This window comes from Arvicanthis niloticus, chromosome 17 (genome assembly GCF_011762505.2).
Source record: "Arvicanthis niloticus isolate mArvNil1 chromosome 17, mArvNil1.pat.X, whole genome shotgun sequence".
In the NCBI taxonomy this organism is placed as follows: Eukaryota; Metazoa; Chordata; class Mammalia; order Rodentia; family Muridae; genus Arvicanthis; species Arvicanthis niloticus.
This window is the reverse complement of record NC_047674.1, coordinates 63,826,647-63,898,735: the sequence shown is the minus strand read 5'-3', so window position 1 is coordinate 63,898,735 and position 72,089 is coordinate 63,826,647. Positions and strand designations below refer to the sequence as shown.

Sequence of the window (72,089 nt, the reverse complement as noted above, 5' to 3'; positions counted from 1 at the left end):
GAGCTCCTCAGTGTCTAAACCACGAGCCTGGGAGCACACAGGGAGACCCCATGACTTCAGCTGTATACTTAGAAGAGGATGGGCTTGTCAGGCATGTGAGGGAGAGGAGATCCTTGGTCCCATGGAAGCTGAACACCAAGCATGGAGGAATTTGAGGGTGGGCAGGAGGGATAGGGGAGTTGGTGGGTGCACACACTTGTGGAGGCAGGAGGGGGATGCGATAGGGTGTTCCTGGGTGGTGGAGGGAATGAGGTGAGGAGATAAAATCTGAAATGTAAACATAATATCCAATAAAAATATGAAAAATGAAAATAAATAAAATATAAATAAAACATATGACCAAGTGTACTTGCTCTAGAGGATGAATTCTGTGAATTGGATTGCTTTTGGTGAGATATCTATTCTTACTGTTGTTTGAAAACAGATGCTCCAACTTTTTGAAGTAGAGCGAGTGTCCAGGTGGTCAGAGGTCTCTATAAATTGGCTAAGTTTTAGAAACTACGATTTGTGCTTCCCACAATTATAGTTAACTCAGTCATTCTGGATTTCTGATGGGATTGAAAACATATAGTTATTGACCTTAAGAGAAAAGATTTGAGTGGATGGTCGTCAGCTGACATTCATCCTAAAGCTAGGTTCAGAACTAAATGTTCTAGTTAGAATAGATGACAGAGGAGCTGGTTAGTCAACAAAAGGATGGACTGGGTATTAGGACTATCCTGTACCTCACTGGTACAAATTGGCATAATTATGCTCTAATTGTATTTTGAGAGAAAAGTTTCATTTTAACAGGAAGGGTGATGTGTAGAAGGAGCTAAGGTAGGAGGAGCACTGAGAGGAAGAAAAGGAGTAAGAAGAGGAGAAGAAGAAGGAGAGGAGAAGCTAGGTGATGAAAGAGAGAAAGAGGGGGGAGACAGGGAGGCAGATATTCATGTATCTCCACCAGTCAAAGATAGTTGTTATATCTAGGTCGGTCAGTGGGTTACACCTCTGATTGAACAATTCCAAACTTATAAAGCTTATGATTAACATTTTTAAAAATATATATAAATGCAAAAAGGAAAAGGGGGCATGGGATAGGGGTTTCCTAAGGGGGTGGGGGTGGGGAATGGGGATAGGGGATGCCATCTGAAGTGTAAATAAAATATCTAATAAAAAAAAAAAAAGAAAACTTGACATACAAGTATCCGGAGAAAAGAAATATTAATTGAGAAAATAACAAGTCTGTGAAGCATATTTTTAAATAATGTTTGATAATTTAGGGGCAATTCAGTGTGAATAGTGCTATAACTTAGCAGTTGATATTATGCTGTTTCAAAAAGAATACCAGCAAAGCAAGCGTGTAAGTAGCATTGTTCCATAACTTTTTCATGAGTTTCTATCTTCAGTTTTCTGCTTCCAATTCCTGCTTAGATTCCCTTAATGACAAAGTTTATCCTTGGGTCAATAACATAAATCAAACCATTTCTTCCCTTAGTTAAAATTTTGATATGTTTTTCAAAACCATAAAACACCTACTTTAGACATTATTAATTTATAAAATGATGGGGGGAGTTCTTTTGTTCTTTCTGTGTGTTTTTCAATTTATTTCTTCAGTGTATAAAAGGTTTCAATGTACAAGTGTTTCTGCTCCAAGGCATGATATTTAAGTTTTTGTTATTGTTTATTGTGATAGTATTATTTGTCAGATTACTTTTTGCTTGTTACTTTTTTTGGTTGTTGGTGGTGATGGTTGTTGTGGTGTACAAGAAGATACCTATTATAATTAATTTATCTTGTCTTGTTACCTTATAAATGTATTTTTCTGTTACAAGAGATTTATTGTGGGGTTTTTAGGGTCTTTTATGGACAGAATATTGTCATTCATAAGTAAAAGTAATTCAACTTTCCCCTTTTCCATCTTCATCCCTCATTATCTACTTCACTGCATAGAGTAGAATTATTGTGTTATTCCTTAGTTTGTGCAAATAATTTCAGTCTTCATTCTTTGAGTGTGATGTTGGATGTGATCTTGTATGTTGCCTCAATTTTCTTGAGATATGTCATTTATATGATTAATTTCTTCAAAAATATTATCACAAAGATATTTTAAAATTTTCAAAACTTTGTTTGTATCTAACTATGTGAAAATACAGTTTAAGTTCTTGAAACTATTTATGTGGAATATTACAAATAACAATTTATGCATGTTGCAGCACCTTACATCTCAGGAAATAAAGTCAATATCATGTTGGTTAGTGATTTCTTTTTTTAAAATATGCTACTGAATTAATTTTGTAAAGTTTCTTTGAGAATTATTGCTCCTATATTAAGAAGGTGTTCCGCGCACCTCCCGTGTCCCCTTTTCACCCTTGGAAGAGAAACATGAGAGGCAGAATTCGGGTAGTTACCACAGCGAGGGTTTACTCTGTATCACAGACGTGAAAAGACACAGAAGGGCCAAAGACAGGAAGAGGTACCGCTTAAATACACCCTAGAGTGACGTATTCACTTCTGATTGGCTGTTCACTCATCACCCAATATTACGCCTCGGGATTGGCCAGTGACTTTGGCAGGCTTTCTGCCTTTGCGCAGTTAATTGTTTACTAGTGGGAGGACACGATGCCAGCGCCATCTTGGAATGGCAAACGTATAACCGCTGACCACGGCTTCCTACAAGAAGGTATGTTGCCCTATTCTCAGTTGGTGGAAGGTATTAAGTGGGTATAAGTAATTATATACTAGATATTAAATGATATGATAATTTTCAATATTCGGCAATTTCTAATGGTACTAACAACCATTTTCCACATCCTTTGTTCAGGAACAATACCATTTAAATATCTATTTTTCTTTCAAATTATTTGTAGCGTCAGTTACTTCATCTGGCAGAACTTTGTTGAAACAATTGAGATGTCACATAAGAAGTAAAAATCTTCAAAATGGAAAAGTTTGGTTTCCCAAGGAAGCATATTGTGCTCCTCAAGTGAGCTGCTGCAATGGGGTGTTAATCATTGATATCTCTGACAATGGAGGATAATCTGAGAGATGAGACCATTCCTGAGATATTAAAGTAATTAATGAGGCTGGACCTGAGCCTGTTCCTGGAATATCCTCAAGACCTCACCACAGATAGTGAATGTAACATAGCAGCCAAACAGAAATTGATACATGTAACCTTCCTAGCACTCACTAATAAAGTTTTTGACTGCTTAACCTTTGCTAAAATTCCGTTTTCTATAAAAAGCCTTATATGCCTTTGTCTGTGCTTATCATCTTGGTGAATGGTTAAATCTCTGCAGGCTGGATGTCAGCAGAAGAAAACACTCTCTGATTTTCGCAACATTTGAGTCTTGGGTATGTTCTGTGATGATTCTTGTACTCTACACAATTACTCAGCTTTATGGTAGAGTGCTAAATCTACTTCTACACAGGTTTTCTTCCCTCTACATCTGTGAACTACAGAAACCAGGAAACACATTTTTATTGGAAGAAATCCATATGACATACTATAATACATGAAACATTGAAATTACTTATTCCTCATGAGTTTCCTTTTAAAAATATACACTTTATGTATGTATTTCTTACATGGTTTTAATATGGTGGCAGAACTCCTGGGAATTGAGGTACAGTTAAAAGTCATTTTGTGGATACTGGGGACCAAATCCCCATCTTCAAAAATAGCTTCAATGGTATTAATTACTAAGCCATTTTTCCATGCCCTGAATTTCTTAAGAAAACACACTGCCTATTAGTATCTTATCTATTTCATGAACACTACTATGCTCTGGGATGGTGACCCTATGAGAGATTAAGCCTTGTAATGTGATGATAATACAGCTTCAATAACATTTCACGTACATACCTGTTTATAGATTTCAAATGTTAAATTCTATGAAATTGAGTGACTATAAGCTGAATAAAATATAATTTATAATCATACAAACCAACCAAATGTGGGTTATCACAAGAATTTATACTGTTGATTATTGATATTAACTAGCAACATGAAATCTCAGGGGAACCCACTCTCAGAAGCATAGGAGAGGTAGGTGATGTGAAGAACTCTGGGAGAGGGGCAACATTTGAAGTGCAAATAAATAAAGTATTTAATAAAATAGAATATAATCTGCATAATTTTCTTGTTTGGACATGTGAAGACATTTAAGTTTTAGTCAGTCACAGAGCTGTCTCTGTACACAGAGACATATACATATGTCTATATTCTTACATATACATACATATACATCATCTATATTCTTGATTCTGTCAACCTTCTTTGTGTTTGAAGTCAAGGTCTTCAAGATGTCTCCCTTTGTCATGTGTGATTTTTATCAACTTGAAAAGGACAAAACGTTTCAGTTTGGGAGCAAGCACAGAGAAGATCCAGGGCAACAGCTCTGCACCTAATCTTACAAAACCCAGAGGAAGTGGGCCTCCCAGGAGCTCTAACCTGGGCAGTATCATAGGTAAAGAGAAAACAACACCTCCCCCAAACAGGCAGTAACGAAGACCCAGGAATTCACTCCTGGCCCATAGCACTGGTACCTTCCAGTCTTCTTCCAAGCATTGAGCAGATCTTGGACACCAGCTCTAACCCCAGTAGTAACACCCACACCACACAGTTCTGAAACAACCAAGATAATAGGAAAGAAATGCTCTAATTAGAGACAGGTCAAGTAGCACTAAGGAAATCAGGACGGCAAAAGGCAAGTGCAAGAACATAAGCGTCAGCAACCCAGGGTACTTGGCATCATTACAACCTAGTTCTCCCACACAAGAAAATCCTGAATTCTCCATATCACCAGAAAAGCAAGATTCAGATTTTAAAATCACTTCTAATGATGATGATAGCGAACTTTAAGAAGGACACAAATGACACCCAAAAACAACTTGAGGAGAACACAGGTAAACACATAGAAGCCCTTAAAGAGGAAACACAAAAATCCCTTAAAGAATTACAAGAGAACATAACCAAACAGGTGAAGGAATTGAACAAAAGCATCCAGGACATAAAAATGGAAGCAGAAACAATAAACAAATCTCAAAGGGAGACTACCCTGGAGATAAAAAATCTAAAAAAGAAATTAGGAGTCATAGACACAAATATCACCAACAGCGTACATGAGATAGAAGAAAGAATCTCAGGTGCAGAAGATACCATAAAAATATTGAGACACCTGTCAAAAAAATGCAAAATGCAAAAAATTCTTAACACAAAACATCCAGGAAATCCAGGACACAATGAGAAGACCAAACCTAAGGATAATAGGTATAGATGAGAGTGAAGATTCCCAACTTAAAGGGCCAATAAATACCTTCAACAAAATTAGAAAAGAAAACTTCCCTACCTAAGGAACGAGATGCCCATAAACATACAACAAGCCTACCAAATGCTAAATAGACTAGACCAAAAAAGAAATACCTCCCATCACATAATAATCAAAACACCAAATGCACAAAACAAAGAAAGAATATTAAATGCAGTAAGGGAAAAAGGCCAAGTAACATGTAAAGATAGACCTATCAGAATTACACAAGACTTCTCACCAGATACTATAAAAGTGAGAAGATCCTGGACAGTTGTCATACAGACCCTACGAGAACACAAATGCCATCCCAGGCTACTATACCCAACAAAACTCTTAATTACCATAGATGAAGAAACCAAGATATTAAATGACAAAACTAAATTTACACAATATCTTTCCACAAACTCAGCATTACAAAAGATAATAGCAGAAAAGCTCCAATACAAAGAAGAAAATTATACCCTAGAAACAGCAAGAAAGTAATCTTCTTCCAACAAATCCAAAAGAAGATAGCTGCACAAAGATAATTTCACCACCAATATCAAATATAACAGGAAACAACAATCACTGTTTCTTAATATCTCTCAACATCAATGGACTCAATTCCCCAATTAAATGACATAGGCTAATAGACTGGATACATAAACAGGACCCCAGCATTTTGCTGCATACAGGAAACCAACCTCAATGACAAAGACAGTCTCTACCTTAGAGTAAAGGACTGGAAAATAATTTTTCAAGCAAATGGTACTAAGAAACAAGCTGGAGTAGCCATTCTAAAATCTCCAGCCCAAGAACAAAAAAGGAGGGACTCATGGCTCCACCTGTATAGGTAGTTGACGGTGGCCTTGTCAGGCATCAGTGTAAGTGAAGGGCCTTGGGCCTGAAAGTTTGGATTCCCTACTATTGGACCATTCGAGAACAGGGATGTGGGAATAGGAGGATGGTGGGAGCACACCCTCATAGAAACTCCCAGAATTATATGGATTAGACATGACAGAGGCAGGCCGCCAGAGGACTAGATTCCAGAATTCAAAAAAAAATATTATCTTGATACTAAAATCTGTTTTGAGAATTGTATATTGCATAACACACAGCCTTGGTGTATCTACTCAGCAAGCAAGCAAAGCAGACCTGTTTGAACCTCTGATGTTCTGGAATTCTAGCTGGTTGCAATAAAAACACAGACTTCAGAGGCTTATCAATTTACTCTTCCCCCCAACACTCTTCTAATATCTCAATGCCCATAATCAACTTGAAGAAGTTAATGAAGAATTGGTGTCCCTATTCCCCGGGCTTGGGGAGTGAGATGGTTAATATTGGGCTGTCTTTCTAGGGAAAAGCAGTGGTTTTTTTTGGAACAGGAAGGAATAGCTAGGATTTATTACATAGCCATAAGCTATTGATAGAAATCTTTATAATTGTTATTAAGCTGAAGTTATAATTTCTTAAATGGTACAAAATTTACTTTGATTTTAAATTTAAGGTTTTCATTGGTATGAGTTTCTTATTGATATAAAAGTGAGATTAATATTGTTACTCTCATAGGCATTGTGCCTATACAACACATTTAGGAATGCAAGGCTTAGACCCAGTCCTTCTTTAACTTTTTAAACTGATTTGAGATGGTTAGCCTGTGAGTTTAGGGCCTATAGCAAATTCATGGCTTTGAGTTTATTGTTAGGATGTTTTCTATATTTTATTTAGAACTAGCTGAGAGGAGTTAACAGACAACAGTCCAGATTGCCTTACATAGATAGTTGGTTTTCAAAACATCAGAAGTCCACAGAATTGATGTTACAAACATCACTGTATTAGTGTTCATTTTGATTAGAGACCTGTCTGCTCCTGACAGCTTCCTGCCTTGGATTCTAAGAAGAAATTAAGCATCTTTGGAGTTACTCTGGTTGTGGTGAGACAGTAACTAGGCAAGAATTGCCTCTTTTCATCTACAGACAAATTACTGTCCAGAAAAGGAAATACTTGCAGAATAGTTGACTGATTATATCTGCCAAGACAGAGTAATCAGCCCTAAATAATTCTGCATTACCTGGTCTGTCAAATGATCCTGGGCCAGAAGGCTGAAGATCGGATGCTCCAACATATTGTAGTATAAGAACTGTCCAGGTGTTCAGTGGTCCCTATAAATTGGATAAGTTTTAGAAACTATGCTTTGTGCTTCCCATAATTTCAGTTAACTCAGTCATTCTGGATTTCTGACAGGGTTTAAGACTTATAGTCTCATAGCCAATCTCAGCTATTTATTTTGAAAGGAAAGATTTGAGAGGATTATTTTCAGCTGACATTCATTCTAAAGCCAAGAAAAAAGTCAGGATCAGTAACTAAGGCTTTTAGTTTTGAGAGATGACAGAAGTTTTGGTTAGTCAACAAAATGATGGACTGGGTATTAGGTCTATCTTGTACCTTACTGATACAAATTGGTTTAGTTATGCTCTACTTGTGTTTTGAGAGAAAAGTTTGATTTTAACAGCAAGGATGATATGTAGGAAGAGCTAAGGTGGGAAGAGTAAGAAGAAGAAGAAGAAGAGCAGTAAAAAAGAAGGAGGAGCTAGGAGATGGTGGGGGGAAACATGGATGCGGATATTCAAGTGTTTCCACCAGTCAAAGATAGTTGGTATATCTAGGTTGGGTATCATGCTATACTTCTGATTGTCTGAGCATCTTGTTATTGAGCATTACCAAACTTATAAAGCCTTTGATTAACATTTTTAAAAAGATGATTAAATAATGTAAGTTAATAGTCAGATTGGAAGACTCACTAAAAGCCATATTTGATTCTAATTTAGTTAATTACAGCAAGTGTTTTTAATATTACTCAATTATTAAATAGCTAAGAATAGTCAGTTTTTGACAATTCAATATATATATATATATATATCACAGAATATGGTGTTTAATATTATTTTTTTTAATATTATTTCATTACTAATTTCAATTGACTATGAGACCTGTGTGCTCCAGACATAATACCCATTCCACTTCAAGGAAGATATTGAGTATCATTACCTCCAGGTGGAGTTGATTCAACGATGGCAATGTAGCTACTTGGCAAGAATAGCCCTAATTCTTATGCAGACAAAATATTGTCCAAAAAAGCACAAACTGATGTAAAATAGTCTGCTAAGCTCTGCCAAGACATGGTAAACTAATTCTTCATAATTCCTGCTTTTCTGAAGATGTATCAGATGGATCTGGACCAGAAGGCTGACGACAGAGGTTTCAATTTGGTAAGAAATTAGCAGAATGTCCTGACAGCAGCTGTCTCTACAATTTTATAAGTTTGGAATCTATGTTTTTTGATTTCTAAGTATTTATGTAGTATTTATTTTCTTCTTAGATGTCTGGCAGGTTTAAAGACTGGTTATAGCCTCATAATTGAACTTAAGCTATTTAGCATTAAGGAAGATATTTCAGATTTGAAAGGATGAGTTTTTGGTAGTAATAAAATTAAAATAACTTAATTTGGACACAGACACAAAATTGTAAACTCTTTAAGTTAGGATAGATGGTAGAATATTTTACATAAATTGACACTTATGAGGGACTGGATGTTAAGTGTATATTATACCATATATTTTACATAATTTTTACAGTTGTGCTAAATTTATTCTTTGAAAAGAGTATTTTTAACTGGAAAAAAGTGGGAAATACTGTGGATTATCCTGATACTGTTTAAAATCTGATGTTAGTTCTGCTTCCTCAAGAGATGTGTTCCCTGGATGAGTAGTGGAACACATATTCAGGTGAACTCATATGAACTATCTCCCTATTTACTAGTCAATAAATGAAAGAATCTGTTATGTGGCAGTAAAGCAGAAAGGTGGGATGGGACATCTTTGAAAGTGAGGGCAGGTAGACAGAGAAATAAAGGAAGGAAAGCAGATGGACGAGGAGGAAGTGAAGATGCAGCAGAACCATGTTACCAGGAGCTACTGCAAGTAGCAAAGTGTATTATAGCAGGGAATAAATTAGCATAGTGCTAGACCTGCTAAATCTAGGCATATAACTCATAAATATAGTAACTGGATTGTGTGTTTTTATATGGACTCATTGGAGTTGGAAATCACTGCAACAACCTTATACATGGTTTTTATTTCAATATACATATTAAAAACAAAAGTCAAAACCTCATCTGAAATGCATACACTTGTCTGTTCCATTGGAGATTTCATTTTCTGGGCAGAGGGTGCAATCAAAGCAACATAGAGCCTTGCCATCCTGAAGAGATTTCCGGAATCCAGGTCCACAACTTTCACTGCATACAGACATGGAAGTCTGACGAAATAAGAGGTTTTAGGACATATAAGAATTTATCTGGTAACTGAATTTTATGAGGCTACTAGATTTTTGATGAAACCTACACTCTGTTAATTGATGAGATTATAGATAAACCTTATAATAGGATATATACATAGTACACATATAAATATACATGCAAACACATATAATGTTTAAAATTGTGAATACACATTGAAGTATGTGTTAAATATTCATAATGATAAATGTTCCTTGATTGACTTCATAGTAGTTGCCCATTTAAATAAAAAGAATGTAATTATTTTTAAACCTGGCTCCTCCCCTCACCCCAAGGCACTGGCCCAGACCTGGAATCCTGGGCCGCCACCTCCAGCGCCTTGCCCCTCGCTGTCTCGCACATGTAGTCCTGGGCCCAGGGCAGTACAGTCTTGCTGAGCGACTCCTCAAAGGTGGGCGGGACACACCCTGAGGGGCAGGGCTCAGTCAGTCAGTGTGCACATGGCCTGAGAGGGTGGGACAGCCTGGGCTGTGTTTGTGTGTGTGTGTATGAGAGAGAGAGAAAGAGAGAGAGAGAGAGAGAGAGAGAGGGGGGGGGAGGGGCTGGGTAGCCTGGGCTACATGGAAAGAGATGACATGGACCTGACTTTGCTATGTTTGATAGCCTGGGATGAGTCGAGATTAAACCAGGGACAGCCTGGGCTCTATGTCTTTATACATGTATATATATTGGCAAAGTAACCTGGGCTATGAAGAGAGAGGAGCAGGAAAGCCTGGGGTACATGGAGACAGAGAAATGTTGTGAGCCTGACTTCACTATGTGGGACAAGTCTGGGCTACATGGATGGAGATGTGGGATAGCCTGGGCTGAATTGGGATTAAACCCCAGGGACAGCCTGAACTACATGAAGAGAACATGGGAGACCATGGGCTATGTGGACAGATGGTGGGATGGTCTGGGGTAGGTAGAGATGGATGAGGGATAGCATTGGCTATGTGGATGAAGGTGTAGGACGGCCTGGGCTAGGAGAGCAGAATAAGACACCCTGGAATACATGGAGTGAGAGGTAACCTGGACTACGTGGACAGCCCGGGTTACATGGAGTGAGGACAGGGATGGCCTTGGCTACAGGGAAGAAGGTAAAGGCTGTGGGCATGACTGACAGGACCTCCCATCCCACGTAGCCCAGGCTGCCCCAAGTCTTGCTTTGGGTACCCATGGCTGTCCTACTTTTTCCCTCAGTGTAGTCAAGGCTCTTTCCTTAGACCAGGCTGTCCCATGTCTCTGTCCTTGTAGCCCAGGCTGTCCCATTTTTCCCTCTGCATGGCCCAGGCAGCACCAGGTGTCTCTCTTCATTAGCCTAGGCTATTCCACTCCTTCCTATGCATAACCTGGGCTGTCCCACCTCTTGCTATGTGTCAATCATCCACAGGAGACGCCCGCAGATCATGTGCTGTGTGTGAAGAACTGGGACAGCCTAGGCTACAGGGATTGGAGAAGTGAGCCTAGGTTAATGGAAGATGCTCTGGGATAGCAATGACTACATGGTGACAGGTGGGACAGCCTGGGCTACAAGGAAGCTAGCAAGACAGCCAGGGGTAGCTTGAGATAAACCCGGGACAGCCTGGGCTATGAAAAGGACGACTTGCAACAGCATCATCTGCACTGGGTTCTGTGCTAGGCTGATGTGGGCCAGCCTGAGCTGTTTGGAGAAAGTTACATAACAGCCAGGATGTGTGGAGAGATGTCTGGGGTAGCCTAGGCTATGTGTGTGGATGGGGTGGGGAAATGGGACATCCTGGGCTATACCAGAGGGATACATGGCACAGGCTGTGCTGTGAGGATGGGGGCATGGGTCAGCCTGGCCTATGTGGGGGAATGAGCGAGACAGCCTCAGCTACACAGAGGAAGCTGTTGAAGAGGGGAGAAACCCTGGGTTATGTGGGGGGGGGTTAGAGGGAAGAAGCGGACTGGCATAGCCTTGGCTACATGTACAGGGACATAGGACAGCCTGGGCTACAGGGAGATGCTTGCTGGACCACCCTGGCTACTCATCTTGTGTTTTCCTCTGTGTAGCCAAAGCTGACCCATTTCTTTTTCCCTGTAGCTTAGGCTATCTCACCTCTCAGGTTGCTCTGCTCATTTGCCAGGCTATCCACATTGCTCAGGTGTCCACATCTCAATCCACATTACACCAGGCTTTGTAGTTTCTCCCTCCCTGTAGCCTAGTCTGTCCTATGGAGTGAAGGGTGGGGCAGCCTGGGCTACAAGGAGAGACACAGGAGTTAGATAGCCTTTGCTACAAAAAGACCCAGGGTCTGCCAACCTGGGGCAGCCCGTGACAAGTGGAGAAAGACATGGGAGAAACCCTGGGCTACATGAAGAGACACAGAGAACAGCCTGGTGTGTGCGGGTGTGGAAGAAGGTAAGGTGATGAGCAGGAGAGCCTGGGCTATGTGTAGCCAGATGTGGGATAGCCTGGACTACACTCATCGGTTGTCACAGGGGACATGCCCACACCTGTCAGTCACAGGAAGCCCTGTCCCTGTAACCCAGAAGTTACCCTGCGGTGGGCCCGCCCCCTACCACAAGATGCACTCACCAGGATCACGTGGAAGCATTGCAGGGCAGGCAGGGTCAATGCCAGGCCGGGGGTGGGGCCCCGGTAATGTCGGGGGTTGCCCATGACATCAGTGGGATTGCAGAGACATCACAGGGTCACCGGGAACACAGCGCAGCCCATGGCCATGATGGGAACCACAGCTTCTGAGCTGCTTCCGGGTTCTGGAGGCTGGGGACAAAATACCAGCCAGGCCCCACCCTCCTCGTGCACATGCGAAAATTAAAAAATGGCAGCCCAGGAGAGAAGCAGAAGTCCTTTCCTCACCTGTCAGTTACCCTCAGCCCCGCCCTCACAAACCTCTGTAGGAGGTACCATGGGAAGATGGGAGAAGTCAAAGGTCACACACCACTGACACATGTCACTCGACCCTGTGATGTCACTGTCACCTCACGTTGAAGAGCTCCAAACTCCGGAGACCCTTCCTCAAGTCTTAGGACATTGTGGCCACCCAAAAATCATAAGAAACCATACCTGGATGCAATCAGCAGAGGTTTATTAGGGGAGGAGCCGGCGGTCAAAACGACAAGCTTTTTAGCTCCAAGGGCAGGGTTTTGGCCCCGAGTGGTGGGTTAAAGGGTCTTTTATAGCATGGGGTGGGGGGAGGAAGGTATTTTCGCGCGCTTACACATGATTGGTTGTTTTACAAATTTTGAACATAGCACTGGGAAGACCAAGGGAAGGGTAATCAAGAACAGTGGAACATTTCAGAGAATCTAGCCCAAATGATCTAGAGTCATGTGAGATCACTCAGCACACTCATTCTTCTCAAAAATGTGGTTTTTACCATGCTATTGTATCCTATCCTGCCATTTCAGATTACTATCTTTACTTTTTCAGGCTATAGGGCTATAGCCCCACCCAGGTGGTAGCATCTTTATCTGTAGTCAGGAATGCCTTCCTGCCTTGGGCGAGGCTTGGGGAATGTAATCCAGCAAGTGTCCTTCACCTGGAATGTGAAGGCCTGAAATCTTATTTTGAGTTCTGAGTTCTGTAAGGCGAAAAATCTACACATATTTCATAAAATGGCCTTTATAATTTTTCACTCTACAACGTCAGTCAGTGACCAAACCCCACCCACCAGCACTGAATTGAAGCTCGGGAATGGGCTCTGCTGTTCTTATTGACAGCCCGGTGTCCCAAGTGATCCCCGGGACCCCTCTGCCTCCCGGTGATGTCACAGGGTTGTAGGCCCTAACCCAAGAAACCCAAGAAGCCGCTGCCCAAACCCTCGACTCACCTGGCAGTTCAATCATGAGCTTGAGAATTTTTGACTCATCCATCCATGTTCATGGTTGAGAAGCAGGTGGAGGTGATTGCAGGAGTAATAAGAGTTAAAAATAGCTGTGGCACAGAACAGCACTGCCACCACTTTCACAGCTTTATTAGATACAGTGGTTGAGGCAAATGTAGCCCCCCAAGATTGAAAAGGAGTTCTCAGTGGGAGTTTTATTTGTGATCACACAAGGCCCTGGTGAACCATTTCAGGAATTTGTAGACAGGCTGCCAAAAGTGCTGGTAGAATTCTTAGAGACCCTCAGGCAGGAGTTCATTTTGTTACTCAATTGGCTTATGAGAACGCTAACTACAGTCCAAGCCATGCTTTCACAGCACTGAGGTGATAAGGAATGCTCTACGTATGGGGGCATTGGTCATTTTTGGAAAGACTGTCCAAAATATAGAGGCATAGACAGACAGCAGACTGACTCCCCTGGAATCTGTCCTCAGTGCAGGAAGGATAATTGGCCCAGGCCTCAGGGAATAGGCCCAGATTAAGAACATTTACATTTGAGTTAAGACAAAGCTCAGAGTGGGCTCAGCAGAAGCTGGTGTGACATTCCTTTTGTCATGGTCACCTTGACCAGCCCCTAGAAAGGTGTTTTCTGGAATTTGTTTCTTGTCTTGCTTCTTCCTTGGGGAGGAAAGGTCAACTCAGACCCAAAGACATTCACAACAGACAGTTTATGGGCCAGGAGTTATATAATAGTCATGCTGGAGAAATTAAAAGTATGCCTGCTTTCCTCCATGGCATAGCTGTGCCTGCTACAAGGGACTGGTAATTCAATTAATCTAAAACAAAGTTCAAATTTAAGATTTATAAACATGTGGGTCATTACAGCCTGACTTGCCTACTCCAGCTGCCATTCCAGGAAATGCAGATACAATTATTGTACTGTTCCCTTACATCCTGGTGAAGGTGAGAGGCTTACATTTAGTGAGTATGCTTGTAATTTTTGAAAGCCCATGAAGTTTTTTTTTCAAGTAATGGCAATAGCCTTAAATTATGTACAAAATTTATTGTTGCTTTAATACAAGAAGTTAAGAGTTTGAATCTTCAGTGTATATTATTCAATGTATGGTATTTTATTAGTTGATCTCTCTAAAGGAGTTTTAATGCATACCTTTGCTCTCATACAACGAGCTTTAAATTTTTGGGGAGTGCTTGTTGCTCCAGAAACTATTCAAAGGCAGAAAATATTTACAGACAGCTCACCTAATGGGAAGACAGTATATATAATTGGATCACATGTTCATTTTCTTAAGTTTTCCCCTGCTTCAACACAAATAATTGAATTATGTGCTGTAGCCACTGTTTGAAATGCTGAAAAATCAAGCTTTCAACTTGTATACTCATAACCAGTGTATAGCTCATGATTTATAATTGCTTGAAATTGTTCCTTTTTAAGATATTGCTCATTCTCAAATTTTACAAATACAGCTTAATTTAAGAAACATGTACTTTTCCTTAAATTTATAAGACATTTAAGAGCTCATACTGGATTGCCTGGACCCCAGGGCAATGCCACAGCAAATTTGTATATCAGGCAGATTATAAGCCTTAGAGAAACAATTTGCCATACAATCTTCTTCTTTATATCATCAAATTAGTAATACTTTGAGACAATAATTTTGTATTTCTAGAGAGTGTGCAAGTCAAATTGTAAAAACTTGTTCTTAGTCTCCTCAATTTTTTCATAATGGTGTTAATCCTTGAGGATTTATACCTAGTCAATTATGGCAAGTGGATGTTACTCATTTCTGATTTTAGAAAATTGAAACATGTACATGTGACTTGACACCTTTTCAGGCTTTCTTGTTGTAACTGCTTTTAACAGGAGAAGCAACTAAAAATGTAATTAGTTATTGCCTACATTATCTTTCTATGCTTGATGTTCCAAATCAGATTAAGATAGATAATAGAACTGGCTATTTCAGTCAGACATTTGAGATGTTTTGTTGACAATTTAATATTACCCATAATACTGGAGTTCCTTATAATCCTCAAGGACAAAATATTGTGAAACAAGTATCATGGAACTTTAAAATAATATCCTCATAACTTTGAGTATGGGAGGAGCAGCTACTGGTGCTTCTTCCCTGGTTTTGCAATAAACTCTAAAAAATTGGCTTTTAAAAAACAAAAGAGTGGGGGTTATACCCCCAGAAGGGGTCTCCTAGAAATACTCTCCATCATGCCTTGTTTGTTCTCAATTTTCTAAATCTGGATGCTCATGGCAAATCTGCTGCCGATTGCCTCTGGCACCCTGAGACTAATAAAAGTTATGTCACAGTTATGTGGAAGGATCTTCTTACCCTCAAATGAAATGGCCCAAACCCAGTTCTCATATGAGGCCAAGGAGCGATATGTCTGTTTGACAGCTGCCAGAAAGATTGGTGAAATAGATAACTCCACAAAGCCAGACCAAATTGTACATAAAATGGATAACAATTGAGATCCAAAGAAGAGAGATCTCCCTGAGAATTCCCTTCTTTTTTCCTTTCCAGATAAAAATGATCCATCCATGGTGATTGATGTTGGAGGTTCTGATCCTGATGCCTCTGGACTTGTACTACTCAGAACTTCAACAAGCCATTGACAAGGACATTGAACAGCTAAAGATTGGAATCACAAATCTGGATAAATACCCCATCTTCTTTTCCTTCAGCAAGGAAAGGCTCTGTGCCACCCTCAAGGAGGAATGCTGTTTTTTATACTGACCACACCAGGGTAGTTAGAGAGAATGTGGCCAAGATCAGAGAGAGATCAGAATGGAAAGAAACATCAAGAACAAGAAAACTGTTTCTCTGCTTCTCCTTGGCTTAACATCCTCCTCCTTTCCATCCTGGGTCCAGTGGTTGGTCTACTTCTCCTCCTTTTGGCTTTCAGCCCTTGGGCCTTTAACAGACTCACTGGCTTTGTAAAACAACAAATTGACTCCATGGCATCTAAACCTCTACATATACATTATCATAGACTTGATCTGGCTGATAGAGGTTTGGCTGAGCCTTGAGATGACATAGCTCCTTTAGGAGCTGCATAGAACTCAGATCTATGCATGTTGGTTCATTATGGCATGGATACAATGTGGGTACCTGCAAGGGGTGGGTGACAATGTACTGCAGGGGAAGGACCCAAATTGTCCACTTCTGAGTCCCCCCAAAAGCAAACCTGATTGCATAGAGGTTAGTGTTGATTTCTTATGTCTCAAAGCAGCAGGCTAGGACCCTTGATATCCTACGTGGCCCATGAGACAAATAACCCTCTCTTCCTCCAAAAGACACCATTACAAATGATACTTGGAGGATCAGGTCAATACTTTCCCTCTCTGGTTAATGCCCATTTATCTGCCAATGAGATTTCTTAATGTCTGCATTTGCCTGCCAGCCTCATTTAAAATTGTTAAAACAGAGCAGATGCCAGGAGCCAAACCCAGGAAATTACCTGCTATTCTAAAAAGCCTAGTCAGTACAAGGTTAAGAAAGAACTTTCACAGCTCTCAGGTCCCAGGAACTTAAAGTCTGGCATTTCCTGGGAGCTGGTTATGACAGTGGAATAGTCTTGGGCAATAAGGATATGACAGTGGGATAGTCTTGGACAATAAGGATACGACAGTGGGATGGTCCTAGACAATGATGATTCAATAGTGAGATAGCCCTAAGCAATGACCCTTCCCGTTTGGTGTGTCTTTATAACCTCCCCTGAAATTAAAGTTTCAGAGCTTGATCAGAACCCCAGATGAGCTCTCATTCTTTGTGTCTCTTGTCCCTTCATTCTTCACCCCCTTCCCTAGGGTCTCATTGAATCCCCACAGGCCGGGGCACCCCCATCACTGGACAAAATCTAGATATAATCTTGTTTTCTTCTTCTTTATTGATTTCTCATTCTTTTCAATGTGTGTGTGTGTTCTCTATCTGCTGCCTATATGCCTGCATGGCAGAAGAGATCACCAGAACCTAGGAGGACACACCATATGACTCCTGAGTATTGGAGTTTTTGACAAAAAAGAGAGAGAGAGAAAAAAGAAAATAAAAGAAAATTCTAATCACATAGAAGATATCTGCCCGACGCTTCTAGTGATGGTTAAGGCTTATCCTAACCAATAAAAATTGTTTTTCCTTCACATAATGTGTCAGGGGTGGGGCAACATGTGAATGGCAGCCATCTTGGCTGCTGACTGACCTCACCAAGATGGAGGGGGCTGGCCATGTGACCTACTGTTCCAGGTCAATTTTGTTTCTTTTTTTTTTTACCAGCCTCTAGGATTCCCAGTTTGCATGTGCAGATTGATGAGGAGGCACCCAAAAGCAGCTAGAAGCCTCATAACATCCACATTTTTTTCTCCTGCTTTTGTTTAATTCTTTTAAATGCCAGACTCTGAATTGTGTCAGTCATTTTGAATTATTTTTTGTTATTTTTAATTAAAACACATAATAAAAGATAAATATAATCAGTCATCCTGGGACTCTTTCGTGTATCTCAGTCTATAGACTGGGTTAACTACAATCTTACAGTGATTCATCTCCCTCTGCCTCCACCACTGCCTGGCAAAACTAGAATCATTAAAAAATAAAATAAAAGATGAGAGTCTTAGCCAGTCATAGCAGTGTACATTTGAAAGGCAGAGGCAGGCTCTTACAGGTTTGAGGCTAGTGTAAGACCCCCTTATGAAGGGAGGACCTCTCTCAAGCCTCAGGAATTTGAGGCCACCCAATAACTCACAAGATACCATTCTTGATGCAACAGCAAGAGGTATATTTTGGGATCAGTCCACTGAGGCCGAGACTTGTAACCCATGTAGGGGCAGAGGAGTGTCAACCCTGAGGTAGGGGAGTACTGGAAATATACAGGAATGTACCACAACTGTGTGTGTGTGTGTGGGGGGAACCAAGGAAACATAACATGAAAACAGTGGAAAGTTTCAAGAAGTCCCAACCCCTAACTTAGTCAGAGTCATTCGGAAAACATCTTATACACTTATCTTTTGTAAGAATGTAACCTTGTCCAACCATTTATCTTGTGATCAGCCAGTTCCTGGGACCACCCAGATGACTTGCATGTTTCTTTGTGGTTAGAAATGTATCTTCCTGCTTTGGCCTCTCTTCCCTGAGGTCTGAGGAATATTAATTAGCCCCTCCCTTCCTCTTCTGAATGTTAATCCAGCAAGTGTCCTCTGACTCAGGGATAATATACTCCTCCCCAGAATGTAGAATGTATCCCGGGGCAGTTAAGGCTTAAAGTCTTACATTTAGTTCTGCTTTCTTGAAACTAGTGAACCTGCATTCTTTTGCTCAGGTCTAGGGGTCATAAACACTTTCTATATTTTTCATAAATTTTCTATACCTTTCACTAGCCTGGTCTACAAAGTATGTTCAAGACAGCCAGGGCTGGTTACAATAAGAAACCCTGTATTAATAAAATAAAAAAACCAAATAAAATAAAAGAAAGAAAGAGAAAGAAAGAAAGAAAGAAAGAAAGAAAGAAAGAAAGAAAGAAAGAAAAAAGAAAGAAAGAAAGAAGTGGAAAAGAAAGAAGAGAAAAGAAGAGAAAAGAGAAAAACAGGCTGACTTAGGAGGTAGTGTTGGTTGAACTGAGATGTCGTTTCACTGTATAGGCAGGCAGGCAGGCAGGCAAACTTGTTTGCTTGGTTGGTTTGTTAGTTGATTTTGTTTTGTCTTGTTTTGTTTTTCTGGAAGTTTGGCCTACCTAGAGTCTACACAAGCCCAGACACAAGAAATAAATAAGTAAGGCTCTGAAACACAAATCTAGGGTGGTCCCTAGTTTAGCCATGGAGACAGACAGACAGACAGACAGACAGACACACACACACACACACACACACACACACACACACACACACACACGTGTGGACCTGTGGTGTGGGGAAAGTGGGGCAACAAACAATTTCCACAGAAGCTTGGAGAGTCTTGGACCAGAATGATGGAAGTTGCTGTTAAATTGACAATCCCATCATACTTTTTTGTTGTTGTAGTTGTTTTATGCCTAAAATTCACAAACATTTATACCAACTTATTCTACCAATCTAGACTTAGGGATAGGAGAATTTCTTAGGAACATGTGTTTGTTGTACACTTATTAGGCTCCCATTCATTGGAGTAATTGAGTGTGGCAGGAGACTTGCCTTGTCTAGCATTCATGTCTCAACTTGCCAACCAGGAAGTCAGTCAGTTGTCCACATATATGTCTCTTTCTGCCAAGTAGGATATCAGTTCCCAGAGAGGTCTTGGGAACTTAGACTTTACTCACACCCTACTCAAAATATAAGTCTGATTCCAAATAGTCTCTGCACCAAATTGGTGTAGGTGTCTCTCTTGTGTTGGGGGGCAATCTATCCTGGGGGATAGATAACTCTGTCTCTAAGTGGCAACCACAAGAGAAGGGAATATTGTTCTTTCTCCAATGGAGACTTAACTGGCATATATATATATATATATATATATATATATATATATATATATATATATTATTTGTACTATATTAAAAAAAGCTCCCTCCCAAAGAAAAAAATCCTGACAGCAAAACTTTCTGTTCTGCATATCCAATCACCACCAGCTAGCAATGTAGTGTGCAATTCTGTCCCTCTTGGAGCTATTGAGGTTAAGAAAAGAAAGGGTAAAATATATATATATATATATATATATATATATATACCACCATATTGTTGCTGGGAACTGGGAATTGAACTAAGGACCTCTGGCAGAGCAGTCAGTGCTCTTAACCACTGAGCCATCTCTCCAGCCCTCCACAAGCTTTATTTTATTAAACATTAAGTAGAAATAGTATAAATATTGTCCAGATTTGCCCTTAGAAATCATTGAGCTGGCAGGGCACGGTTGGGTGAGAGTGAGTCTTCCTCTTTCTCTTAGGGTGTGTTATCGACTCTATTACCATTGCCTGGAGCCAAAGCAATAAGGAAAAACCTGAAAGGACAGTGAATTGTCAGACATACACACAGGAATCATCACTCACTGATTGATTTTATGCAGAAAACTTGCCTCTGAAGTGACATGGCAGGGGCATGCAAATCCCTGCACCCTACCCACCCTGTCACACATACATATACACACACACATGCACAGACACACGCACAAACATGGAGAAGGCAGTATGGGAGGAGGGGAGGTGGAGGTGTAGAGAGAAAATTTAGATAGCTCAAACAAATAACTGGAATAGAAATTGGGAGAGAAAGGGAAACCATGTCGCACAAGCAAGCAAACAATCAAGCAAGCTGAAAAAACCAAAGGAAACAAAACAAAACAAACAAAACCAAAACCAAAAAAAAAAAAAAAAAAGAATGTCTGTAAAGTTTGGCCTAACAAAACAAAGCAAAGCAAGCTCACATACATTCCACAACAGATGATAGCCTGAGACTCCTCCATGGCTGGTGTGGGGAGCCAACAGAAGTCAGATAATCATCCTTGCAGCCATCTTGAGCCATATATCCTGATAAGAGTTTTGATGACATTAGTCTACAACAGCTGAGCACACTCTGATAACATCTTGGTTTAGATACCCAGGATCTTTCCTTGGGTGTATGAGACTTAAAGGTGTGTGACTTAAGGGCATGACTTAAGAGATCAGATTTAGAGACAAGGCCTAAGGGCATGACTAAAAGACATGACTTAGAGGCATGGCTTAATAGTGAGACATATAAAAGGTGAAAGGCAGACAGAAGAAAGCAACAGATTATTAAGCACTCAGCAGTACAACTTGGAACTAGGAATTAGGTTAGAGAGCACAACTTAGAGTACAACTTGGAGTAGGAATTAGGCATTGAGGAAGAAGACACTTGGACTAGAGAAGTCAGAAGAAATTATTAGGCACTTGGTAGTAGACACTTGAGACAGAACTGTAATTAGACATTAGGCACTTAGAACTTGGAACTGGAAACTTGGAACTTGGAGGCACTAGGGACTAGGAACTAGGGATTAGGAACTCAAGACTTGGGACTTAGGCTAAGAAGAGAGACTAAGGAATAAATGGGATTGAATCACACTCTGTCTGGTCTCCATTCCTCACGTTTGTCCTCACTCTCTCTCTTGCTGAACCCTGACCCACGGACCAGAGCTGCTTTTGGCAGTGCCGGTCCCAACATTGATAATGCAGTTCTCAACAAGCTGGAGGGAGAGTGATATTCCTGGGAACATTTTTGTAACAACTTTTTAAAAAGGGGAGGGGGACTCCCCTCTTTCAGTATGTCTAAGTGAGAGTGATAGTGTTCTTATATACATAAAATAAATAAATAAATCTTTATAAATTAGACTTGGGAGGAACATCAGGTAGGCCTCCAAGGCAACCAGTTCCTTTGCTTTATTTTCTTCTTAGTGTGTTCATTTGTTTGGATTGTGAGTCAAGAGACAAGGTTACACAGGAAAGAAATACTGAAAGTGATCAGTTGATCACCACCCTCTGAATTCTTTTCCTCCCCCTCAATACTTGTCATCCTCTAGATGACAGGGATATAAATCCAATTTACATGTGGAGAATTGTAAGGAAGCTCCTCTGAGGAAGCTCTTCTGATCTAGAGAGTACCCTTGAAATGAAATAAGAATCACATGAAGCCTTTGTTTTGAAATATTGGAAAATAAAGTATATGTGTGGATTTACTGACAGGAAAACAAAACAAACAAAAAAGAAAAAGAAAAACAGAAACAAAGGAACAAAATCAAACTTATGTGACCATAGAGATCCTAAGGCAGAGTAGTAACTGATGCCTGTTTTTATTGTTTAGGCTACTATTTGGTTGGGGCTAGGGGGTGGGATGGGGTGATGTCCTCTCCCTACACCCCTCTTGTATATGCTAGAGGTTACTTAAGCTTACATCACAAAACAGTCTATTCTTTAGATTGATCTCAGGTTGAAGAAAGAGAGAGAAAGAGAGAGAGAGAGAGAGAGAGAGAGAGAGAGAGAGAGAGAGTTGATTTTCTTTTGTTTTTCAAGAAGTGAGGTAGCCTTGTGCCTACACAAGCCCAGGCACAAAAATAAATAAATAAAGATCTCTGAAACACAAATCTTGGGTGGGCCTTAGCTTGTAGTATTAATTTATAAGCAGCTACACACACACACACATACACACACACACACACACACACACGGGGGACATGAATTTTATGGAAAAAAAAGATACTTATGGGCTAACATTCCACCCTTCTGAACTTCAGGGCTGGAGAGAGAGAGAGAGAGAGAGAGAGAGAGAGAGATGAGAGAGAGAGAGAGAGAGTCTCAAGTAAATATAAATAAAAACACACTACTGCACAAAATCTGTCACACAGTAAACTACATCTTATGAGGAAACACATTGCTCCAATTGCCTACCAAAAGGAAGAAAGAAAGGAAGGAAGAAAGGAAGGAAGGAAGGAAGGAAGGAAGGAAGGAAGGAAGGAAGAAAGGAAAGAAAAAACAAAAATAATGATATACATATATATATATATATATATATATATATATATATATATATATTCACATAGGTTGTTTATACTCTCTCTCTCTGTGTTTGTGAAGTTCATGAGAAAATTTCAAATGTTGTTCTTCATATCCCATCTACTTTGATACAGAGCCCTCTTGTTCATTGTTGAGCTTACAAAGATGGAAGGGCCATGACTTTTCTATAATTTTCCTATGTACTGTCTCATCTTTACATGAGAGTATCAGCATAGGAAACATTTTCTATTTCATCCAGGTTGCAAATATTCTAGTACTAATGCATATGATTGGCCAGTATTTGCTCTCACACTCAATTTGAGAGCCCACATGCACAGTGTGGCAAGTTTACCTGATTCAGATTTACTTTTTCTTCAGTGTTATTTTTTTATCATGGAAGGTAGAATTCTAGGAACATATTATCTTCATCATTCACATTAATACACTTCTGTCCTAAGGACTCTCTCCTCATGTGGAACAATTCCTTCCCTGGAGATTTTGGTCCTCCTAGTTCCCTTCTAGAATCCAGAACAACTATCTACCTTTGAGTATCAATTTAATTTCTATTTCAATATAATATCTGCGTGCTTTTTAGTGTACACATGGCTTTATTTATAAAAGTCATTTTTTGCAATTAATGAACATTAGTTTGTTTGAATGACAAGATTTTCTTTTTTTTAATATTTTAAATGATATTTACTGTCCATACAAGAATACATATTTGTCTCTCAGCATTTCACTTTTGTCTATATCTTTTCTAAAAATGGAACTAATTCAGACTTTATTTTTTTTATTATATATTTTTTTATTAGATCTTTCATTTACACTTCAGATGCCATCCCCTTTCCTTCCCCCCCCCCCTTAGAAAACCCGTATCCCATGCCCCCTTTTCCTTTTTGCATTTATACATTTTTTTAAAAAAAATGTTAATCATAGGCTTTATAAGTTTGGTATTGTTCAATCAGAGGTGTAACCCACTACCCAACCTAGATATATCTACTATCTTTGACTGGTGGAGATTCATGAACATCTGCTTCCCTGTCTCCCCCCTCTATCTCTCTTTCATCACCTAGCTTCTCCTCTCCTTCTTCTTCTCCTCTTCTTACTCCTTTTCTTCCTCTCAGTACTCCTCTCACCTTAGCTCCTCCTACACATCACCCATCCTGTTAAAAGGAAACTTTTCTCTCAAAATACAATTAGAGCTTAATTATGCCAATTTGTACCAGTGAGGTACAAGATAGTCCTAATACCCAGTCCATCCTTTTGTTGACCTACCAGCACCTCTGTCATCTCTCCTAACTAAAACATTTAGTTCTGAACCTGGCTTTAGGATGAATGTCAGCTGACGACCATACACTCAGACCTTTTCTCTCAAGGTAAATAGCTATAAGTTTTCAACTTCGTCAGAAGTCCAGAATGACTGAGTTGACTATAATTGTGGGAAGCACAAAGCATAGCTTCTAAAACTTAGCCAATTTATAGAGACCTCTGAACACCTGGACACTCGCTCTACTTCAAAACGTTGGAGCATCTGTTCTTCTGCCTTCTGGCCCAGGATCATCTGACAGACCTTAGTGCTGCAGAATTATTAAGGGCTGATTACTCTGTCTAGGCAGATATAATCAGTCGACTATTCTGCAAGTGTGTCCTTTTCTGGACAGTAATTTGTCTGTAGAAGGAAAGTGGCAATTCTTGCCTAGTGGCTGTCTCATCACAACTGGAGTAACTCCAAGGATGCTCAATTTCTTCTTAGAATTTAACATAGGAAGCTGTCTGGAGCAGACAGGTCTCTAATGAAAATGAACAGTAATACTGAAATGTTTGTCATGTCAATTCTAAGGATTTCTGATGTTTTGAAAACCAGCTATCCATGTAAAGTAATCTGGACTGTTGCCTGTTAATTCCACTCAGCTATTTCTAAATAAAACATAGAGAACACCCTTATAATAAACTCCAAGTCATGAATTTGCTATAGTCCCTTAACTCACAGGCTGACCATCTCAAATCAGTTAAAAAAGTTGAAGAAGGACTGGGTCTAAGCTTTGTATTCCTAAGTATGTTATACTGGTACAATGCCTATGAGAGTAACAATATTCATCTCACTCTTATATCACTAAGAAGCTCATGCCAATGAAAACCTTAAAATTTGTAAACAAAGTAAATTGGTGCCATTTAAGAATTTATATCTTCATCTTGATAATAATTATACAGATTTCCACTAATAGGTTATGGCTCTGCAATAAACCCTAGCTAATCCTCTCTATTCCGAAAAAACCACTACTTTTCCCTAGAGAGACAGCCCAACATTTACCACCTTAGTCCCCATGCCCAGGGAATAGGGGCGCTGACTCATCATTAGCTTCTTCAAGCTGATTATGGGCGTTGAGATATTAGAAGAGGAGTGGGGGGGGAGAGCAAATTGACAATCCTCTAATGCTGTGTCTTCGCTGCCTCCAGAAGGAATTCACGGACCTCAGAGGTTTGAGCAGGTCTGCCCAGCTTGCTTGTTGAGTAGATACACCAAGGCTGATCATTCTGCAATATACAATTCTCAAAACAAATTTTAGTATCAAGATAGTTTTTTTTTTTTTCGAAGAGGGCTGACATTTTATTAAGAATGTTGGTTCTAACCGCTTTTCTATTTTTCCCTTCTTTTATTGGATATAATATTTACATTTCAAATTTTATCCCCTTACCATATTTCCCCCACCACCCAGGAACCCCTTATCCCATCCCCCCTCCTCCTGCCTCTATGAAGGTGTTTACCCACCTACCCCAGCCTCCCTCCCCACCCTCAGATCCCCCCCTCAGTGCTCAGCCTTCAGGGTACTAATTATCTTGTCTCCCACCTATGCCCAACAGGGCCATCCTCCCCTACATATACAGCTGGAGTCATGTGTCTCTCCCTATGTGCTCCTAGGCTGGTGGTTTAGACCCTGGAGAGCTCTGGCTGGTTGGTATTGTTGCTTTCCTCACGGGGCCACCAGCCCTTACGGTTCACGGTTCCTTCAATTTACTCTCTAACTCCTCCATTGGGAACTTTGATCAGATTAATGGATAGCTGTGGGTATCTGTCTCTGGGTATGTCTGACTCTGAGAGACCTCTAAGGAGACAGCCTTATCCGGCTGCTGGAATGACAAGATTTTCAAGTCCTTGCAGAAATAAATTGAAGAAGATTTCAGAAGATGAAAAGATATCCTATGCTCATGGATTAGTAGGATTAACATAAAGTATACATCTTACCAAAAGCAATCTATACTTTCAATGCAAGTCTCAGCAAAATTACAACACAGTTCTTCACATACATAGAAAAATATATTCTCAATTTCACATGGAAAACCAAAAAAAAAAAAAAAAAAAAAAGAAATGAAGGAAAGAAGAAAGAAAGGAAGGAAAGAAGAAAGAAAGAATGAAATAAAAACAGGATATCTAAAACAAACATTGACAATAAAAAGACTTCTGGAGGAATCAAAATACATGACTTCAAGCTGTACTACAGACAAAAAGTGATAAGAACCACAAGGTATTGGTACAGAGACAGACTAGTCAATCAACAATAAGGAGTCAAAACCCAAAGATAAACCAATACACCTACAAACATTTGGTCATTGACAAAGAAGCCAAAACTATACAGTGGACAAAAGAAAGCATCATTAACAAATGATGCTGTTCTGACTGGTGGCCTGCATGTAGAAAAATGCAAATTGATCCATATTTATCACCCTGCATAAAACTCAAGTTCAAGTGGAACAAAGACCTGAACATAAAACCAGATTCACTGACTAATAGAAGCAAAATTGGGAAATAGCCTTGAATGAGTTGACACATGGAAAAAATACCAACATTAACAGATTCTAAGAATTTACAAAAATGATAAAGATCCATGTGGGAATGCTTCAATTCCACGTATAAGAGGGAAAACAATCATGAATGGCAGAGGGAGAGATCAGGGAGCAAGAGGGGAGGGACAGAGAAAAGTATGAGGCTGGATCAGCTAGGATAAAGGAGAATAGCCCAGAGGGCCAGGAACATGAATCTAAATGTGCATGTCAGGTGATTGGGAGACATAAAAAGGAGAGGCTTCTAGGACACATTATTGTTGACCTTACCAGAAAATCACAACACTGGAGATATAGAATCTGAAAAGACAACCTCCAGTAGTTAGATAGACTCAAATGGAGGGATAAGGACAGCAGCCTACCATTCAAATTTTCCACTCAAAAAACTTTTTTATTGGATATTTTATTTTCATTTCAGATGTTATCCCCTTACTCCATTTCCTCCCTAACCAGGAAATTAATATCCTGTCTCCCCTTCTCCTGCTTCTATGAGGATGTGCCCCCAACCACCCTGCAAGTCTCACCTCCCAGACCTCAAATTCCCCCCCACACAGAGAACTTCAGACCAATCTCCTTTATGAATATCAATGCAAAAATACTCAATAAAATTATTGCAAACCAAATCCAAGAACACATCAAAACAATCATCTATCATGATCAAGTAGGCTTTATTCCAGGAATGCGGAGATGGTTCAATATACAGAAATCCATCCATATAATCCACTATATAAGCAAACTCAAAGAAAAAAAAACACATGATCATCTCACTAGATGCTGAGAAAGCATTTGACAAAATTCAACATCCCTTCATGTTAAAAGACTTGGAAAGATTAGGAATTCAAGGCCCATACCTAAACATAGTAAAAGTAATATACAGCAAACCAGTAGCCAAAATCAAATTAAATAGAGAGAAACTTGAAGCAATCCCACTAAAATTAGGCACTAGACAAGGCTACCCACTCTCTGCCTATGTATTCAATATAGTACCAGAAGTCCTTGCTAGAGAAATTAGACAACAAAAAAGTCAAAGGGATACAAATAGGAAAGGAAGAAGTCAAAATATCAGTATTTGCAGATGATATGTTAGTATACTTAAGCGATCCTAAAAGTTCCACCAGAGAACTCCTAAACCTGATAAACAACTTCAGCAAAGTGGCTGGTTAAAAATTCAACTAAAAAAAAATCAGTAGCCTTCCTCTACTCGAAAGATAAACAGGCTGAGATAGAAATTAGAGAAGTGACACCTTTCACAATAGTCACAAATAATATAAAATACTTTGGTGTGAATTTAACCAAGCAAGTGAAAGATCTGTATGACAGAAACTTCAAGTCTCTGAAGAAAGAAATCGAGAAAGAGCTCAGAAAATGGAAAGATCTCCCATGCTCATGGATTGGCAGGATTATTATAGTACAAATGGCCATCTTTCCAAAAGCAATCTACAGATTTAATGCAATCTCCATTAAAATCCCAAATTAATTTTTCACATATTTAGAAAGAGAAATTCTCAAGTTTATTGGTAATAACCAAAAACCCAGGATAGGGAGAACTATTCTCAACAATAAAAGAATTTCTGGAGGAATCACCATCCCTGACCTCAAGTTGTACTACAGAGCAATAGTGATTTTAAAAACTGCATGACATTGGTACAGAGACAGCCAGAAAGATCAATGGAATAGAATTGAAGACCCAGAAATGAACCTACACACCTATGGTCACTTGAATTTTGACAAAGAAGCTAAAACTATCCAGTGGGAAAACGAGAGCATTTTCAACAAATGGTGCTGGCTCAACTAGAGGACAATATGTAGAAGAATGCAAATCTTTCTTATTTCTTTATACAAAGCACAAGTCCAAGTGGATAAAGGACCTTCACATAAAACCAGATACACTGAAACTAATAGAAGAGTAACTGGTGAAGAACCTTGAATACTTGGGCACAGGGGAAATTTTTCTGAACAGAACACCAATGGCTTATGCTCTAAGATCAAAAATTGATAAATGGGACCTCATAAAACTGCAATTTTTCTGTAAGGCAATGTTGCGCGCACCTCGCGAGTCCCTTTTCGCCCACGAAAAAGGACACGAGAGACAGTATTCGAGTAGTTACTGCAAAACGAGGCTTTACTCTGAATCAGCAAACGTGGAAAACGCGGAAGGCCTGAAGACAGGAAGAGGCCTAGCTTAAATACACCCTAGAGTGACGTATTCACTTCTGATTGGCTGTTCGCTCACCACCCAATATTACGCCTCGGGATTGGCCAGTGACTTTGGCGGGCTTTCTGCCTTTGCAGCTGCGCAGTTACTTGTTTACTACTGGGAAGACACAAGGCCAGCGCCATATTGGAATGGCAAACGTATAACCACTGACCACGGCTTCCAACAAGGCAAAGGACACTGTCAATAGCACAAACCAACAGATTAGGAAACGATCTTTACCAATCCCACATCTGATAGAGGGCTAATATCCAAGATATACAAAGAACTCAAGAAAGTAGAGTCCAGACAACCAAATAACCCTATTAAAAATTGGGTACAGAGCTAAACAAAGAATTCTCAACTGAGGAAATTCAAATGGCCAAGAAGCACCTAAAGAAATGTTCAGCATCCTTAGTCATCAGGGAAATACAAATCAAAACAATATTGAGATACCACCTCACACCAGTCAGAATGACTAAGATTAAAACTCAAGTGATAGCAGATGCTGGCAAGGATGTGGAGAAAGAGGAACACTCCTCCATTATTGGTGGGATTGCAAGCTGGTACAACCACTCTGGAAATCAGTTTGGCAGTTACTCAGAAAATTGGACATAGCATTACCTGAGGATCCAGCTATACCGCTCCTGAGCATATACCCAGAAGATGCTCCAACATATAACAAGGACATATACTCCACTATGTTCATAGCAGCCTTATTTATAATAGCAAGAAGCTGGAAAGAACCCAGATGTTCATCAACAGAGGAATGGATAAAAAAATGTGGTACATTTACACAATAAAATATTACTCATTTATTAAAAATAATGAATTTGAGAAATTCTTAGGTAAATGGATGGAACTAGAAAATATCATCCTGAGTTAGTTAACCCAATCACAAAAGAACACACATGGTATTTACTCACTGATAAGTGGATATTAGCCCAAAAGTTTGGAATAGCCAAGACTCAACTCACAGACCGCATGAAACTCATGAAGAAGGAAGACCAAGTGTGGGTGCCTCGGTCCTACTTAGAAAAAGTAACAAAAATACTCAAGGGAGCAAATATGGAGACAAAGTGTGGGACAGAAACTGAAGGTGGGGCTGTCTGGAGACCATTCTACCTGGGTATCCATCCCATGTGCAGTCACCAAAGGTAGATTCCTATGTGAATGTTAGGAAGTGCATGCTGAGAGTAGCCTGATATAGCTGTTTCCTTAGAGGTCTGCCAGAGTCTGACATATTCAGAGGTGGATGCTCACAGCTAACCATTGATCTGATCAAGGGGTTCCCAATGAAGGAGTTAGAGAAAGGACTGATGGAGCTGAAAGGTGTCGGGAGCCATAATGGGACAAGCTAATAATGAGCAGATGATCATCCTGAAATGCTTGCCTCGGATTATTATATAATCTGCGATGAGTGTGCCCCATTAGCAAGGCTGTGGTAGACATAATTTTAGGAAAGATTCCTGCTATTAATATGCTTTTCCCATTATTACTATTATTAAACATATGTAACAATCACTAAGCAATAGCACACCCCTTTGTAGCAGATCTCTGCAGATCCACGAAGATGTACTGTCTTGTAGTGATACTATATAGACAAATAGATGACTTCTTAAGTCTTAATGATGATCTTATAAGAATTCCTAAAATTATATCAGTGATTATTAAGTTCTTTTATATCGGGACTGCTATTAAGTCCCTTAGGCATAGTCAAACTGCAATGAGAACTCTGCCAGTCTCCTGAGTGTTATCAGTTAATTGCCCCAAGAGAGATAGTAACTGGACCTTCTCCTGCCCAGAGCACATTCCAAGAGGTCATAAAACAATTAGCCTAGGTTACTAGAGGGAATCCAAAATTTATTATAGGTACCAGGACAGAAGAGAAAATATTGCCTGGGTTTATCTATACAAAACTTCACTAATTTCTTAAGTTATAGTTTCAAACTTTCTGCGAACCTGTGGAGCTAGACAGGTGATGAATGTCTAGTTAGATAATTACTCCTAATGGATATTCATGTAAACATTCTGTGTTGTAAACTTCTATTTCAATTTATGACTTGAAATTTGGTGTGAACTTGTGATGAACCTTGTGACATGTGACCATGTACTCTGAAAGATGTATAAGTTCTGAGGACAAAGAGATGAGAGAGCAGTTAGAATGGTGAGTTAGACTAGTCAGTTAGTTAGACCCCATTGCCCTTTCCTTTCCCCCTGCCTAGAATTTTTCTCCCTTAGAATTTTACTTTGTTAGAATCTTTTCTTCTTCCCCACTCAGGACCTTTCCACGGTTCCCCTCAGATAGCTTTCATAGGATACTTTTTACACTTAATAAACTCTATAGTAACTTTTCTAGTGTCTTTTCTTCTTGTAAGTTAGAGCCCAGCAGTTCCTGCTGAGATAGAACAAAGACCACGTTGCCTAATCCTCTGCTGTTAGGCTACAGGTGTTAATCACCCTAGCCTGCAGTCCATTTACCCTCAGAAGAAGGTTTTAGGATAGCACAGGGCTATTTACTTAACACCTTGCTGGTCTTAGGGCCAGGATGCTGACTGCAGGTCAGCTACAGTAGCATAGGGGCTGCCTTGGAGAAGAACCGGACGGTGGGAGGAGGAGAAGAAAGAAGAACCAGCTGCATCTCTCTCTCTCCCCTTCTTTCACCCCCAAGCCGGGGGCGAGGGGGTTGGCTCCCGGCAGAAAGGGTTTGTGGCCCCATGAGGAGAGCAACAATACCAACCAACTAGAGCTCCCCAGGGTCTAAACTACCAGCCTTGGAGCACATAGTGAGGGACCCATCACTCCATCTGTATATGTAGCGGAGGATGGCCTTGTCGAGCATAGGTGGGAGAGGAGAATCTTGGTCCCACGAAGGCTGAACACTGAGTGTGTGTGTATGGGGGGAATTTGAGGTTGGGGAGTTGGGAGTTGGGGTAGGTGGGGTGGGGTAAGGGGATAAAATCTGAAATGTAAATATAATATCCAATAAAAAAGAATGAGATACATTATTTTGCATATGGGAAAAGAATGTTGCATACCTCATTCAGGAGAGATAAAAGTTAAACTAATATGAACTGTGTTAGAGATAATGTTTTTTATCAAACTAAAAGTGTAATCTTATGTGTTTGGCAAAATATATGTGCAGCAATACTAAAGGGACTTGGGGATCTGGATTCATAAGTAAAAACACTTGTCTAGCAAGCCTGAGGATATGTGTTTTGACTACAAGCTCCCATGTAAAATGTTGGTGTTGCTGAATATGCATCTGAACCTCCAGCACAGAAACAGGAGGATCACTGAGCCTTGTTTATAGAGAAATTCCAGTCAGTACATCACGCACTTTAAAAGAAAGAATGTACAGAATGAGAAAAAGAGACACTAGGTCACAAAGAGATCTTTTTCCAGACTATAAATGAACATATATAGGTATGTATAAAGTATATGTTAGAAAGCATTACATGACACATGAACACACAAATACATAATGTTAATAATTACAAATACATAATACAAAATATATGCAACTCAGTGTAAAATTAGAATGATAAAAGTTAAACAAGTACACTCAAAATCAAAATAAAATTTAAAAAATACTCTACTTACTTATAATCTACATAATTACATAGAAATACCAGGTCTGGGCATAGCATATTACAATAAGATGTTAGGTTATCTGTAATAATGAGAGTATATATGGAGGACATAAATGCAACATGTGGAAAAAAGAATACCTGGAATTTGGAATACAGATAAAAATTAATAATTATAAATCAGTTTATAAAATCAAAATACATCTAATCATTTCTATATTAAGTGCCATTCCATTAAAATAAACTGTAAATAAAAAATATGAGAAATTAGAATAATAAGTAGAAACTTTCTGGGTTATTCTCTTGTGTTTAGTACAAAAGATTTGTGAATCAGAACTCACAAAGAGGACAGAAAATTTATTCTTAGATCACTCTTAAAAAGTACCAAGGAAATTCAAAAAATCATCAGATCCTACTACAAAATGATATACTCAAAAAACTTGGAAAATCTGGCTGAAATGGACAATTTTCTAGACAGATGCCAGGTACCAAAGTTAAATCAGGATCAGATAAACCATATAAACCATATAAACCATATAAACCAAACAAAAACTAAACCAAGCAAAACTAAACCAAACAAAATCTAAAGAACAAACAAACAAACAAAAAACTACCCTGGTAAATTCTATCTGACCAACAAGGAAGACCTAATGCAAATACTCTTCAAATTGTTCCACATAATAGCAACAAAAGGAAAACTACCCAATTCATTATATGAGGCCACAAGTATGCTTATACACAACCACCCAAAGACCCAACAAAGAAAGAGAAATTCAGGACAATTTTTATGAATATTGATGCAAAAATAGGAAATAAATTTCTTGCAAATTGAGTCCAAGAACACATGATAATGATAGTCTATCATGTGCAAGTAGGCTTCACCCAGAGATGAAGAGATAGTTCAATATAGAAAAATCCGCCAACATAATCCAGTATATAAACAAATAAAAAAAACCACATGAACATCTCATTGGATTCTGAAAAAACATTTGACAAATTTCAACATCCCTTCATAGTAAAAGTCTTGGAAAGATCAGGAATTCAAGGGCCATATACACAGTAAAAGCAATATATAGGAAACAAATAGCCTACATAAAATTAATGAAGAGAAATGAAAAGCAATCCCAATAAAATGATTCACTAGACAAGGCTTCCCACTCTCTTCCTATCTAGTATTCAAAGTCCTAGCCAGAGCAATTAGACAACAAAAGGAGGTGAAAGGGATACAAATTGAAAGGAAAGAAGTCAAAATATCAATCTTTGCAGATGATATGTTAGTTTACTTAAGTGATTCCAAAAATTCCACCAGAGTACTTCTACAGCTGATAAACAACTACAGAAAAATGGCTGGATATAAATTGACTCATAAAAATCAGTAGCCTTTTTTTGACTCAAAGGATAAAGAGGCTGAGAAAGAAATTATGGAAATGACATTCTTCACAACAGTCACAAATAGTATAATACACCTTGACGTGACTTTTACCAAGAAAGTGAAATATCTGTATGAGAACTTTAAGTCTCTGAAGAAATTGAAGATCTCAGAAGATAGAAAGATTCCCCATGCTCACGTATTGATGGGATTAATATAGTAAAAATGGCCATATTGCTGAAATTAATCTACAGATTCAATGCAATACCCATCAAAATTTCAAGTCAAACTCATAGGATTAAAAAATAGCAAATTGAACATTCATTTGGAATAAAAAATCCAGGATAGTACAAACTATTCTCAACAATAAAAGAACATCAAGGGGAATCACCACCCTTGCTTTTAAGCTATGTTACAGATGAATAGTGATAAATCTTGTACAGTATTGGTACAGAGGGAGGAATTAAAGAGACAGAAATGAACCCACACACCTATGGTCACTTGATCTTTGACAAAAAACTAAAAATATACAGTGGGGGAAAACAGCTTTAAAAATGGTGCTGGTTCAACTGGCAGTCAGAATGTAGAAGTATGTCTGCTTCATTATTAGAAGATAGTCTTCTTCTCTGTCTGCATAAAGTAAATAGATGAAGGAAGTGATCAAATTTTGAAAAGGGCCTTAGACTCTACATAAACAGTAAAACATGACTACAAACAGCTCTACAGATGTCCACAAATATTTTCTGTTGTGACTGCACCAAATAATAAGGTACATGGAACCTGTGAGGGGAAGCTTTCTCTCAGTGAATGACAGTTATTGTATTCAGTTGAAATCAATGATGATAGAAAATTGTTCTATAATATTTTTATGTCCTCTACACAGGATCAGTACCAACAACTACCAATTTATGATGGATTTGGAATTTACTATCAAGGAGATCAATGCAAATGCCCTCATTTTGCCTAACATGTCTCTGGGATACAGTATTTACAATGTTGGGCCAAGTTAAAAAATACAATGCAAAGTTTTCTCATTTGGTTCACAGGGCAGGTCAAAACCTTGCCAAACTACAACTGCAAAAGGGAGGAAAAAATCTGTGGCTGTAATCACAGGAACAACATGGAAAGATTTCTCCATAATTGGGACATTGCTGGTACTATATAAATACCCACGGGTGAGATTATATGCATAGAAATAATTAAAGCATCCTCAATTGATGACAACATTTGAATACTAAGGAAAAACATACACGAAGAAGACTTTGCTGTTGTATGATTCAAAATATAATATTTTGGGCTTGGTTATGGTCCAGGAGTCAAGAATACATTCTGTAAAATCAAGATGTCAGGAATTTAGATGCCAGCATGACCTATGTCCCCATCATAGCATAACATATGAAACTGAGCATGAATCTCAGGGTTGGAGAGAAATTCTGCCTCAAGAATGAGTAAGTGGAGGAAAGCAAAGGACACCTAATACACACTTCTTCCCTTCACACACTTGTATGCACATTCATACAAACAACCAATCAACAAAATAATATTATAAGTACATGAGCTATATGCTTTGAGATTGTGTATCTACAATTGTTGGTTTGACAAATACAAGAATTGCATTCGATACTCACAAGTATTTTTGATACATGTGAGTGAATATTTCAAATAATTTTCTAAACTGGTCTTCAATATTACAGTTTACTCTAAATACAATTTTAACTTTCTATGAATTTATATTATTGTTTTATACTCATTGATTCTATAATTTCCAGAAACTTCTTTTTCATGTCAATTCCTGTTTTCTTTTCTTTAGGTGACCTTTGGATATTCTGAAACAAGTATGAACAATCCTGGGAAGTTTCCATCTCTGTATCAGATGGCCTCCAAGGACTCTTCTCTGGCCTTAGGCATGGTCTCATTAATTACCCATTTCAGGTGGAATTGGGTTGGGTTGGTCATCTCAGATGATGAGAAAGACATTCACATTGTCTCAGAGTTGATACCAGAGATGGAAAGAAATGGAGTTTGTGTGGCTTTCATGGAAATGACCCCAGTTGACCATATGTTGTTTAGTATGACAGAATCTGATGTTTATTATAGCCCAATTGTGAGGAACTCAGTAAAAGTTGTTATCATTTATGGTACACTTCTGATTGTATGAGCATCTTGTTATTATTACCAAACTTATAAAGCCTTTGATTAACCTTTTTTAAAAAAAAGATGATTAAATAATGTAAATTAATAGTTAGATTGGAAGTCTTACTAAAAGTCATATTTGATTCTAATTTAGTTAATTACATCAAGTGTTTTCAATATTATTCAATTAATAAATAGCTAAGAATAGTCAGTGTTTTCAATATTATTCAATTAATAAATAGCTAAGAATAGTCAGTGTGAGATATATATATATATATATATATATATCACAGAATATGGTGTTTAATATTATTTCATTACTATGTTCAATTGACTATGAGACCTGTGTGCTCTAGACATAATACCCATTCCACTTCAAGGAAGATATTGAGTATCATTACCTCCAGGTGGAGTTGATTCAACTATGGCAATGTAGCTACTTGGCAAAAATAGCCCTAATTCCTATGTAGACAAAATATTTTCCAAAAAAAGCACAAACCAATATGAAATAGTCAACTGCTAAGCTCTGCCAAGACTTGGTAAGCTAGTTCTTTATAATTCCTGTTTTTCTTAAAGGCTGTCAGATGGATCTGGACCAGGATGTTGAGTCTTGGCCATTCCATTTAAGGGTAAAAGGGTCCTTCCACATAGTTGTGGCATAGTTTTTATTGGTGTCAGCGATGCCAAAGGCAATCGGCAGCAGATTTGCCGTGAGCTTTCAGTTTTAGAAAGTTAAGAGTAAACAAGGCATGCTCCTTCCACCCTCAGAGAGTCATGAACACACTATTTAAAGAAATGTAATTCTTTATTAATAATTTCTTTTATCAAATGACTATTATAAAACAGCCAACAATTAATCAATCTATATAATATATCAATTAATGAGAGCTTCTTCTGCTTTTTGTAAAATTACTCCTCTTTTGTCAGTTAATTGTTGAGGGAAATTAGGATTTGCATCTCTCTTGAGAATATTAATTTTTTTTGCCAGACCCATTATCTGTTTTTTTAATTGGATATTTTACATATTTACCTTTCACTGTTATCTCCTCTTCCTTTTTTCCCCCAAAAACCCTTATCCTATACTCCCTCTTCCAATTTTTATGAGGGTGTGTGCCCACCATTCTCCCAATACCACCTCCCTGCTCTCACCTTCCCCAACACTATGGATCCAATCTTTCGGGGACCATGGCCCTCCACTTCCACTGTAGCCTAATGAGGCCACACTCAGTTACCTATACAAGTGGAGCCATGAGTCCCTCCCTTTCTGTTCTCAGGCTGGATGTTTAGACCCTGGGAGCTCTGGTTGAGTATTTTGCTACTCCTTCTACAAAAAAAACCAAAGCACCCACATTTTGGTCTTCCTTCCTCCTCTTGAGTTTCAGGTGGTCTATGCATTGCGTCTTAGGTATTGTGAGCTTTGGGGCTAATATTCACTTATCAGCATGCCATGTATGTTCTTTTGTGATTGGGTTACCTCACTCAGGATGATATTCTCAAGCTCCATCCATTTGCCTAAGAATTTCATGAACTCATTGTTTTTAATAGCTGAGTAGTACTCCATTGTATAAATATACCACATTTTCTGTATCCATTTCTCTGTTGAAGAACATCTGGGTTCTTTCCAACTTCTGGCTATTATAAATAAGGCTGCTATGAACATAGTGGAGCATGTGTCCCTGTTGTATGTTGAAACATCTTTTGGGTATATACCCAGGAGTGGTTTAGCTGGGTCCTCAGGTAATACTATGTTCAATTTTCTGAGGTAAGGGAAAAAGACCAAGTAACATATAAAGGCAGACCTATCAGAATTACACCAGACTTCTTACCAGAGATTATAAAAGCTAGAAGATACTGGACAGATGTCATATAGACCCTAAGAGAACATAAATGCCAGCCCAGGATACTATACCCAGCAAATCTCTCAATTACCATATATGGAGAAACCAAGATATTCTATGACAAAACCAAATTTACACAATATCTTTCCACAAACCCAGCAATACAAAGAATAATAGCAGGAAAGCACCAATACAAGGAGACTAATTATACCCCAGAAAGAGCAAGAAAGTAAGCCTCTTCCAACAAACCCAAAAGAAGATAATTACACAAATAATGTCTCCACTGTTAGCAAAAATAACAGGAAGCAACAATCTCCTCTCCTTAATATCTCTTAACATCAATGGACTCAATTCCCCAATAAAAAGACATAGTCTAATGGGCTGGATATGCAAACAGGAAGACAAGGGAAAGCCCACACTCGCATGGAAATTGAACAATACTCTACTCAATGATAATGTGGTCAGGGAAGAAGTAAGGAAAGAAATTAAAGACTTTTTAGAATTTAATGAAAATGAAAACACATCATACCAAAACCTATGGGACACAATGAAAGCAGTGTTAAGAGGAAAACACATAGCTCTAAGTGCTTAGAAAATGAAACTGGAGAGGGCATACACTAGCAGTTTGACAACACACCTGAAAGCTCTAGAACAAAAAGAAGCAAATATACCCAAGAGGAGTAGATGGCATGAAATAATTAAACTCAGGGCTGAAATCAACCAAATAGAAACAAAAAGAACTATACAAAGAATCAATAAAACCAGGAGCTGGTTCTTTGAGAAAATCAACAAGCTAGATAAACCCTTAGCCAAACTAATCAGAGGGCAGAGAGACAGTATTCAAATTAATAAAATCAGAACTGAAAAGGGGGACATAACAACAAAAACTGAGGAAATCCAAGAAATCATCAGATCCTACTACAAAAGCCTATACTCAACAAAATTGGAAAATCTGGATGAAATGGATAACTTTCTAGACAAATACCAGTTACCAATGTTAAATCAGGAGCAGACAAACCATCTAAACAGTCCCATAACCCTGAAAGAAATAGAAGCAGTCATTAAAAGTCTACCCACCAAAAAAAAGTCCAGGACCAGATGGTTTCAGTGCAGAATTCTATCAGACCTTCCAGGAAGAACTAATACCAATTCTTTTCAAACTATTCCACAAAGTAGAAATAGAAGGAACACTACCCAATTCATTCTATGAAGCCACAATCACTGTCATACCTAAACCACACAAAGCCCAACAAAGAAAGAGAACTTCAGACAAATCTCCCTAATGAATATCGATGCAAAAATACTCAATAAAATTCTCGTGAACAGAATCCAAGAACACATCAAAATAATCATCCATCACGATCAAGTAGACTTTATCCCAGGAATGCAGAGTTGGTTCAATATACGGAAGTCCATCAATGTAATTCACTATATAAACAAATTCTCAACTGAGGAATCTAGAGTGGTTGAGAAGCACCTAGAGAGGTGTTCAACGTCCCTAGTCATCAGAGAAATGCAAATGAAAACAACACTGAGATTCCACCTCACACCAGTCAGAATGGCTAAGATTGAAAACACAGGTGACAGCAGATGCTGGTGAGGATGTGGAGAAAGAGGAACACTCCTCCATTGTTGGTGGGATTGTAAGATGTCTCACTTCTAAGTCACACCTTTAGGTCACGCCTTTAAGTCATGCCCTTAGGTCTTGTCTCTAAATCTGATCTCTAAGTCACACCCTTAAGTCTCTGCTCTAAATAACAGCTTTAAGTCTCACATACCCAAGAGAAGATCCTGGGTATCTAAAGCAAGATGTTATCAGAGTGTGTTCAGCTGTTGTAGGCTATTGTAATCAAATCTCTTATCAGGGTATATGGCTCAAGATGGCTGCAACGATGATAGCTTCCTTCTGTTGGCTTCCCACATAAGCTGGTAAACAAATACAGCATAATGTCTGGATATAAAATTAACTCAAATCAGTAGCCTTACACTACTCAAAGAATAAACAGGCTGAGAAAGAAATTAGAAAAATGACACTCTTTACTATCATCACAAATAATATAAAATAATATAATATGACTTTAATCAAGAAAGTAAAATATCTGTAGAAAAAGAATTTAAAGTCTCTGAAGAAAGAAATTGAAGAAGACCTCAGAAGATGGAAAGAACTCCCATGCTCATGGATTGACAAGATTAAAATTGTAAAAATGGTCATCATGCCAAAAGCAATATACAGATGCAATGCATTCACCATCAAAATTCCAGCTCAAATATTCATAAAGTTAGAAAGAGAAAATTGCAAATTCATCTGGAATAACAAAAAAACCTAGGATACTGAAAACTATTCTCAACAATAAAAGAACTACTGGGGGAATTACCATCCCTGCCTTTAAACTATATTACAGAGTAATAGTGACAAAACCTGTGAGGCATTGGTACAGAGACAGGCAGGGAGATCCATTGAATAAAATTGAAATCCCAGAAATAAACACACACCTATGGTCACTTGATCTTTGACAAAAAAAAAAAACAACAACAACAACAAAAAAACAATCTAGTGAAGGAAAAGACAGCTTTTTAAACAAATGGTTTTTGTTCTACTGTGGTCAGAATGTAGAAGTATGCAAATAGGCCCATTCTTATCTCCTTATACAAAGCTCAAGTCCAAGTGGATCATGCACCTCCACATAAAACCAGATACACTGAAACTAATAGCAGAAAAAGTAGGAAGAGCCTCGAATATCTGAAGAAAGGGGAAAAGTGCCTGAACAGAACATCAATGGCTTATACTCTAAGATTAAGAATCAACAAATGGGACCTCATAAAATTGCAAATCTTCTGTAAGGCATTGAACACTGTCAGTAATACAAATTTTCAGCCAAGAGATTGGGAAAAGATCTTTATGAATCCTACATCTGATAGAGGGCTATTATACAATATACACAAAGAACACAAGAATTTAGACTCCAGATAATCAAATAACCCTATTTAAAATGAGGTATAGTGCTAAACAAAGTATTCTTAACCTAGGAATATCTAACGTACAAGAAGCACCTAAGGAAATGTTCAACAACCTTAGTCATCAGTGAAAAGCAAATCAAAACAATCCTGAAATTCTACCTCACACCAGTCAGAATGGCAAAGATTAAAAATTCAAGTGACAGCAGATGCTGGTGATGATGTGAAGAGAAGGTAACACTCCTCCATTGTTGGTGATAATGCAAGCTGGTACAACCACACTGGAAATCAGTCTGGCAGTTCATCAGAAATCTGAGGATCCAGCTCTACTACTTCTTAGCATATAACCAAAAAATGCTCAAACATATATCAGGGACATATGCTCCAAAATGTTTATAGAAGTCTTTTTCATAACACCCAGGAGTGTGAAAGAATTCAGATGTCCTTCAACAGACAAATGGATACAGAAAATGTGGTACATTTAAACAATGAAGTACTACTCATCTATTATAAACAATGACTTCATAAAATTCTTAGGCAAATGGATAGAACTAGAATGTATCATCCTGAGTGAGATAACCCAGCCACAAAAGAACATACATGGTATGTACATGGTATGTGTATATTAGCCCAAAAGCTCAAAATACCCAATCTTCAATTCACAGACCACACGAAGTTCAAGAAGAAGGAAGACCAAAGTGTGGATGCTTTAGTCCTTCTTAGAAGGCAGAAGAAAATACTCATAGGAGGAAATTAGGTGACTACATTTGGAGCAGAGACTGAAGGAAAGGCTGTTCAGGGACTGTACCACCTAAGGATCCATCCTGTATACAGACACCAACCCAAACACTATTGTGGATGCCAAGAAGTGCTTGCTGACAGGATCCTGATATAGATCTCTGGGGAGACTCTGCCAAAGCCTAACAAATACAGAGGTGTATGTTCACAGTCAACAATTGGAATGAGCAAGATGTCCCCAATGGAGCAGTTAGAATAAGGATTGTAGTAGCAGAAGGGGTTGGCAACCCCACAGAAAGGACTACAATATCAACCAACCAGACTACCCAGAGTTGCCAGCATCTAAACCACCGACCAAAAAGTACACATGGAAGGACACATGTCACACATGTTTCATAGGATGTCCATGCTAGGCATCAATGGGAGTAGAGGCCCTTGGCTCTGTGAAGACTCAATGCCCCATTGTAGGGGAAGGCCAGTTTGGGGTGTAATAAGGGGTGGGAGGATGGGGTAGTACCCTCATTGAATCAAGGATTGGGGGAATGGTATGAAAGATTTCCAGAGAGAAATTTGGGAATATGGATAACATTTGAAATGTAAATAAAGAAAATATCAAAGAAAATTAATTAATTAATTAATTAAGGAAAAGATATTTACATAAAACTTCCTAAGCAAGAATCTAAAAAAATATTACCTTGTCCTGAGGTATAGGAGGTACCTCTGTGGGGAACAGCATTCTAGTACAAACATGATGAAGAACTTGGTTATATCGGATAACAGTCACATGAAAAGAGGATATGGCTATATGGGCTTGTAATACCAATGTTTGTTGGCAAAGACAAATGACCAAGTAATTCCTTGATAGTCATCTGAGCTTCAAGTTCATCGGGGAACTCTTGTCTCCATGAAACTGATAAAATAATATACCTTTTAGAGTTCTCTGTCCTATAAGTTTTCATACATCTTGTTAAAACACAAACATAGGCACATTTATACAAACAAAATGCATACATGCATACAATATATACAATATACACCACATACATATTTACATTATATATATATATACACACATGACACACACACAAATACATAGATATGCACACGTATAGCTATGTATATATGAAAGCTTTAGTGCAATCTGAAACCCCAAAACATATAAACATATGTTGATATAACAAATATGTATATATGTATATAAAATAATTATTTTAATTATAATGTAATTAAATACATAATGCAAAATCTCAAATATGAATTGATAAAAGTTAAATACAAAGTCATCATTTATGGCCAGAAAATTTATAAAGAAATACAGAATCCTATGTTATATTCACATGGACATAATATCTAGTGTCAGAAAAGAGCTAAGTTTGATAACATTGGCAAGGGAACACAGAAAATGTTGTCAGAACCAGGTGCCTCATGACGAATAGCTACAACCTAGGAACTATGGTGAGACAAGGAACTGCAAGTTTTACAGCATTATCTGACTTCAACCTTAGACAAGCCATGCAAAGTGCCAGTTGGACAAGCACATATAGCTCAATTACCCTATGTCCTTTGATCATGGACACTAAGAAATTCTTGATTTGGTCTGCCATCCACATGATATTAATCACTCTTCCAAGAACCATACAAAATATTTTTTTCAGTTTTGTGAAGGATAGCCATTCAAAGTTAAAAGCATGGGATCATTTTCATTTACTGCCTGCTTCATTATTAGAAGATAGTCTTCTTCCTCTGTTGGCATAAAGTAAATAGATGAAGGAAGTGATCAAATTTTGAAAAAAACTTTAGATTAGGTATCAGCAGTTAAACATAACCACAACCAGTCCTACTGATGTCTACAAAAATCTTCTGTTGTAACTGTATCTAATAACAAGGTATAGTTCTAACATAGAAGCTGTGAGTGGGAGCTGTTGCTCAGTAAATGACAGTTATTGTCACTACCCACGTCCGACCTGCAGAATAAGGCAACAGCAACCGTGTTCTTCTTCAAGTGGTTTATTCAGCTATCTCTGTACAGCGCGTTTCCTCTCTTTTTCTCTTCTCTTCTCCCCCTTCCCCAGCTCCCGCAGCCCCTTATATACATTGCCTTGATCCTATCAGCAGCTGCCACGAAGTCACTAATTGGCCACTCTCAATCACTTGAGGTGGGGTGATCGGGTAACCACACCTCTCAGCACATACAACTCCATATATGGAGTTGTCTTTTCTCTCAAGCAATGCCTATGCCAAGTGCCACTTTGTAATGGTGAGAGTGGAGCCTCTTCCCACAAGTTATTATATTCAGTTTGAATTCAGATGGAAAAATTGTTCTATAGTATGTTTTATGTCTGCTACACGGGATCAGTTCCAACAACTACCAATTTGTGATAGCTTTGAAATTTTCCATTGAGGAGATCAATACAAATGCCCTCATTTTATCTAACATGTCTCTGGGATACAGTATTTACACTGTTGGGCAAAGTCAAAAGGATACAATAGAAAGTTTCCTCATTTGGCTCACAGGGCAGGTCAAAACCTTGCCAAACTACAACTGCAAACATGATGAAAAAATCTGTGACTATAATTACAGGAACAACATGGGAAATTTCCTCCATAATTGGGACATTGCTGGGACCATATAAACATCCACAGGTGAGATTATAAAGATGGAAATAATTAAAGCATCCTCCATTGATGACAACATTTAAATACCAAGGATAAACATAAGTGGGTGAAATGTTGATTCTGTATGATTCAAAATATAATATTTTGGGCTTGATTATGGTCCAGGAATCAAGAATGCATTCTGTGAAATCAAGAAGATAGAAATTTAGATGCAAAGACCACTTATGTTCCCATGATAGCATAACATACAGAAGAGAGTATGAATCCCAGGGATGGAGAGAGATTCTGCTTCAAGAATAAGTAAGTGGAGGAAAGCAAAGGATACCCAATACACAATTCTTCCCTTCACACACTTGTATGCACATTCATAAAACAACCAATCAACTAAACAATATTATAAAGTACATGAGCTATATGCTCTGAGATTGTTGGTTTATCTACATTTTTTTTGGTTTGACAAATATAAGAATTACATGATAACCTCACAAGTATTTATGATATGTATGATTATTTCAAATAATTTTCTAAACTGGTTTTCAATATTACAGTTTACTCTAAATACAAATTAGACTTTCTATGAATTTATGTTACTGTTTTACACTCATTGATTCTATAATTTCTGAAACTCCTCTCTCATATAAATCGTTGTTCTCTTTTTTCAGCTCACTTTTGGACATTTTGAACCAAGTATGAATGATCCTGGGAAGTTTCCATCTCTGTATCAGATGGCGCCCAAGGACTCTTCTCTGGCCTTAGGCATTGTCTCATTAATTATCCATTTCAGGTGGAATTGGGTTGGGTTGGTCATCTCAGATGATGAGAAAGGCATTCACTTTGTCTCAGAGTGATACCAGAGATGGAAAGAAATGGAGTTTGCGTAGCTTTTATGGAAATGATCTATGATAACTCTTGGTTCAGTATTATAGAATCTAATGTCTATTACAGCCCAATTGTGAAGAACTCAGTAAAAGGTGTTATCATTTATGGTAACACTGACTCTTCTTTATGTGTGCTCTTTAGAAGATGGGAACATATATTTCCATGGAGAATCTGGGTCACTACTTCAAAATGGGAAGTCATCAGTGCTAAGAGACATTACATTCTTGACTCATTCCATGGAACTCTCATATTTTCACAACACCATGGCGAGATTTCTACTTTTAAAGAATTTGTAAAGGCAGTGAGCCCTTCCAAATACCCAGATGACATCTTTCTTGCAAGGTTGTGGGAGATTTACTTTGATTGTGCAATATCTAATGCTACGTGTAAATCTTTAAAACATTGTTCTTCTAGAGGTTCCTTAGAATTTTTATCTTGGTATCACTTTGACATGGCAATGACTGATGGCAGTTACCATACATATATAAAACACTGTGTATGTGTGGCTCACACCCTTCACAAGATGCTTATACAATAAGTAGATAGACATGGAATGAAAAATCACAGAAGAATGAAATTTGCTTCCTGGAAGGTAAAGGCTTTTCCTATGGATTCTGTACCTATGTCGCCAAGTTAAGCTTTTAAAAATGCCATCAAAAATGCTCTCAAGAAGTACCTTGGAATTATTTTTCAAAAGAGATGCTTTTTAGATGGTTTTGTGCTTAAAGAAAAATGTTGACCTGTATGAAAATTATAATTAAGATGCCAACATCATAGAAGAAAATATTAAAAACATAGGAAAAAGTTTTAAGTGAAAAGGCCAACTGTTTCCGACTATTCTAAGGGTCTCAACTGGAATCTGTAATCTCTTTGCAGGAATTTCTTAAATAAGAACAAGGCATGGAATGACAATTCAAGGCCATAAATATTGCATTGTGCCATCAAATAAAATAATTCTAAAACATAAAAGAAAACTATGTCTAATATATATACTATTTTCATTTTATTTACATTTGGTGTAGTAAAATGTGTGTACAAAATCCCCTTCCAATGAGAAAGGGATTATTTCACTCATAATATAGATTTATAGGTCCTCACTAGGAAGAAATCAAATTGGCAGAGATTTGAAGCAGCTGACCATATTAGCATCCACCAAGAGCAGGGAGCAATGAATATGTTATTGCTCAACTGACTCACTCCAATATATTTGGTCGTGGCTCTGCTCAGGAAATGAACCTGACTGAAATCAGAGTGGATTTTATGCCTTAATTAAACCAAGTTAGAAAGTTTCTCATAGATGTGCTCAGAGCCCAAATTATGCTTTACAGGTTTTCATCTGAGTCCTTGTGCCTAGATAATTTTAGAAATTTCAGGATCACAATTAAAACTAAACATCATAAATTTTGCTAATCAGTGCTAAAAATTATACTCTGTTCACATATTATTAGGCTGATTATGATGTTACTTTATTGTTAGTATTCTTTTTGTTTTATACATGTAATGATGCTTTATTTTGATCTAGATATTAATAAAATAAACAAAATGGCATAATTTTACTTTTTGTCTTAACAATGACCATGCCTATCACAAATCATGCATCTCACTTAGTTAAACCACCTACTGAAGACCATTCAATTCATGAATCCAAGTGGAGACCCAGTAACATTGAATCCTTCAAAAAATTTGTATGTAGAATATGACATTCTGAACTTCTGGAATTTTCCACAAGGTCTTGGACATAAAGTAAAAGTAGGAATGTTTTCTCCATATTTGCCACCTGGTCAACAATTGTCATTGTCTGAGGAAAGTATAGAGTGGAGTACAGGACTGGGACAGGTGGGTGGACTTTCAATTTTGCCTAGCTTTATGCTTTTCCAGAGTTAAAAGATGCCTTTAGAGCTGCATTTACAAATCATTTCCCACATTCAAATATTCTATTTGTACATTTTTTATTATCAAGATTTAACACATACTTCAATGTGCATTCACAATGCTAAACATTATATGTGTTTGCATGTATATTTATATGTGTACTATATATATCCTGTTATAGAGTTTATCTATAATCTCATCAATTAACTGAACGTAGGTTTCATCAAAAATCTAATAGCCTAATGAAATTCAGTTACCAAATTAATTCTTATATATCCTGATATCTCTTATTTTGTTAGACTCCCATGTCTGTATGCAGTGAAAGTTGTAGACCTGGATTCAGAAAATCTCTTCAGGATGGCAAGGCTCTATGTTGCTTTGATCGCACCCTCTGCCCAGAGAATGAAATCTCCAATGGAACAGGGAAGTGTATGCATTTCAGATGAGGTTCCGACTTCTATTTGTAATCTGTGTATTGAAGTAAAAGACATATAAATGATTCTTGCAGTAATTTTCATTCCCAGTAAGTCCATATAAATACACACAAACCAGTTATGATATTCATGAGCCATATGCCTAGATAGAGCAGATCTATGACTATATTAATTTATTCCCCAGCTATGAGACTCATTTTTACTTGTAGTGTCTACTGGCCACATCATTCTGCTCCATTTTCACTTTCTCTAACTCCATCTGCTTTTCTTCCTTTACTTCTCTGTCAACCTTCTCCCACTCTCAAAGACTTCCATTCCCACCTTTCTCCTTTACTGCTTTATAACTTACCCTTGCCTTTATTGACAAGTAAATAGGGAGAAGGTTCATATGAGTTCACTTGAGTATATGATCCACTGCTTGGCTGGGGAACACACCTCTTGAGCAAGCAGAACTAACATCAGATTTAAAACAACATCAGGACAACCCACAATATTTCCCCCCTTTGTCCAGTTAAAAATATTCTTTTTCAATGAATAAACTTAGCACAACTGTAAAAATTATATAAAATACAAGGTATGATATACACTTAGCATCCAGGCTTTTATAATTATTAATTTATGCAAAGTACTCTACTCTCGATGCTAACTTAAGGAGCTTACAATTTTGTCTCTGAATTATGTTATTTTACCTTTTATTATCATCTGCAATCCATCCTTTTAAATCTGAAATATTTTCTTTAATGATAAACAACTGATATTCAATTATGAGGCTATAACTAGTCTTCAACCCCACCATACACCTGAGAAGGAATTAAATAATACCTAAATATTTAGAAAGCAAAACCATAGCTTGCAAACCTACACAATTTGTAGAGACAGCTGACTGCCTGGACAGTCTGGTGATTTCTTAGAATGTTTAACTATCTGTCTTCAGCATTCTGTTCCAGATCTATCTTACAGACCTAAACAAAAGCAGAAAATATGAACAACTAGCTTACCATGTCTTGGCAGATCTCAGCAGTGTGACTATCCCACATCTGTGTGTCCTTTTTTTGAAAAATATTTTTGTCTGCATAAGAATTAAAGCAATTCTTACCCAGTGGCTACACTGCCATGGTTGAATCAACTCCACCTGGATGTAATGATACACACTATCTTCCTTGAAGTGGAATGGAGATACTGACAAGTGCACAATGTCTCATAGTCAATTGATCTTAGTAATGAAATAACATTCTGAATATAAAATGTTGAATTGTCAAAAATTGACTATTCTTAGCCATTTGCTAATTGAATAATATTGAAAATACTTGCTGTAATTAACTAACTTAGAATCAAATATGATCATTAGTGAGTCTTACAATCTGACTATTAACTTGCATTATTTAGTCATCTTAAACAGCATGTAATAACAGCCATTAAAAGACCTGGGTCTAAGCCTTTGTATTCTTGAATGATTTACATAGGCACTATACCTATATATGAGTGACAAAATTTATTTTAAATTTTGTATCAATATATAAAATTTTATATAAATAAATACTTTACACCTATAATAATGTATAAATTCCATGCCAGTGTAAGAAATTGTAAGTTGCTATAGCAGGTACTTTTACTTGCTCAGCCATCTTTTCAGACTTATACTTAATTTCTTACTGTGGGGCGTTACCATGTATCCCCAAAACTTGAATTACAATAAATAACACCCCCATTTGTTATTCACAAGCTAAAAGAATAAAAACAAACTATAACTTTAATTTTGCATCAAGTAGAAAGATTCAACCAATGTAAGATTATTGCTAAACAATAATTTGTTTAAGAGTAAATTTAACATCTTATCCCTATTTGTCTACCTTTTTAATTACTATAACATTACTGTATTCCTCATTTTCTATTCCACCTATATACTTCATCTAAGAAAGAAGGAAAAAGAAGACAGAAGGAAAGATAGAAATACCTGAGGCTGAGCTTTCAAGTTTTCTCCCAATCCAAGGCTACCACATTTACAAATAATTCCTTAAATGACAACATATCTATAATTTATAAAATAACCAGAACCATTCATTCCAATTTAAGGAACTGGGTTGATGATCTTCTTTTGCTTGCTTCTAGTAGTATTAGTGCCAAGAATTCCCTTATGGGTACCCAAAGGAAATAGGAAAATACGTTTTGTTAAAATAATGCTAGGTGACATAATTTTCTGTCTAGTTTCTATGTGCTGAGAAAGTCCAAGGCTTAGCTGAAGTCCTGACTATAAAAGTCTGAAAGGCTTGGTGAGTGAGCTAGCTGTTCTGTAAATGTCCTGGAAGCAAGTCTTTAGCAGCTTCCATGTAGTTTAGGTAGAATCAAAGAAGGAGCTGAAATGGCAGCGTCTTGAATCTCAGCATCTCAGAGTGTTAATCTTCTCAGCGCTGTTTTATTCCCTACCATTTTGCAATATACAAACTTTACAAGCATTGCATAGCTCTGTAAAAATATTCATATGGAACATGAAGGGTGCAGTGTTCAGTTAAAGATCAATAAAGAAACACAGCTTTATGATAAATATTAGTTTGATCACATAATCAAACTTTAATATAAATTTCCATTCCTGTCATCTTAAAAGATTGTATATAATATCATGTCATTAGAATTTTGTATCTAAAAGAGTTATTGGCCTAATATAGACATTTAAGTCTCAGCCAGTCCCAGAGCTGTCTCTGTACAGACATATACATCACCTATTTTGTTGATCTTGTTGATCTCCTATAATAAATCAGGAAAGGTGGAATAGTAATTAGAAGATGCAAGTAAGGTGACTGAGAGTCCATACAAATTGGTTCAAAACTCTGAATTAAGTACAATACTATTGGTTTCATCTGACTTTCAAGACTCTCTTAATATAGTAACTGACTCTCAATATGCAAAATGGGTTGTTTTACACGTAGAGACTTCTGAACTTATTTGTGTTAATTCTGAATTGTTTTCACTATTTAGCTACAACAAATGATCAGGAATAGATGTCATACACTGTGAACAACACAGATAAGATTCCATACAGGTCTGCCAGGCTTTTTATCACAAGGTAATAATGAAACTGATCAGCAATTTATAGGAAGTGTAATAGAGGCTTCAGAATTCCATTTGAAAAAAACGTGTTAACAACACAGGTTTAAAGAAAGAATACTCTGAAACTTAGCAACAAGCCAAAAAAACCCTTTGCTCATCATATAACTAAACTCCATTACCTATATATAGTGCACTAAAGATACTCAAAGTAATAAAATTTAGCAAAAGAAATTATTTTATTTACAGATTTTGGTAAAATAAAATATATGCATCATACTATAGACACATATTAAGAATTTCATTGGGCAACTGCCTTTGTTTCAGAAAAAGCTGAATCTATAATTTTATAGTTGTTATTAATTATTGCCATTATGTGAATACCCATACAAATTAAAGTTGAAAATGATTCAGTATATACCTCTAGTAAGATGAAGCAGGTTTTTTTTTTACATATGATAATATAAAACATGTTACAGGCATAACACATAATTCTAGAGGACAAGAAATGTTGGATAGATCAAATCATACTCTGAAAGAGATGCTTAACAAACAAAAGCAGCAACAATGAACCCCAGAGATGGATTACATACTGCTTTATTAATCTTATATTTTTAAATGCTAATCGACAAAATCTTTGGATTCTGAAAGACATTAGATTGTGGAAAAAAACAGCTGAACTAAACCAGCTAGTTTGTTTTAAGGGGGTCTAACATCACAATGGAAAACAGGAAATGAGTTATATTGGGAAACATGTTATGCCTAAATTTGCACAGGAAAGAAAACTTATGTTTTCTTTTCTTTGTTTCTTTTTTCTTTTTGGATATTTTGTTTACATTTCAGATGCCACCCCTTTCTTCATTTCCCATTCCTAGAAAAGCCCTATTCCATCCCTCCTCTTTCTTTTTGCTTTTATTCAATTTTAAAAAATGTTAATCAAGGGCTTTATAAGTTTGGTAATGCTCAATAACAAGATGCTCATACAATCAGAAGTGTAACCCAATACCCAACTTAGATATATGAACTATCTTTGACTGGCGGAGACATTCGAACATCTGTCTCCATCTTCCCCAACCTCTCTTATGTCTCTTAGCACCTCCTCTCCTTTTTATCCTCCTCTCCTTACTCCTTCTCTTCCTCTCCTTACTTCTCCCAACTTAGCTCCTCCCACATATCACCCTTCCTGTTAAAATAAAATTTTTCTCTCAAAATACAATTAGGGCATAACTATACCAATTTGTGTCAGTAAGATACAAGATAAACCTAGTACCCAGTCCATCATTTTGTTGACTAACCAGAACCTTTGTCATTTCTTCTTACTAAAAGTCTTCGTTACTGATCCTGACTTTTTTCTTGGCTTTAGAATGAATGACAGCTAAAAACCATCCTCTCAAATCTTTTATCTCAAAATAAATAGCTGAGATTTGCTGAGACTATAAGTCTTCAACCCCTTTAGAAACCCAGAATGACTGAATAAACTGAAATTATGAGAAGCACAGAGCATAGCTTCTAAAACTTAAGCAATTTATAGAAAATGCTGAACACATGGACAGTCTCTATACTACAAAACATTGGAGCATCCGATCTTCAGCCTTCTGGCCCAGGATCATTTGACAGACCTAGTGATGGAGAATTATTAAGGGCTGATTACTCTGTCTTGGCAGATATAATCAGTCGACTATTCTGCCAGTGTTTCCTTTTCTGGAGAGTAATTTGTCTGTAGATGAGAAGAGGCAATTCTTGCCTAGTGGCTGTCTCACCACAACTGGAGTAACTCCATAGATGCTCAGTTTCTTCTTAGAATTCAAGACAGGAAGCTGTCAGGAGTAAACAAGTCTCTAATCAAAATGAACATTAATACAGAAATGTTTGTAAAGTCAATTGTGTGGACTTCTGACGTTTTGAAAACCAACTATCCATGTAAGGCATTCTGGACTGTTGTCTGTTAACTCCTCTCAGCTATTTCTAAATAAAATATAAAAAACACTCTAACAATAAACTCAGAGCCACAAATTTGCTATATGCCCTTAACTCCCAGACTAACCATCTCAAATCAGTTAAAAAAGTTAAAGAAGGATTGGGTCTAAGCCTTGTATTCCTAAATGTGTTATACAGGCACATTGCCTATGAGAGTAACAATATCAATCTCACTTTTATATCAATAAGAAACTCATACCAATGAAAACCTTAAATTTGAAATCAAAGTAAATTTTGTACCATTTGAGAATTTATAACTTCAGCTTAATAACAATTATATAGATATCTACCAATAAGATGTGGCTATGCAATAAATCCTAGTTATTTCTCCCTGTCCCAACAAAACCACTACTTTTCCCTAGAAAGACAGCCCAATATTAACCACCCCAGTCCCCAAGCCCAGGGAATAGGGGCAGCGACTCTTCATTAACTTCTTCAAGCTCATTATGGGCATTAAGATATTAGAAGAGGGAAAGTGGAAAGAGTAAATTGATAAACCTCTAACTCTGTGTCTTCACTGCTTCCAGCTGGAATTCTAGGATATTAGAAGTTCTAGCAGGTCTGCTCACCTTGCTTGATGAGTAGATACAGAAAGGCTGTGTATTCTGCAATATAGCTTTCTCAAAACAAATTTTAGTAGCAAGGTAATTTTTTGTTTGAATTCTGGAATCTAGTCTTCTGGCAGCCTTCCTTTGTCATGTCTAATCCATATAATTCTGAGAGTTTCTATGAGGGTGTTTTCCCACTATCCTCCCATTCCCATCTCCCTGCTCTCAAATTCCCCAACCCTAGGGAATCCAAACTTTCAGTTACCAAGACGCCCCAGTTCCACTGATGCCTTACCCCTTTCCCATTCCCCTCCTCCAATTACTATGAGGGTGTGCTCTCACCATCCTCCCTGATGGGAACATCTCCCTGTTTTCAAAATTTCCCAACACTAGGGAATCCAAACTTTCAGGCTGTCTACTTCCACTGATGCCTAGCAAGGCCACCCACAACTATGTATATAGGTGGAGCCATGAGTCCCTCCATTTATGTTCTTGGGCTGGAGATTTAAGAATAACTACTCCAGCTTGTTTCTTAGGACAATTTGCTTGAAAAATTATTTTCCAGCCCTTTACTCTAAGGTAGAGTCTGTCTTTGTCACTGCAGTGGGTTTCCTTTATGCAGCAGAATGCTGGGTCCCATTTATGTATCCAGTCCATTAGTCTATGTCTTTTAATTGGGGAATTGATTCCATTCATGTTAAGCGATATTAAAAAACAATGATGGTTGCTTCCTGTTATTTTTGTTATTAGAGATGGAATTAACTTTGTGCAGCTATCTTCTTTTGGATTTGTTGGAAGAGGATTACTTTCTTGCTTTTTCTAGGGTATAATTTCCCTCCTTGTATTGGAGGTCTTCTGCTATTATGTTTTGTAGTGCTGGGTTTGTGGAAAGATATTGTATAAATTTGGATTTGTTGTGGAATACCTTGGTTTCTCCATCTATGGTAATTGAGAGTTTTGCTGGGTATAGTAGCCTGGGCATGAAGTTGTGTCCTCTTAGGGTTTGTATGATGTCTGTCCAGGATCTTCTTGCTTTTATAGTATCTGGTGAGAAGTCTGGTGTAATTCTGATAGGTCTGCCTTTATATGTTACTTGGCCTTTTTCTTTTACTGCATTTAATAATATTTCTTTGTTTTGTGCATTTGGTGTTTTGATTATTATGTGACTGGAGGTATTCCTTTTCTGGTCTAGTTTATTTGGCATTCTATGTATGTTCTATTCTATGTAGGCTGCTTGTATGTTTATGGGCATCTCATTACTTGTGATTTTATGTCAAGTTATCAAACAATGGTAGGCATAGATATTCCACCAAAAGCAATCTGATCCACAGAATCCATCCCCTAGAGCTAGTACACTTGGTCATACATTTTCATTGCCATTTTACTCACAATAGTCCAGCAAAGAAAACATTCTGTTTATTCATCAATTGATGAATAGATAATATGGTATTATACATATGTGCAACAAAGGATTATATGGTTAATAAAAAATGAAAAATTCTCAGTTAAGTGGATGGAAAACATATTCTCTGGGTGAAGTTCTACAGATAATGTAATACAAATGCCAGAGATTTTTTTCTTACATATATAGATATAAAGATGATAGATGATGATGATAGATAGATAAGTAGATAGAGAAGATAAATAAGAGATAGAGAAAACAATACAAACACACACACAAACATATACACATGCATATACACACACATCATTTAAACTTTAGATATAATTTCAATTCAGAGTATTGATAGAAGTCATGAAACTAGAAAGTTTCAATGAGGAGGTTTTTGAGAAATAGGGGACAGAATGTCAATGAAATGAAGTTAAATAATTGAGTGATGAAGCAAGAAATATTGTGCAAGGTCAGAAATTAATGGGCAGATTAGAGAGGTATAACATAGGAAGTTATAAGTAATACAATACATCTTTGACAATGTTCTGGAAAACCATATTCAAGTAGAAGCTCATGAACTGTAGGCTACAGACTTAGAGTTTAAGTGTAATAACCCAGTATGGGGAAACACCTTCCTGATTTATCACAGGTTGTCAAATAAAAAGTAAACAACAAGTATGGGCTTTTTTTTTTTTCAACAGTTTGGTCAGTGGAATCTCTTATAGAACCTCAAAATTTACAAGTGAATTTTTCAGGTTTTGGTCATTTTCATGAACTTGATGGTAGTCTCACTATAAACGTGAGATATGAGACATTGAGAAGGCAAGCAAAATTGACTTTGAAGTTCTTTCCCTACTAACAAGATGACACAGGAAGTTTTCAATACACAATACTGGAAGAAAAATTATCATCATTATTAGTGTTATGTATTTTTTTCTCCATAATAAAGAGCACAAATACATAGGATGATTTAAAGGCAGTAAAATTCCTATTCCACAACAAGTTTCTTAAGTTCAATATGTAAAGTAAAAGGTTTCTGGAATTTCCTGAAACTTAACAAATGCATTAGAAATCTCCATCTGAAAGTAAGTATAAACAGGGAGGAATATGGAGAGAAACTAAAAGACAAAAGAAGCTGCACAGAAAAGGGATTATCCAAGATGACTGAGATGCTATGAAATCTGTGAAGCTTCCTGGAATTTATGATATAAAATTCAAGTTCCTTGCTTTTGTGAGCCATCACTCCTCTTGGGGTGGGCTTGTAATGATAGAGTTCCATGAGATATATCTTATCCATTTTTCTAGTGCTATGAAAATTCATTTACAAGGCAACTTATGAATTATTTAATTTTCTCATCATGTTTTTAGATGACGCTAGTGTTTATGACCAACATATTTGGGAGTCAGACAATACACTAGCTGACACATTGTTGGAGAAATAGGTGAGAGCTTATACGTGATTCACTGGGTGTGAGGGGTTAGAAGAGAGACAGAGAGACAGAGAAAATATGGCATAGTTGGTCTTATAAATATTCATCAGATTGGCACACTTCAGCCATCAATCTGAAATCTAAAATCTAAAATATGAAACCTAAATATTTTCACAACACAAACCAAGGATTCTGATATAGGAGCCTATAGGGGCCATTCTCATTCAGCCTACCATAAGTATTATTTTCTTCTATTTCTCCCATAAAAATCATTCCTATAAGTTTCTCGAGTAAAGCTCACTGACTTCCCAAATTATATTTTGATAGTATCCTTACATTTGTTTTCTGTAGGCTCCCTATCTGGAGTAAGGATATGTCTGCCAAGAAATAGTGTCACCCAACACATAATTATCTTTGAACCCTTTGTGGTAAAATAATGACTGGCTTTGATTTTATGTTCACTGACATACAATACTTTGGGAAATGGCCAGCCACCTTCTTATTTCATTAAAACCTCATAACAAATGTTGAACTTATATCTGGTACAATTATCTTGGATAAAGTATGTAGCTGGTTAGTGTATAGGTCTAGGGCAAATACTGTACTTTCATTTTCTTAAATAAACAGTAATATATTCTTTCTGGATGTTACACATATACTCATAATTACAGAAGTACAAAACCTCACTACAGCTGATTTTTTCTATTCTATTTTCACATAAGCCAATGTGACATTACTGATACATACATGTTCACAAAGCAGCTGGGACTGTATGTCCAGTTAAAAAAAAAAGATCAAGCTAGTCAAACTCCTTGAATGACTGACTTATTGGATCATAAAAACACACCCTCAAGTGAGATGCAATTGGCAGTGTTGCATGAGTCAGTTTTCCTTGTACATCTGTTTTCTGAGGGACTAGTTGGAAAACAAAAGTTTTGAGGATAATAGAGAAGGTGTTGGATATGAATAAAAAGGGTTATGGATGACAAAATTGCATATAATTATTTAGGAAAGTCACCAAAAAAACCCAAGATAGATAGATGATAGATATATAGATGATAGAGATATAGATGATAGATAATCTATGTATGTATATGTGTATATGTATATGATGTATATGGATAAATATACAATGTATGTGTATATGTATACATACAGGGATACATATACATATATGTATATGTGCATACATACATACATACATACATACATACATACACAGATACATGAATGTACCACAATCCTAATGCAATATGATATATTCTTTGGAACCTAAAGTTATGTGGTATACAAAGACCTAAATACAGGCAAAATAACAATTCATAAAACATTTAAAATTATGAAACTTAAAAAGATGTTGAAATACAAATTTTTTAAAATAATTTTTGAGATTTAAATACAATTACATATCTTCTTAATTTTCTTATTCCAACCCTATCTTATAAACCTTGATCTTCTCCTTCTAGTTCATGGCCTCCATTTTTCCTTAACTTTTCAAAGCTTGATTATTTGTATACCTTTACACAACAAATTACTAATATTATAACCTTCTCAATCCATATAACGTTACTTGCATACACGTTTTCAGAGCTAACTATTTGGAATTAGACAACTAATTGCTGTGCTTTTCCTTGATGAAGACAACACATATAGTTTTAATGAACTTTACTAATCTGGTATGATAATGATTCATTCTACAGCAAAAGTTCACCTGATAAAAACACCAGTATTAGATGTGAGAAAACTTCTTAGAGTTGTTCATCAGTGCGCTTCAAAGGACTACCAAAATACATTGATTATTGCTGATATCCCTTATTTCCCCAAGAGTCTGAAGGCAAATCTCTACTGATGAAAGTACCATGTACTTCAGAGAAAGGTCCTGATACACCTGAGCTACAACTAACACAAGTGTGCCCTCCCTAAGTACCATATCTAATGGTACCAGGTGGCATTATGAAAACTTCCAAGGGAGCAAGACAGCCAACAGTCCTAACCCAATTAAATGTTTGAGCCACATCATTTACTATTATGGTATTACACCCCACAAAGATGCAGCAACAGAACACATATCTTTGTCCAGATCAACATTTCCCTAACTAGATATAAGATAATGTGCAACATTACAAATAATATGCCTGGTATTGGAAATTGAGCTCACTAATCAGCAATAATAAAACCATATTTATTGTGTGATAATTTAAAACCACTAATTAAAAAAACCAACCTAATAATTTCTAAAATTGAGCTATAAGTATTTGTGGTAATACACTCAGATAAGTGTATTCTCAAAACCCTCATCATAGAAAATTCTCTTGCCAACAAATGTACTCATTAAAAACAAACACAATCAATCAAACTGCAAAGTTCTGGACACAAGTCCCAATGGTAGATATATCTACAAAACATTATAAAACCCTAGGGTCAGGGAAAATTATGGGAGAGGTAGGAGAGGATTGAAAGTGCCAGGAGAGCAAGAAGTTTTCTGTAACACTTCTGGTAATATTGGAAACTGCACCCATAAAGACTCATCAACATGACCACCTAAATGAACTAAATTGAGATGACACTATCAAATATATTAAAGTTTGTGGGATATGGACCATGTGTCCTTATTTGTACCCAAATCACTATTGGTAACTTTAAAAATCTGGGACAGAAAAGCTGGAAAGCTGAATAAGCTTTATCTATTTTTTGTAACTAAAATAAAAATATTTAATGTTTTCTGTGGCAGTATTTATTATTTACATTTAGGGAGAGCATGCTCCACAAGAAACACGGAATACAACATCCATTTTTTTTTTTTATTATTTTCAAGTAATCTTACTTGGGGTAGTTTTGATGACTAGAAGCTTTACAATGAAACACATTATAGGATATGAACAGATTCTATGGTGTAATATAAAAGAACTTCATATTCTACTAAAATTGATGTTAAATAACGCCTTCTACCAAAGGTGTTGCAGTAATCATTTTTCCATTACTGTAAAAAAGATCTTTGACCAAAAGTGAAACTTTGGAAGTAACTAATTTGCATTGCCTATAGCTTACAGTCTACCATAAAGGGAAGTTATAGAAAAAATTGAAGGCAGGACTATGGATGTGCAAACTGAAACAGAGATTATAGAGATGCTTACTACCCTTCTCCTTATAAGTCATTTTTGAAATTTGTTTACATAACTTAGAACTTATTTCCCATGCTGGCACCACCCACCAGTATCTAGATTTTCTTACAAAAAATTGGTAATTATGAATGTACACTGACAAATGTGCCCATTGTCCAGTCTTATAGAAGCCTTTTCTTTCCTGACATTCCCTTTGCAAATCTGAATTTAGTTTGTGCTAAGTTAAAAAACAAAAATTAACCCATGAAAAGATGACATTTTTAAAGTATAAGCTTGGAAGATTTTTACTTGGTGTGGCATTTAAACTGAATGATGTGAGTCACATAGTTCTTCATATGTTTTCTAGGGGTTTAATTTATGTCTTCTGACATTTGATGAAAGACTAATAACATCCAACAGACAGAAAAACATTCTGGTTCTCAGGAACTGACCTATGAGAAATAAATACTTGCTTTTGTGAAATTTCAGCCTAAATTATCACACCATAACAAATATACATGAAAATATATGTTGAATAAACTTGGAAATGAAAATGGGTGTCATGAATACACATGACAAAAGAAGGCAATATTGATTTATTTGCTTGATACTAAATGAGAAATATACTCATTAATGTAATTAAGTGGGCAAAATCCACAAATTAGTAGCACTTTATTTATTGCCCTCAATTGTTTCAAGAAAGATTGGCTTAATTTTGCCAGTGCCTTACTTCTTTGTGAGTGTGAGAGGTGTGACATGTGAAAGACATTCATAGCAGTTGTGCTGATACCACATTGAATTTTTTTTCAGATGTGGATCAATGTATAAAGTGTGCAGATAATCAGTTTGCCAACATAGAAAGAACTCACTGCCTCCAAAAAACTGTGACATATTTCTTATGAAGATCCCTTGGGGATGACACTGGCATGCTTGACCCTGTGCTTTTCTACTATCACCACACTTGCATTTGTGATTTTTGTGAAGTACAGAAAGACTCCTGTTGTGAAGGCCAATAACAGTACTCTCAGCTACATACTACTCATCTCCCTCACCTTCTGTTTTCTTTGCTCCTTTCTTTTCATTGGTCAGCCCAACACAGCCACCAGAATTCTGCAGAAGACCACATTTGGTGTTGCTTTTACAGTGGCTGTATCTACTATCTTGGCCAAAACCATTACAGTAATCCTGGCCTTCAAGAGCACAACTCTGGGAAGAAGAATGAGAGGATTTCTTAGATCAGGGTCAACCAAATTTATCATTCCCATTTGCACACTTATACAAATTATTTTCTGTGGAATCTGGCTGGTAACTTCTTCTTCTTTTGTGGATGAAGATGCACATTCTGAACATGGTCAGATCATGATTGTGTGCAACAAGGGCTCAGCCACAGCTTTCTACTGTAACCTAGGGTACCTTGGTGCTCTGTCCATAGGGAGCTTCACAGTAGGTTTTTTGGCCAGAAACCTGCCAGACATTTTCAATGAAGTCAAGTTTTTGACATTCAGTATGCTGGTGTTTTGCAGTGTATGGATTGCATTTCTCCCTGTCTACCATAGTACTAAGGGGAATGTTATGGTGGCTGTGGAAGTCTTCTCCATGTTGGCCTCTAGTGCAGGGATATTAGGCTGTATTTTTATCCCCAAGTGTTATATTATTTTCATGAGACCTGAAAAGTACTCATTGAAAGTCATGAAGCACAGATTTTTATGGAAATAAATTGTACTTAAAATATCTCAAGTTATGATTTAGTGATTGAGGAGTGTCCACATATATTCTCAGGTTAAACTGTAGCAAAACATAATACACCCCACAAGCCTAAATGATTAGTTACATATTCAGTGTATATGTAAAATTGGAATGTTCTATGTCCTGTAATAAATTATCTTCAGCTCTCTTAGCCTTCTGTTCAGCTATCTATAACTTATATCTGTATGTGACTTACTATGGGGTGGTCTGCTGTGAGAGGCAGCTGGTTAACTTCTTAAGCATTTTTTTGAACCCAGAGACCCTAAAGGGACATTAGGAGTTTGGCATTGCTCCTGAGACCCTTAGTTTCTTTTACATAGCTGAGCCACCCACAACCCCTTCCAAATCGAGGTTTGTACCCAACAGTCATGAAGCACTGGTATAGGGCTGACTACAGGCCACAGAACCTCAAGACATCTCTATATTCATGAGATATCTAAAAGCCAATTAAGCATTCCTTTTCACACCCTCCTCCTTGCAAAAGATATTTAACCTCAGGCCTGCCCTGATAATACAGTGTATAGCTTCATCTACTTTCCGCCATCACAATAACGACCTTAAGACCATATATTAAGACCCTGGACTACCTCTCCTTTTTGGGGACTGCTGTGGGGAACTGTGGAGAAGGTCTTCAACTATTGAGCTGCTGGCTAACCTCTTAGTGATGACCTCTCTACATTCCAGCCACAGAGCCCCAGCCAAGACCCAACCAAGTGACTCACCCTGACCAATAATCTCACTCCCTGTGGGAAGTTGCTGGGGCTCATCTTTTCCTCCTAGCCCCTTCAGCTGCAGGTTGATCCAGATCTTACTCCTAATCCCCAACCCTTGTCTCAGTCCTTTTGCTGCCTCTCAGAGTTGCCAGACAGCCCAAGGGTTGTTGGTTCTCAGTCACCACCTTAGCCTTGAGATCTTCAACCCAAGAGCTCCAGTTCCCACATGATGTCAAACTGTGTTCGCCCTATCCAGGGAGGGGAGCCTTGTGGCTTCTCACAGCCCAATGTCTGCCCTGCCCAGTGTGGAGTAAAGACTCCAATTTCCATGGCTCTGCTTTTCTGAGCTGCAACCCCAGCCCCTTGTGTTGCAGATATGCGGGACCATAATGCAATACAAGAGGACTCATGCCCGTATGCCCTTGTGTATACCACAGCGCAACAACTTACAAATAAATATTTTACAATATACAAAATTATTTATCTACTACAGAAACAAAATTCATACTAGTATAAAATAACATTGTACAATAATTATTCCACAAAATTCCCAAGTTTACTGTGGCTTGACCAGTTTTTCATGAAATATATTTTTGAAAATGACTTAATAATATTTTCTGGGCCTTTGAGCTGAGAATCTTCTCCTTCTTCTATTTCTATTATTAAGAGGTTTGTGCCAGGCAGTGGTGGCACACGCCTTTAATCCCAGCACTTGCGAGGCAGAGGCAGGTGGATTTTTGAGTTTGAGGCCAGCCTGGTCTACAGAGTGAGTTCCAGGACAGCCAAGGCTATACAGAGAACCCCTGTCTCAAACAAACAAACAAACAAACAAACCAAAGAGGTTTGATCTTTCATAGTGTACCAAATTTCCTTGAGGTTTTATGTTAGAAACTTTGTGTATTTTTCATATATTTGATGTATATCAGTTTCTTCCACTGATATACATTCTGAGATTCTCTCTTCTATTTCTTGTTTCTGTTGGTGATGATTGCATTTGTGAATCATGTTTTTTTTCTATGTTTATCATCTACATGATTTTCTACATCATATTTATTACCATTTTCAGGATGAGAAAATATCTTCAACAAAATCATACCAGAAAACTTCCTTAACCTAAAGAAGTAGATGTCAATGAATGAACACAAAGTGTACAGAATACCAAACAGATTGAACCACAAAACAAAATCCTTACATCACATAATAATCAAAAAACTAAATGTACAGAACAAAGTAATCAATTTAAAAGCTTCAAAGGAAATAGATCAAGTAACATGTAAAAGATGACTTGTCAGAATTATACTTGACTTCTCAACTCAAACTCTAAAAGAAAGAAGGGCCTAGAAACTTTTTTTAGAAATCCTGAGAGATCACAGTTGTCAGTCCAGACTACTATATCCAGCAAAATGTTCAATCACTATGGATGGAGAAACCATGATATTCTATTTCAAAACCAAATTAAACAACACCATCTTTAGTGATCCAGCACTAAAGAAGAGGCTAGAAGAAAAAGAACAACAAAAGTAGCTTAACTTGTTTTGCTGTTCTCAAAAGCAACAAAATTTAATAAATTTAAACAAAGGAAATTACATGTGTATGTGAATGTGTGCATGCACACAAGTATGCATACACACACAAGTACACACACAGAGTAACATTATCAATACAAAGATAACTGGATTTAACAACAGTTGGCCATTAATATCTCACAACATCATGGGACTTAATTCACCAGTAAAACAACACAGGCTAACAGACTAGATTCATAACAGCCTCCATAATTCTGCTTCATATGTGAAACATACTTCAGCAACAAAGATAGATACTACCTAATCATGTCATAAAACTCTCTCAAGTTAATTATCACAAAAGTAGCCTTAACAGATTCATAAATATTGAAATCACACTTTGCATGTTATCAGATCACCAGGCATTAAAGACAGATATCAACAACAAAAGAATAAACAAAAATCCTATAATCCTGTGGAAACTAGACAACTTTATTCTCAAGTATAACTTTGTCAAACAAGAAAGAAATCAAAGGCTTTATAAAATACAATGAAAATGAAGATACAACATACTCATAGTTATAGGTCACAATGAAATCAGTTCTAAAGAGTACTTTGCAATAAGTACCTTCATTTAAAAATGAAGGGGTCTAAAATGAAAGAATAAAAATGAAAGAACAGCATATTCAAATGTAGCAACTTAACAACATACCTAAAAGCTCTAGAAAAAAAAAGCAAACTAACTGAAGAGGATTACAGGACAGGAAATAATCAAACTCAGACCTGAAGTCACTCAATTAGAAACAAAGAAAACAATTAAAAAAACAACAAAACAAGGAGCTATTTCTTTGAAAAACTCAAAAAGATAAGCAAACCCTTATCTAAATTAATAAGATGGCACAGAGACAATGTCCAAATTAAGAAAATAAGATCTGAAAATGAAACATAACAGCAGACGCTGAGGACATAAAAAAAATCATTATTCAACCTTAAAAAGCCTGCCCAAAAAACAGGTCCACACCCTCTTTTGCCTTATTAAACTTTCATTTCCACTACCCTGGTCGGTTGTGGGCTAGAAAGAGGGGTAAACATTTAAGTAACCCCAAGAAAGTAAGTTTTGGAAAATATAAGGCTGTACATGGTGCAGAAAGTGGCTTAGGCATCATGGATAACTCTGTTTCTACTCTGCTAGCAGAAAAGGCATGTTTTTGGGTTAACATCATTATTAAATGAGGTTTTAAAAAAGAAGTTGTCATTAAATGGTCTCCTGTCTTGATAAGAGGGAAATTTGGGGGTGAGAAAGTTGCTTCATAGTTTTCATATACTATTTTGAAAAACTTTAGGAGGAAAGCTGACAATTCTTTTCTGTTAAAGAGTTTGCAAATAGAGTTAGTGCTTGGAAAATAAAAGGGCCAGTGGGGGGCGGGGGGGGGGGGGAACAAGAGGGTTCCGGCTTGGTGTCTGAGAACAAAAATTTACACTCTGAAACCAATAAGTAAATTAATCTGGAAGGAAAACTGCTGCCCCATCCTGCTCCACACTCTTTCACTGCCAGGTGCTCAGTGAACACTGATGAGTCAATGAGACAAGGGGATGGGAAGAACATGAGGTGATACAGACTCAACAAGCTTTGTCAAGTACATGACCATAGGATTTTCTTGGGGCTACACAGGCAACTTCAGCTTTCTCAGTTGTTGTGCATCATTTGCCTGCTAATGATGGTGGCCATACTTTTATCATGAATTGAACTAACATCTGGTAGAAATACTAGATCTCAAACATTTTAAATAGACTTTTCTGTTTTATGCTTTGCATTTTCTACTTGTTAAAGAAATGTTTAAAAACTGGACTATGTAGAACAAGGTTATGGCCAATCATTAGAAGGGATAGGTGTTAGGATTACTAGAAAGGTGGGCAGCAATTACAATAGTTGTGGAGGTGGAGGCATAAAGCCATGAGGAAAACATTGTAATTCAGTGAATGGAATAAGTGTTATTAAGAATAGCTGCTTGGTGAAGGGCATTATGGTGACTTACAAGAACAAATTGGATTTTATGATTGGATTATTCAACAATGTGATATTGCATATTTAAGACTTTGGGATATTACTGAGAAGCCTGGAGGGGAAAATCTACCTCATTTACTAAGATAATAGAGGATTCTGAAAAGCCTTTACAAATTCCTTCAGAGGTATGTTTCAGGTGCAAATAGAGCCATATCAGATGCTACCACTAGACAGTAATTGATAGAAATATTGTAATTTAAAAATGCAAATATCAAATATAAAAGTGAAGCCAGGCCATTGAAAGCACGAGGAGCCCTAATACATGAAAAGATGAAAGAACAATGGTATTAGTTCTAAGAAGCATAGTGCCAATATCATAGCAAATCATAGCTAAAAATTTCAGGGATCAAATGCCAAATGCTTTAATTGTGAAAAATTTGGTAATTTCCAAAGAAACTGTAAGAATAAAAGATCCAGAGCTCAAAATAACAGGCACATTGATTCTAGAGAATATGATATTCATAGAAAAAAACAGCCAGGCTCTGGTTGCTATGAACCATAAAGAATTTTAGTGTATTTCAGCCACAGTGGAAAGCACAAATATTGGTCCAAGTATTGTCTGTACAAGGGAGACATACAAACTAACTAACCTCTTGCCACTATAAAATGAATTGAGGGGTCTGTCAGCTGAAGACTAGATAGCAAACAATATGAGCCATAGGTGTTATTAAGTGGGAATGAAAATTAAAACTAAGTGTCTCTGATCTTATACATGCTACAAAAGGAAGTGCAGCACTTGAACTGTTCACAGACACCCTCTTACATTATCCTTCCAAATTAATTATTACAGGTTAACTACTGATGACTGTGGTCCTTTGCCCTTGGGGACAGTGGGATTAATCTTGGGAAGAAGTGGATTAACTTTCCAAAAATTTATTGTGCATCCAGGTATAGTAGATGATACAGAAATAAATGAATAAAAATTGTGGCATATGAAAAAGGGGATGCAAGTTGATGCAGAAGACAGAATTACTTAAATGTTGTTGTTACCTTACATCAGTGGCATGGCTGCTCAAGTAGAGGGTTTTGGGGAGTAAGGGAAAATGTGTGTTCTGGCAAACTGGAGTTAATAATTAGACCAAAATTAATGTTACAAACGAGTGGTGTTGACATAGAAGACATGGCATATATAGGAGCTGATGTTAGTATACATTCTGAAAAGTATTAAATTCCAAGTTAATAACTTAAGAAATATTACATAGAATTTATAGGAAGAAAGGTTACATAGAGGTTAAGTTATCACAATTAAGGCAAATTGTACATAGTTTACTTCCATGAAACAAGAATACCAAAAATAAAGTTGAGATCATCTGCCTAACATATACATAAACTTATGGAGAAAGTATCATTACAACAATGAGGTACTATTATTTAAATTGCTGAAATTCCAGGTATAAGAAGTGAGGAAATTAAGGGTGGTATGGTAGAAGATCCTGGAGTATGTACTGATTCTGGTGATAAAGAATAACCCTATGATGTGCCCATTGTCCAACCATAGGACATCACAAGGATTGAGATTCTAAATATATACAAGGGGCCACAACAAACATACCAATAGTTTTTCTTCTCAAACATTTATCAAACAGGGCTGTATGGCAAGAGCAGTGGTCCACAACAAAAGAAAAATTAGAGCCACTTGAACAACTGGTACATGAGAAGCTGAAGTCTCATCAAATACAAGAGACAACCAGTCTGTTGTATTCCCCTGTACTTGGAGTAAAAAATAAATCAGGAAAATGTAGGATGAAAAAGACTTAAGAGCAGTTAATAAGGTAATTCAACCAATGGGTCTTTTAATGCATGGACTTCCTTGACCATATTAATTACCAAGATTATGGCCTATAATAATAATAGTTTGAGAAGATTGTTTTTTCACAACGGTTTTACATGAGCAAGATAGGGAAAGTTTTGCTTTCTTTGTACATATTATTAAAAACAGTGAACCAATGAAAAGGTACCATTGGAATGTATTTTTGTTAATATTTTCTGTGACAAAATTTATAAGTAATTCTCTCAGTTTATCATTTATCATTTTATGGATGACATTTAGTTGGCTGATTCTGACAAACTTGTTTAAGGTGACACAAAGTAATTTGCCATGCCAGTGCTTACAGATTGCTCCAGAAAAAAATTTAAAGGAGATTAACTTAGTCATTTGGGTTGTAAAATCAGTCAGAAAAGAATCTGACAATATGACTGATTATACCTGTCTAGACAGAGTAATCAGCCCTTAATAATTCTGCAGCACTAAGGTCTGTCAGATGATCCTGGGCCAGAAGGCTGAAGATCAGATGCTCCAACGTTTTGTAGTACAGGGAATGTCCACGTGTTCAACGGTCTCTATAAATTGGCTAAGTTTTAGAAGCTATGCTTTGTGCTTCCTATAATTTTAGTTATCTCAGCCATTCTGGATTTCTGATGGGGTTGAAAACTTGTAGTCTCATGGCCAATCCTGGCTATTTACTTTGAGAAAAAAGATTTGAGTGGATGGTTTTCAGCTGACATTAATTCTAAAGCCAAGGAAAAAGCCAGATTCAGAACTAAGTGTTTTCGTTAGGAGAGATGACTGAGATTCTGGTTAGTCAACAAAATGATGGACTGGCTATTAGGACTATCTTGTACCTCACTGATACAAATTGGCATAATTATGCTCTAATTGTATTTTGAGAGAAAAGTTTTATTTTAATAGGAAGGGTGATATGTAGGAGGAGCTAAGGGGGGAGGAGTACCAAGAGGAAGAGAAGGAGTAAGGAGAGAAGGAGGAGAAGGAGAGAAGAAACTAGGTGATGAGGGAGAGAAACAGAGAGAAAGAGAGGAGGGGATATGGAGGCTGATGTTCATGTGTTTCCACCAGTCAAAGATAGTTGATATATCTAGGTTGGGTATTGGGTTACACTTCTGATTGAGCATTACCAAACTTATAAAGCCTTTGGTTAACATTTTTATAAAAAGTGTATAAAAGCAAAAAGGAAAAGGGGGCATGTAATAGGGGTTTTCTGGGGTGGGGAATGGGGAAAGGGGATGGCATCTGAAATGTAAATAAAATATCCAATTAAAAAATAATAAAAAAATAAAATCAAATAAAATAAAGAATCTGAAAATAAAGCAAATATATCTATAGTTACCAATTGCAATTTTTTTATTAATTTTAAACATTAATGGGAGATACTAATTGGCTGAGGTCTACAATTGGATTAAGTACAGTTAAGTAATTTGTTTCAAACTTTACAAGTAGATTCAAATTTATGCAGTCCAATATGTCTAAATGCTGAAAGAGTTAAGTCTTGTAGAACACAGATTGCAAGAGGCATATATGGATATCATAGAGCCAAAACTTAATTGTATTCTGTTCATGCTACCATCTACTCTTTCTACTACTTGGCTCATTATGCAAAGGAAAAATAGTATTATTTAATTCATTTCGTTAGCTCATATTCAAAGTAAAAATTGAAGACCTATAGAGAAAAAACTCTGGATTTATTATAAAATATAGAATAAGTTTATTTAAATTTTTAGGAATAGATTTTGCCAAAATTTTAGTATCTCTGAAGAATCGTGAGATTATAACATTATGGGTGAGCAATAAAGCTTGGTAATGAGCTTACTGTAACTACTTGTATGAAATCAACAAAAAAAAACTGAACAGATAACATATGCAATTAATAAAAAGATCTAACTGAATACTCCTATTTCTTGTAAAGAAAGCACCAATTAAAGAATCATTTATTTAATTTGTTATAATTTATTGATGCAAACAAGATGGAGATAGCAGGTTATAAGTAAGATGAAATAAGCAAGGTATTCAAATGTCCATATTCCTTAGTTAAAAATTCAGAATTGTATGCAATCCTTATGGAAATATTAGTTTATCTTGTATCTCCTAATATAATTACTGAGTCTTTCTATGCAACAAGAGTTGTTTTGCATATTCAGACTTCAGAATTTCTACATGATAATTCAGAATTAACTTAGTTGTTTATACAATTGCAACAAGCCATGAGAAGTAGAAACTATCCATCATTCATTAATCATATTCAGTCTCATACAGGTTTGCCCAGTCCATTAGGTCGAGAAAAGCAATGTGTTAAAAGCCTCAAATTTTCATAGAAAACATATAAACAGGAAAGGATTAAAGAAGAAAATCATGAGTTGACCACAAGCCAAAGAAATAATAATGAAAAGTCTTACCTTCATTACCTTCTGGTAGTATGTAGCCCTAGGGGTAGCAAAATAAATGACATTTGAGTGATGAATATTTTCATTTTGCAGAATTTGGGGGGAAAAGTTATGTAATTAAACCATTGGCACATACTTAGGGTTTCAGAGGGGAACTGTAAAAGGAAAAGAGCTTCAAAGTCAGTATTTGCTTGCTTTTACTATGTCTCATATCTCAAGTTTATATTCACTACCATCAAGTTCAGGAAATGACCAAAACCTGTAAATTCACTTGCAACATTTGAGGTTGTATAAGGGATTCTGCTTACCAAACTGTTGAAACAAAAATAGCCCATACTTGTTGTTTACTTTTTATTTGACAGCCTGTGATGAATCAGTAAGGTGTTTCCCCACACAGGGTTATTACACTGAAAATCTCTCTAAGTCTGTAACCTACAGTTCATGAGCTTCTACTGGAATATGGTTCTCTAGAACATTATCAAAGACTTATTGTTTTATTTATAACTTCCTATATTATACCTCTCTACTCTGCCTGTTTTTCTGACCTTGCACATAATTTCTTGATTCATCACTCCATTTTTTAACTTCATTTCATTGATATTCTGTCCCCTATTTCTCAAAAACTGTCTCTTCACTGGACCTCCCTAGTTTCATGACTTCTATCAGTACTCTAAATTGAAATTATATCTTAAGTTTAAATGATGTATGTGTGTGTATGCATGTGTGCATGTGTATATGTTTATGTGTGTCTATGTATGTCTTTGTGGTTGTGTTTTCTCTCTCTTCTGTATCTTCTCATTCTATCTATCTATCTATCTATCTATCTATCTATCTATCTTCATCATCATCATCATCTATCATCATTCATATTTACATCTATATATGTAAGAAAGAATCTCTTGAATTTGTATTACATTATCTGTATAACTTCATCCAGAGAATACATTTTTCATCCACTTAACTGATAATTTTTCATTTTCTATTAACCACATGATCCTTTGTTGCATATATGTATAAAATCATATTATCTATTCATCAATTGATGAATAAATAGAATGTTTTCTTTGCTGGACTATTGTGAGTAAAATAGCAATGAAAATGAATGAACAAGTGTATTTGCTCTAGGGGATGGATTCTGTGGATTGGATTGCTTTTGGTGGAATATCTATGCTTACTGTTGTTTGATAACTTGGCATAAACTCACAAGTATCTGAAGAGAAGGACTATTAATTGAGAAAATGACAAGCCTCTGGAGCATATTTTTAAGTGTTTTTTATATGGTAGGGGCAATTCAGTGTGAATAGTGGTATAAATTAGCAATTAATATGCTGCTTCAGAAAGAATACCAGCATAGGACCTATGTAAGGAGCATTGCTCCATGACTTCTGCAGAATAAGACACTCTCTGATTTTACATAACATTTGAGTCTGAGTCTGTGATGATTATTGGATGACACACAATTATTCAGTTTTATGGAAGAGCTGTAAATGTACTTCTACATAGGTTTTCTTTACTTCACATCTGTAAAGATCAGAATCCAGGAAACACATTTTTTTTTTTTTTTTTTGCACTGGAAGAAATTCATGATATGTTGTAATACATGAAACATTGAAATTACTTACTCTTCATGGACTTGCTTTAAAAATATGCATTATAAATGTGTGTTTCTCACATGGCCACAATATGGTGGCAGAACTCCTGGGAATTGAGGTTCAGATAAAAGTCATTTTGTGGATGATGAGTGCCAAATCTTCATTTTCAAAACCTCCTCTGCTCTTAGTTTCTAAGCCATTTTTTCATGCCCTGAACTTCTTAAGAAAAACCCAATGTCTATTAATTTTTCATGTATTTCAGGAACACTACTGGGCACTGGAAAGGTGACCTTATGAGAATGAAGCCTTTTAATGTAATGATAATTCAAGAAATTTTCACATACATACCTTTTTATATATTCCAAATGTTAAATTCTATGAAATTGTGTGAGTATAAGCTGAATAAAATATAACTTATAATCATACAAACCGACCAAATGTGGGTTATCACAAGGAGTTATATTGTTGATTATTAACATTAACTAGCAACATGAAGTCTTGGGGGGGGGGCTCACTCTCGGAGGCATAGGAGAGTGGTGTAAGGTGAAGAACTCTGGGAGGTGGCAACATTTGGAATGCAAATAATTAAAATATTTAATAAAAAAGAATATAGTCTGCACAATTCTTTTGTTTGGCCATATGTAGACATGTAAGTTTCAGTCAGTCCCAGAGCTGTCTATCTCTACAGGGACATATACATCACCACATATACATCACCACATAAACATCACCTATATTCTTGATCTTGTCAATCTCCTCCATGTTTGAAGTCAAGGTCTTTTGGAAGTCTCTCTTTGTCATGTGTGATTTTTATCAGCTTGAAAAGAACACATGCCCCAATCTCTAAGAACCCAGAGGAATAGGGGATCTCAGGTGCTCTAATCCTGGCATTATCTTAGATAAGCAGACAGGAATACCCACCCCAAACAGGGAGAAAATGGGACCCATAAGGACCCAGGAAGTCACTCCTAGCCCAGACACTAGTTCCTTCTGGTCTGGGTCTGAGCACTGAGCAGATCCCGGGAGGCAGCTCTGCCCCCAATCTCTAAGAACCCAGAGGAAGCGGGGCTCCCAGGTGATCTAACCCTGGCATTATCTTAGGTAAGCAGACAGCAATGCTTGCCCAAAACAGGGAGTAACTGGGCCCCACAAAGACCCAGGAAATCACTCCTAGCCGAGACACTAGTTACTTCCAATCGGGGCCTGAGCTCTAAACAGATTCTGGGCAGAATCTTTGTCCCTGAAATTACAGAACCCAGAAAAGTGGGGCTCCAAGGTGCTATAACCCTGGGATTATCTTAGGTAAGCAGACAGCAATGCTTGCCCCAAACAGGGAGTAACTGGGACCTACTAGGACCCAGGAAGTCACTCCTGGCCCAGAGCACTGAGCAGATTTTGGGCCCTAGCTCTTACCCCAGTAGTAACTCCCACCC

At 37.2% G+C, this 72,089-nt stretch overlaps 1 pseudogene; it reads left to right on the top strand.

The window, feature by feature from the left end:
- The first annotated feature begins 39,744 nt into the window (after window positions 1-39,744).
- On the top strand, window positions 39,745-60,575 carry LOC117722293 (vomeronasal type-2 receptor 116-like; annotated as a pseudogene).
- Window positions 60,576-72,089: the final 11,514 nt, after the last annotated feature.